This window comes from Rhipicephalus microplus, unplaced genomic scaffold (assembly GCF_043290135.1).
Source record: "Rhipicephalus microplus isolate Deutch F79 unplaced genomic scaffold, USDA_Rmic scaffold_34, whole genome shotgun sequence".
NCBI lineage: Eukaryota > Metazoa > Arthropoda > Arachnida > Ixodida > Ixodidae > Rhipicephalus > Rhipicephalus microplus.
Genome location: NW_027464607.1, coordinates 2,079,784 through 2,151,872, shown reverse-complemented (window position 1 = coordinate 2,151,872; position 72,089 = coordinate 2,079,784). Strand labels below are relative to the sequence as shown.

The 72,089-nt window shown below is 48.4% G+C and overlaps 1 protein-coding gene across 1 annotated transcript; it reads left to right on the top strand.

The window, feature by feature from the left end:
• The first annotated feature begins 38,078 nt into the window (after positions 1-38,078).
• Positions 38,079-41,151, top strand: LOC142786861 (uncharacterized). Its single transcript, XM_075884558.1, has one exon. The coding sequence runs from the start codon at positions 38,256-38,258 to the stop codon at positions 41,139-41,141; it is 2,886 nt and encodes a 961-aa protein (XP_075740673.1). The 5' UTR covers positions 38,079-38,255; the 3' UTR covers positions 41,142-41,151.
• The last annotated feature ends 30,938 nt before the right edge of the window (positions 41,152-72,089 follow it).

Below are 72,089 nucleotides of genomic sequence, written 5' to 3'. Positions count from 1 at the left end.
TGACTGCGTGCGCGCGGAGCTGTTGACAGGTTTTTTGGGTGGGGTTGGCTGCTTTGTTGTGGTCATTTGACAAAACTTCAACGTGGATGGGGTATCTCCGATAAGTGTGTCTGGTGGGCGGCTTCGGCTGCATAGAATTGGCCGACTCTTCCACGCTTGAACTTCGCCTGAAAATTTCTCGGAGCTAAATTCCGTAGCCGACGCTGGGTGTGTCGCCATAGTCGTTTCAAAGGCCGGTAAAGACGCTCACGTTTTCTGAGGTTTGACGGAAACCTTGGCCGATAGCGACTCTGGGTTACGACCACGGTGGAAGAATAATAAGAGGTGTGTGAACAAAGGCCGTGAGGGCGCCGACGATTCAGTCGCGCTTCCGCTCCTTCCGGCAGGTGGCAGCACTTGTGTCGGGGCCATCGTAGCTGGGCTCAATGCATTGCCCGTGACCGTCGGGGCCGTGAAAGGCAAGCGCAGCAATCATAAACTCAATCGATGGCTTGTGTAGACTGGGTGAGAAGTAATGTGCGTCTTTGCTCTATTCGATGTAGCACGGGAGATCGCAAGGAAACCTGTCTCCTACGCAACGCGAGCGTTTAAAGCGGGGATGGTCACAATCAGCTGGCGCTATGTTATGTACACACGGCATGCGGCCGCTATTTTCGTTTCGCCTGCAACAGAAATGTAGCAGTAGCGCAGGGGATTAAATCTAACACTGCTATACCGCACCTAAGAGGCAAGCACTACTGTTGCATAAAAATAGGAAGCTAATGATGACCCCCCACTGAAAACTCAATCACTTTTGCGACTGCATTTCTCCGCTAACCGCCACGGTAGCTTCGTGGCTATGGCATTGTGCTGCTGAGCCCACGGACGCGATTCCCCGCTGCTTTTATGATGGAAGTGAAAAGCAAGAACACCCGTCTGTTCGAGATTCCGGGCACGTTAACCATCCCCAGGTGGTCAAAATTAATACGAAGCTATCTTCCACTACGGCGCGCCTCATAACTCGGGTACTTTCGACTTTCGGCGCCGTAGCCCCATAAAAAAACAATCATTTTCACTTCTTTATTAAAGACATCAGAATTTACACAATTATTTTCACTTTTTTTATTAAAGACATCAGAATTTACACATTACAGCACAATGAACTAGAAAACACAAGAACTTCTACTCACGTCCTTCCCCTCTTTGTGGAAAACAGGCGTGTAACAAACACTGCTTCGGCAATTGCACACAGTACAATCCACCAAGTTACGTCAGCTTGGCAAGCTTGCGCAGTTGCTGAGCTTTGTTCTTCATTTGAAGTAGCCTCTGTTTGCAAAACTGCCTCATTCTCATGGCAACGTAACCATGTAGCAAGGTAGCCATGATTTCTTCTTTGTGGTTTGCACAAGGAAATGAAAATTTTTGCTCTTCAAGAACACTCTCGGCAGTGAGTTCATTAACATTCTTGTCAGCCTCATGCCTATGAAAGTGGGCTTTTGCGGCTTGAAGAAAGTGGAAAATATGACGCTTCGGGTGCAGAAGGCCACCTCTGGTTTTTCACAAAACAAGAGCTCCTTCCGGTTGTTTGTGCACTTCACTTTCTTCAACCAGGCCTCCTCGACATACGAGGCAGACCGTGTTCCGAAGAAGTTTCCTACACATGAACCCTGCAAGGTAATAAACAATGCACTCAGAAGTCCCTGGAATTTCATAAACATGATCAAAAACATCCTCACATTCCACTTTTGCTGAAACTAATGCATCTAGTTTTTCTTTCAGCTCCTTGAGCTTTGTCGTCTGTGCACCAGCTTCTTGGAAAGCAAGCTTTAGGTCTGTCAGTGTTAGTGCACAGCGTTTTTGGCTACCCTGAAGTCCGCAATTTCCAAATTTCGGTGGCTTCATTAGGCTATAGATGGACAGCATATTATAAAGTTGAAGGAAAGTGGGCATAGAAGGGTGCTAATTCTGACCTTCTACATGGCGAATGATGCCAAAAAACCGCTCTAGCACATCCTGATTAAACTTCCCCGTCAAAACATACTTAAAGCCGCAGATTTTAGGAGTTATCTTGACAGCTCCAGTGTTGAGAAAACTGTCACACGAAGGCCTTCAGCTGTCTGTTCGGTTAAGAAGCTTGCTCGGGCTATCTTGCCTGATGCGGCCTTCTTTTCCCACATATTTAGCCAATGCAGGAAGGAAGCAAGAACCCTTAAATCCTTGCTTCCGTTTGTAATTCCCTCCTTGGGATGGTTCCTGTTCAGAGCGTCAAAGAGGTCATTGAACTTTTTTGTGAACTGCGCTGTCCCTTTAACATTTTGAAGGCCATCTGTTCCCCTAGTTGAGTAGAATTCTAGGCCATCTGCTACGCTTCGGCTAAAAATTTTTGTGGCCAGCTTCACACGCATCTTTTCAGTGTTTGTAGGGTTGATGTGCGCAAAAGTTATCTTAGGGCAGACACGCAGATGGGCAGGTTGCTTCCCATCCTCAACAAATAGCTTATCGTAATGGGCCGAATGAGCACGCTAACCATTAAAACAAAGCACCTTTTGGGCGTGAAGACAATTACGCACACACTTCATCAGATGCGGCGCATCTGAAAAGACATAAGCACTACTTGTGTCGTCTGCTGGGTGTACAAAGGAGTGCCTAGTGTGCTGCAGCGATCCACTTATTCCAAACTCCCTCCACATGGAGCGATTTGTGCTTGCACCATCACACACGAGTGCATCCACGAAGGCCCCAGCCTCCTCTAGCAAAAAAATCGCTTTCAGAACCAGCTGGGCGAGTGTTGTGCCCTTAGTGGGCCCTTTGCTTGCAAAAGCTGCAATTGGTTGAGGGTAATCGTCTCCAAACGCACGAAAAGTAAAAACAAGTCCGTGGTCGGCAAGTTCATTAGTGGTGCTGCCTTCAATGTTCCCAAAATCACTGTAGCCACTATAGGTCATTGTCTTGGAATGCACTCTCACTTCCTTGCGTACTTGCATTTCATCAAATACAAGGATACCGTGCCTCTGAAAATCGTTCTTCGTAGCCAACTTCTTCTTGAGGGCAGCGAAAAATCGGCTGTCAAATCCGCATTTTGCCCTAACCAAGCTCAAGTACCTCCGAATTGTTGTTACACATGGTAAAGGTAGCACATCATTGCCACGAAGGAAAGAGTATGCTGCAGGGCTGCGGATGTGCAATAGGAGGCACATCAAAAGCCAGTCTTCTGTGTAACGCCGGCTTTTCCTATTCTGAAATCGGGCTGCTGAAACGCACTCTTTGACTGAGGTTAGTTGTGCGCTTGGAAGATTCATTTGACTAAGTTTGACATCAAGCTCTTCCTCGGAAAGCGTTTCAATGCGTTGACGAGCTTGCTTAAGTTCTGCAGAAAGGTTCTTGAACCTCTTGAGAAGGCGACTTTTCGATCTCTTCAAAGCATAATTAGCACGTCGCAGGGCTGCTATCTTGTTTTTGTTTTGCTGCCATGGCAAAGTGCGCAAACCCTGAGACTTCCCTTTGCGTTTTTTCACCAGTTTTCTTTTTTGGTGTATTCGCAAGGTGTCTGAAAGGCTGGTGCATTTTTGGCAAACGGATGCGTCCGTGTTGAGTATGACTTGGCAGCTGTTGTGCCGCCATTTGTCGTACATGTCAACAAATGAACTTTTTGGCTTCACAAGCGTACTTGGCCCTCCAGCACAGAGCCTGATTTCTTCTACATGCTTCAGGAGGTCTCTGATATTTGCAACTGTGGATACGGGGCCTGAATGCTGAATCTTTTCTACCAGCACTGCCTTTCCTAGGAGCACCGTCTTCATGTTCATACTCGCGTCGATCTCCACAATTCTTGGTGCCACCAATGATGATGTAAAGCTTGCGACTCCTGAAGAATATGACGCAGTTGCGCCTGGCTGGTCGACATGTGGTGATTTTGACGCACCTTCACCGGCGATTTTCACGCACTTTAACTGGGAAAAGACGACGCTTTTTGATTGGCCAAATTCAATCCCGTGAAAATCCCATGTTTTCGATGGAAGGCAGGACTCCAGTGGGCCATCAAACAACGTTCCGAAGGGCGAGGAAACAGCCTTTGTTGACAAATTTGGGGCACTTTGCTCACGCTCACCTGCAAAATTTGCACTTTCATCGGGCTGCGCCGCGAAAAGTGGGCCGGAGCCGCATCCTCCGTGCTCTGGGCTATGGAGATCATTCGGCTGTTCACAAAGCTCCTTCATTACAGGCGCCGCATTCTTCTTTTTGTCCTGTGCGAGTCTCCCCTTTCCACCAAGGGATTCGCCTTGCGCTTTCTTCTCCAACAAGGTATGAAGAACAGCCCCCATCCTCTTGTGGACGTGGTTTAGGCAGTCTTATTTTTTCAATATCAGTGTTGCCATAGATACTCTCTCCTGTAAGCGTGTGGAATATGCGGCTGTCACTGTCCGACAGGATGGTTTTATAGCGCAGCCTGTTCTTTTCGAGAGAGTGCCTGAACAAAATGAGGGCTGCCTCAACCTTCATTTGACTGGCATTGCAGTCTATATTTATTAGGCACTTGAGGTTGACTTCCCAGTAACCGTAGCCAACATCACTCGGATCAGGTGCCGCCTGGCAGCTACGGCAGTGCTTGGACAGCACTACGTGGTCTGGGACTAGGCTGGTGTAAAGTTCATTATTACACCCAACACCAATGTTGGACTCGTGTTCACTGATCTTCCAAGTGCCATTGAAAATTACATCAACATTTCCAACTGGGCTGAGGAAGTCTCTGTATAAGCCCTTCACCACCTCTACACTTGCCTTTTCTGTGGCTATAGCTGCTGCTTGGCAGGCATCCACTGTAGTGTCCATGTGTCCTCTGAAAGTTTTGTGGTGAAGGCTACGGTAAGAGATGTTCATGGTTGCACAAAAGTATGCAAGTGCAGTCACTCCCTTTCCAATACTCTGGATTCCCTTTACTGCATGCAGATTAATTTCGAAGGGCGTGATTGCGGTTGGGCTGTCGACTCGCAGCGATGAAAAGTGACACTTTGTGAAGTCGCAACCAGAGCAGTGTTGGCGGTAACGCGTTACAGGTAACGCCGTTACCGGTAACACATTACTTTTTTCAGTGACTTAGTAACATACTCATTACAATTTCGGAACTGTAAAGAGTAATGTACTTCTGTTAACTTTTTTCGGTAACGTGAGGTGCCACATTACTCGTTACTTTTTTATTATGAAGGTGCCACATTCCCAGAACTCGCCTTTCTTTGTGAATGCCTACCAGGCATTCACAAAGAAAGCGAGAAAGCAATTTAGTTTGAGAAATTTGGGGGGGGGGGGAATGGGATATCTTTAGCAGGCACCGATTCTCTGCACGCACATTTCCCGCTGCACTGTGGCTTGTCTTGGAAAGGCTGGCTGTGCTGCGACATTGCTGGTTGCTGTCGCCGAAAGCATCTACAATCTACAGAGCTCAGGGGCACGTACGACGTGCTACAGATAATGGCGTACAGGAAAGCATGGGCAGACACAAAAAAGTTGCGGTCATTTCTTACAAACATCAGCTTTTGCCACACAGGTTGAAAAAGATCGGCCGACACGTTGGTGTCCATGTGCCTTTTTCGGCCCCTCACAAGTTAGCCTCGCTCTCATAGAGGAGCAGTCTGGTCACGAGACGCGAAGTTGGATGCCAGGTAAGGCATCGTAATCAGTTTCTGGAATGTGTGCAGGGGGGTAGTCTACAGAGTCCCTTTGCCGTGTGAAGCCTGCCACATCAACCAGACAGGTAGGTGCCTCAATGACTGTCTCTGAGAGCACGACAATTATGTTCGGAACAAGACCAACGGCTTTCTGGCTATTCATTGTGGTGGCTGCGGCTGCTGCCCTGGGCTCAACAGCACCACAATTCTGAACCGGCACAGAGACAAAAGCCAGCTTTTGTACCTCCGCCCAACAGCAAAAAGTGATTCTTCTCTCCATGAAAAAGGTTTTATAGACCTTTCTCTGCTCCGGAGGTGTAGAAAGCTGACGAAATGCTTGTGCGCCCCAATCTGTCTCGTACCGTGAAAGTTGTCGATGGTATGCCCAACCTTCTTGCCGACCACATGATGAACATTTAATTTTTTGGCATGCCGAACTTAGCCCGTGAAGACTGCGTTCTCATTAACGTTTCTAATTCAAAAGCTCCGGAGCAAGCGAGGCTGATCCTTAACACCTTTAATTTTTACGGTAAGTAAACCAATTTTCACGGTAAGTAAACCGGTTAAAATGAACATGAAATGCTTATTCACAAATATAATCACAGGCTACTAAGTCATTAAAACAATTGTTTACTACTACAAATTGTACACAGTTATCTTGCCAGAAGAAGCACGCTGAAAGAATTGCCATAAATTTGTTGAGACTCCAGTGATGGGTCTTTAGCGGAGAGCGTTTTTCCTTAAGGGATCAGATAACTGGGCTTGTTTCTTAGAATTCATGGTAAAGCAATGATGATTTATTCTCGTATTGTGCATGATGTGACGTTGATACAATTAGCTTCACCATGTGCTAGAGTTCGAAAACATTGCGTCCAACTATATAAAGGTTCAGTGCATTTGTACAAACAATTCTAGTTAAATCAACATTTTGGGTAAAATCGTCGTTTGGCTTAGACGCTTTGTGTGAAAAAAATTGTGAGCTTTAACGTGTTCTTACTGAGGGTTTCTGATGCAAAAACAAAATGATTGATATTCATTATTCATGAGTAACGGCAGAAATAAGATGTGTTACTTTTTTTTCGGTAACTGTAACGGTAACGCGTTACATTTTTTTGTTGCTGTAACGAGTAACTTATTTAGTTACTTTTTTTTTTGGTAATGGATACAACACTGAACCAGAGCACGTAAGCTCAAGCTTCACTGCCAGGTCGTACTGTTTCTCGGTAGATTTCGCGAATTGCAGACTGACGGTCCCGCACTGGGTACATGTAGTCGCACAGGAAAATTTTCGCAGCACACTCATGTTGACAACGATAAACTCCATGCCGGTATCGTTGTCATCACTAGCCATCCTGACATTGAGCAGGCTGAACTTCCGCGATGTCGCCAAAACGTCCACCAACATAGATTTCACTCTCTTTGCTTGTTCTTTGCGTTCTGCATGCTCCTCATCTTTGTAAAACATGATGTCTACGCTCCACGCGCAAGCTTGGCCCGTGCACGCTATCCATCTCCTCCATGCTTGGGCTGGCTGTAGCCGATTCAAGCGGCGGCGGATGAGCTTGCAATCGCACTGAAGTCAACGTTGTTGCACCTGGTTCATCCACACACACCACAGGAGAAACAGCCGGCACCGCCGCCAAAGTCCGCGTTTTTTTTCGACATGGTACACTTGTTCCTAGTGCGTCTCTTTTTGCTGCACGCTTTGCGCGTGCTAGCTTTCAAGCGGGCATCGTGCGCCATCGAAGCTCGTGAAACAAAAGAAATTCTTTAAACTCAGCCTGAGGGACTACATAAATGAACTCACGACGATGAGGAAGAACTTAAAAAAAGAAAGGGAAGCGCGCGTTTGTGATGGCGGAGCAAGCAGTCGCCGCAAACAACGAGGCTCCCGCGCGCCAGGGAAGCTGAGAGGAAGCGCACGTCGTGGCCAATGACGCGCGCCTCCTGAGCGGGCACCTGTCAACGCGGTGGTCACGTGAGTGCCCTACCAATCAGCGTCCTTTTCGTGACTTCTGAAAAGGCGCTGATTGCCGCGCTTTCACGAGACATAGACGGGCTTGAAGTGCACCAAATTCAGCTGGGAAGAGGCTTTTTTACACAACCAAGGTGGCGTCGATCGGTTATTGTCGCGTGGAGTTACAGCGGCTCGAAGTCGGGCCGAATTTCTGCATTTAGGTGGCGTTTTTCGTTTGACCTTGCTTCTAAATGATTTTTTTAGTACTTAATGGCAGAATTCAGCAATGATATATTACCAGAGCATACTTCGAACTTTAAAGTACTTCGAAAGGTTTCGAAATCACCACTTCCAAAAATTGATATTTTTCGCAATTTTTCGCTATTTTAAGACCTATGTCCCCTCTCTTGTGGTGCTCTAAACGCTCCCCACGCACCTCACGAGATCACTACGTATGTGAGGGACGAGCTGATAGATCAGGAAAATGCCCAACTGCGTCACGACGAGTCCAAGGGGTGCCTTTTGTCAGCAGACTCGATTTCCATACTCCGGCAGGTTTGCATAAATTTGCAATAAGAACATAGTCATGCTACGACAGCTGTCGTACCATTATACAATGCTCGTCGATTCAAGAATCCAAACAATACTCAAGTTTTCAGATGTATCAAACCTTGCACGCAGCTGGGTGTCAGAAGTGTCCATGTCTAACGACGTCACCGAAGCTTCTGAAGAGTTTTCTAGCAATGATGACACATTACCAAGCAAGCTCGACAAGCAAGACAACAGCTCAACATGCACCAGCTACCTACTAGACAACATGCACCAGCTACTTACGGGACACATCAACTAGAGGAGAAAATGAAAGCCATGTTCCGAAAGCACCTCCACTTACACAATATCCTGAGAAACATACGCAAGTTCAGCATAGGCAAGTCGACCAGCTTCCACTATTACAACAGACTCTCGCTCATGCGCTACAACCAACTAAAACCTCTTTGGAAACACAATCACAGCTGAAAGGACGATCTCACAAAGCAAGCCCATTAAAAGAAAGACGAACACAAGACGTAAGGCATCTTCGCATAAAGGATCATCGCCATGAAGGCATTCTGCACAGGAGAATGTGCAGAATGCGTTCTCCTACAATTACGTAGCAACACCTCAGCAAAAACCGAAAAAAAGACAAGAAATCACCATTTCCTCCTCACAAAGATTAAGGCACAGTCCTATCCGCCTACAACAACAAGAACGCGCGCACAAAAAACAACGAAGCCTACGAAGACCGAGCTACTGAACTTGCAAGGCCTTCCAACATCATTCCTTATAAGTGTGACGTCCCCGCAAACACGGACTGAACCCCGGCCCTTTCAAGATGATTACGTTCATTTCTTAAACCCACACACTGAAAAAAAAAGGAAAAGAAAGCTTTCGGGGTAACGAATTCACATTCCGGAGTGGAGTTCCTGGAAGGATTCTGTCGACGGTTCTCGCGGGCCTCTCCGCGCAAACACCAGGACCGGGTGGCGCCTTGTTGTCTACGGACAGTGTGACAGTGTACGGTGGCAATGCTCTGCGCGCACCCTTCAGATTTGTAGCATGGGGGAGCGGCAGAGCACCTTTTGTTGGTTCGGTGAATGCGACCCTGCTGCAGCGCCTGTGCCAGACCCAACTTGACTTTCCGTCAGCCTCCGTGGCTCCAGGGCTCATTACTGCGTTCTGCGCAGATGGCCACCCGCGACGTTCAATGAGGAAGAAGCGGCGGCTGCGGAGAATTTCGCGGGAGACACCGAGTTACATGGAGGCGTTGAGACTCGATCTGGACATCGGGTTATCGGGTACCAGAAACCGGGGCATTGGTTCGGCCGAAAACATTTCAACATAACACTGCAAACTCCGGACGTTGGCCATTACAGACGACGCGCTTTGTCGGGGCATTGGGGCCATTGTTCGCCCGTAATTCACGTGTCTTCGGACAGCTCGCCCATCTCTCTCTCTGAGGCTTGAATTTGTACATTGTTACTTGCTCGGCTTTGCTTGAGAGAGGGTTTTCCACTGGCGTGGGCCGCGGGGGCGGCCGTCGAAGACGACACACACCGACTGACACAGAAATGTGTTGTGTCAACAGTGGCAATTGGTTAGGTGCCACGGAGGGGCGGAGTCGTGTCCTACAAAAAGGGACTACGGAACGGCGATTGAGGAGACGAGGTGATGAAATCGAGATGGTAGAGAGACGGAATGGAAAAGGAAGATAACGGTGTGAAGAGATAGCGATGAGAGTCGATGAGATGATGACTGAGGCAGGATGGTATGACGAGGAATGAAAGTTAGAGATGGGAAACGAGGAAGCGAGTGATTGCGGGACGTTATGAAAGAAGATTAAGATGGAAATTGCTGAGAGAGACGACGAAGACGATGAAGACTGACAACACGGACCATTCGTGAGACGAACTTTATACACCCTATTTAGACAAGCTTTGCAGGAAGGGAAGCGACGCGTTGAGGCATTGCGTGGTTTTATTCATTGATAACTTCATCATTTGTGTCGCCGTGTGTTTTCTTTATATATGCATACCCTTGTATTGTTGCCGTTACTTTCTTTATGTGCCTGCCCTGTGTGGAACGTCGCGAGTGTCTAAATCATGTGTTATAATTTTCTGTAGTGGTTGATGTACGCGGGTGTACGATGTTTGCAGTTAGTAATAAATTAAATGAATCAGTAAACAGGAACAGGTCGTAGCGGCCCCGGCACGAATCCCTGTGTATGGAAAGTGGTTGAGACGCATAGCCAAGAAGGAACCGAGAAAAATGGTTGAGTGTTCTTCCCTCTCTTTGGCGATCGGTGGCATAGCGGGGACGTCTCACAAGCATGCAAGCTGTTTCATCAGCAATTTCTACGCTCAGGACAATCTGTCCTAAACACAACAGCCAGCCTCGCCCACCAGAGTTCTCACTGATATCACCGGACTGCTACCCTCTCCTGTCAATTTTTTTTTCTGTGTGCGCCAGTTTACGGAACTGCCTTGTCCCATGGAATTACCACACGTTTTAACATTTTCCGCTTATAAGACTCCTCCGCTTCTTCATGTTTTGTTACTTGTAACCTGCGTGTTCTTTCGGGGGGGAGTGGGAATCATGTGACGTATGAAGCCAGGGTAGGATAAGCAGAGGATTAAGTCAGAATGGAATAAACATGGCGTATGAGCCAGGTCACATCTCCCAGTCATCACACACACACACACAAGTAGCGAAACCTTGGAACTAAACAGTGGGCTGTCCTGAGCACCTTCCAGTGGATCGCCCTCTTCGAAGAAGAAAAGCAGCTCGTGCATAATTGGTCCCCGCCTTGACTGTTACTATCGTGCATCGTCGCCGTGTGCCTGCTATAAACCCTTAACGATTCGGTGGAGAGCGCTGCGCCCTTCAATCAACTTCGGTCTGCATGTGATGTCCATGGAGCTTCGATCCCACATCGTGTCTTCTACCATGCCATAAGACGCTGCTCAGGAAACGTTTGTTGATGCGTCTACGCCATGTACCGGTGTCCCCTGCATCCGCGACCTTCCTGTCTTCACCGGCGTGGATAGCACCCACCTCGTAAGCGAACACAGGCAGGCAAATTAAGCAACCTGGTTTTCTTCCTCGCGGGTGTGGCCAGCATGTGGTACAACAACCACACATCTCATTTTTCGACTTGGTCTGCTGTCAAGACCCCGCCGTCGACATGTTCCGCCGTCGTGCCGTTCGTAAGCTCCAAGCCAAACAGGTTGCGTGAATGAGCACAGCAGACTGACGAGTCATTCGCTAGTTTCATCAAGGACATCCTTGACTTGTGCAAGAAAGGGGATGGGAGCATGTTGCTGTCTGACAAAATCACGCATGTTCTGAAAGGCGTCACCAACAATGCCTTCACCATGCTCCTGGCCAAGAACCCTCGCACTGTGGCAGATGTCATTACACTGTGCCAAAATTACGAGGAGCTGTGCCGGCAACACTTGACTTGGGACCGCTGTCGTGCACCACTGATCTCACGGACTTGTCGGGCGTTTCTGACCACACCACCTCGCTCGCCAAAATCAAGTTGTTCGTGCTTGAAGAAATTGCCCGCCAGGTTTTTTTACTGGCTTACACTCCATGGCACAATGTTGAACAGCCGTAACTACACTTCTGCTTACCCTCTGCCTAGCGATTCAGCACGGAGGTCATTCCTTAATACCTGTGCCACTAAGGTACGCACAAGTTGTAGCCAGGCCACCTCATCGATTCCTGTGACTGGCCCGCTTGGTTACGCTGACGTCATCCACTTTGCCCGACTGCCGCCCACCATACAGTCATATCAGCAGCCGCCTTGGCCATTGCGTTCTTGACGTGGATTGGACCTACAACCACCCCATCGGCTTTGACTGCGATTGTGCTGGTCATGTCGCACGCTATTGCAATCGCCTGCAGCAGCCTCGGGTCGCATCCGACCCTCTCAGTCGATCGAGCCACCCTTGTAATGGCCAAGCCGTGCCTATCTCACGGACGCCCCGGCCTGCACTATCTACACGCGTTCACCGTCTCGACGACGTCGCTCACTGTCGCCGATGCGACCACGTCCGCTCGCAGGCAACTAGGAAAGCTAGTAGTTGCAGCCCGCGAGGCAACGGCTGCGACGCTGTCGAACTGCGAAAGCCCTCAGAGAAGCTCATCGAATGTGAAAGGTGTGTTTGTGGATGTTATTAGCGCATCTGCCCTTGTAGATACTGGAGCCACCGTATCTGTCATGGATGCAAAACTTAGCCGATAACTGCGCAAAGTGACGGTGTCACTGTGGTGTTTGCGAAAGACGTAAGAAGCACGGGCAGCACCACCGTACAAAAAGACGTTTATTGTACGCAACACATCGAATATATACATAAAAGACAGACGCGCCCCCTGGGGGTGAAAGAACGCAAAGTAAAAACCGAAACGGAATATAACATACTCCCTCCCTTATATGTAGTGATTAGTTGTTAGTAAGTGTTAGTAAGAAACCCCTATGCATGCACTGTACATTTTACATGCTGTATACACATACATCTTTACACTACATACACACTGTGCTATACACACAGGCAACTAGTGGGCCTGATAGTCCTTGAGCCAGACCGGTGGCCGGCGCTCTCGGGACGGCCGATGGGGATGCTGCACGGCCGGAGATGGTAATGGGCTTGTAGAGCTCTGTAGTACGCCAGGAGACCGCGATTGCGGCCCAGGAAAAGGCGGCTGCAGCATGGCAGGCTCCGGTACAGGCAGCTGCGGATCAGGAGCAGGAGACTGCGGTACGGGAGACTGCAGTACGCCCGGAGGCGGCGGCAGGGCAGGCTGCGGCACTTGAACCGGAAGCTGTGGCGCAGGTAGCTCCGAACGTTGGTATGGTGGACTCGTGCCCCTCTCAGGAACCTGGGAAAGCTTGGAGGCGTTCCATGTGCGGCCGTCTGCAAGTCGGAAAGAGGCAGGTCCCCTCCTTCCCAACACCTCAGCTGGCGAGGAAAAGGAGCGATCCCCCTTGAAGCGAACGGACGGCTTCTTGATACGAACGAAATCACCCACAGCTATCTTTGATTGCTTAGCAGCTCTCCTGCAGTCCGTGTACTCCTTACTGCTTTGCTGTTGAAGCCGGACCCTTTGGCGCAGTCGCGCCAGTTCCTTTGCTGGGTCTTTTGCAAACGCTGGTACCGAAAACCCCACAACATCCAAACTGGTTCGGGGAATTCGCCCATGCAGCAGAACTGCTGGGGCAACTCCAGTGGTAGCCTGTGAAGTACAGCGGTAAATAGAGAGGTAGTCCGTAACTGCTTGTCAGATAGGTCTTTTTTCGAGGAGTGAAACCTGGATGAAGTTCTTCAGAGTTCGATTGAACCTCTCGACTTGCCCATTCGCCTGGGGGTAATATTGTCACCAGCACGTAGTGGGTCGACAGCAAGAGCGGCTCTCAATCTGGAGGAAAAAGAAGATCGCGTGCTTCTTTCTCTGCTCGAGAGCCAGCCACGACTGACGCATCGTCCTAGAGATTGCTACCCGGTGGTTTAATAAATCCCCCAGTACTTGTGATTCATCGTGACAAACTGGTGGAAGTGCTGGGTAGTCTCACGAATGCTGCAGACCCCCCCAGGAAGCCGTGATACGAGTCCAGTGCCAATCAATACTCCCGTGCATCGGACCAGCCGCCGAATCAGGGGATTGCCTCCGGAAATCGACGATACTGCTCCAACCACGTCGACAAACATGACCAGCGCTTCGGTGCAAACCTCGTCAACAGGCACGGGAAGCACGACGTCAAACCGCTATACGTTGGAAAGCCCACGGGCACCGGCGACGTTCCATTGCACGGAGCACGAGGACGTTGAGGTCTGGTTGGCGGACTTCGAGCGTGTAGCCACCTTGAATCAGTGGGACGACGCGGCGAAACTGGGTCGTGTCTATTTCTATCTCGAAGACGGGGCACGTACGTGGTATCAAAACCGAGAGGAGCAGCTGACGACGTGGCTTGAATTCTCTCGCAGACTTTTGCAGACCTGTGCCAGTGCTGATCGCCAAGAACGAGCTGAACGAGCTATTCTGGCCCGCGTCCAGTATTTCTGAACAGAGCGTGACGCTTTCTCCACGAGCAAGTGTTCTAGTCGACGTAACATGCTGTGGTTTGGGCGATGGCGATGTGGTGGCCGAGACAAATTTAGAACACCTCCTGCAGCAAGGCATTTGTGTAGCTAGAAGTGTAATACATCTTCGTGATGGCCGATCTGAATTGCTCGTAACCAACTTTAGCGACGAGCATCGACATCTGTTCCGTGGCACTTCGATAGCGTTTGCCCACGAAGTAGCAAACGTCACCAACTGTCTAACGTCATAACTAGTGGATACCACCGACATGTCAATGAGTAATATTGACATCAATCCTGATCTGTCCACCGATAACCAGACTGCGCTACGAGCGGTCTTGTTCGAGTTCAGGTCTTGCTTCGCAAGTTGCTCAAAGATCCGCCAGACGTCTATCACTCAACACAGGACCACACGTACGAGGACGCACGCCCGATACACCAGAACCCCTACCGCGTGTCGGCTAAAGAACGTGAAGCGATACGTACGCAAGTCAGCGAGATGCTTGGCGATGGCGTTATTGAACCATCTAACAGCCTGTGGTCATCTCCAGTCGTACTTGTCAAAAAGAAGGACGGGTCGCTACGCGTCTGCGTCGACTACCAAAAGCTTAACAACGTGACCAAAAAGGATGTGTATCTGCTGCCACGTATCGACGATTCGCTGGATAGACTTCGTCGTGCCCATTATTTCACTTCTCTCGATCTCAAAAGCGGTAATTGGCAAATCGAGGTAGATCAGCGAGACCGTGAGAAAACCGCCTTCGCGACTCCAGACGGCCTATACCAATTTCGAGTGCTCCCTTTTGGCTTGTGCTCAGTGCCGGCAACATTCCAGCGAATGATGGACACTGTCCTCACAGGGCTCAAGTGGCAGACTTGTCTTGTCTACCTTGATGATGTGGTGGTCTTCTCTACCACGTTCGAGCAGCACCTTCACCGCCTGCGCAGCGTGCTGGAGGCTATCCAATAAGCGGACCTCACACTAAAGCCACAGAAGTGCCACTTCGGCTATAAAGAACTAAAATTTCTTGGACATGTAGTTAGCGCCGAAGGAATCCGGCCCGATCCGAGCAAGCTTGCCGCTGTTGCCGAATTACCAACTCCTGTCGATAAGAAAGTTGTCCGGCGCTTCCTTGGTTTGTGCGCCTACTATCGCCGGTTCATTCATGGCTTTTCATAGATAGCAGAACCTCTGACTCGTCTCACAAGGGATGACACGCCGTTTGGCTGGGCAAACGAGCAACAAGCAGCTTTTGATGAGCTGCGACAGCGCATGCAATCAGCGCCCGTTCTCGCTCATTTCGATGATGATGCTGACACAGAGGTCCATACCGACACTAGTAACATTTGGCTCGGTGCAGTGCTCGTTTATCGTCAAGAGGACGCCGAAAGAGTCATAGCCTACGCCAGCCGCTCTCTATCTCGTGCCGAGGCGAATTATTCCACTACGGAGAAAGAGTGCCTCGCAGTCGTGTGGGCAATCACAAAGTTTCGCCCGTATCTTTATGGTCGTCCCTTCAAGATAGTGACGGACCATCAGGCGCTCTGTTGGTTGGCAAGCCTGCGTGACCCTTCAGGACGGCTAGCACGGTGGAGCTTGCGGCTGCAAGAATTTGATGTCACCATCGTCCGTAAGTCCGGCCGTAAGCATGAAGACGCTGACACACTGTCACGCGCACCCCTTCATGTCGTCAGTCAGGAAGCAGAGGAAGACGAAGGCTTCCTGGGCGCCGTTAGCGCATCAGACTTGAGCAAACGGCAGCGAGATGACGCAGAGATTCGTCCAATCATTGATCATTTAGAGGGCCAGGGCGCTATCATACCACGTCATTTATCCCGCTCGTTGACGTCGTTCTGCCTGCGAGACGGTGTGCTGTACAAGAAGAACGCTCGTTCGAACAGCCGTGCTTACCTCCTGGTGGTTCCTCGAGACATGAGAGACGACATTCTCTTGGCTTGCCATGACGAACCCACATCCGGTCATCTGGGCTACTCAAGGACACTTGCCAGAGTGAGCGAGAGGTACTATTGGCCAGGACTTTCAGCAAGCATCAAGAAGTACGTCAAGAGCTGTCGGGAATGCCAGCCCCGAAAGCAACCATCTGTTAAACCAGCCGGTTTGCTTCAGCCCATCGAAGCACCCTGCACGCCGTTCGACCAACTCGGCATGGACATTCTCGGGCCATTTCCCCTGTCTGCGGACAGCAACAAATGGGTGATCGTCGCGACCGACTATTTGACACGCTACGCTGAGACGCAGGCGATCCCACGAGCCACGGCTTCTGAGGTAGCACAATTTTTCATGCGCCACATCGTGTTACGACACGGTGCTCCTTCCAGTGTGATAACGGACAGAGGGACGGCATTCACGGCGCAGCTTACGGACGAAGTTTTCAAACTGAGCAACACCAGACACCGAAGGACAACTGCGTACCACCCGCAAACCAACGGACTTACCGAGCGACTGAATAAGACCCTCACAAACATGATCTCAATGTACATCGACGTACAGCACAAAACATGGGACCGGATCTTACCTTACGTGACCTTCGCGTATAATACCGCCGTGCAAGAGACCACGCGATTCATGCCATTTCGGCTTCTCTACGGCCGCGAAGTGCAGACCATGCTAGACTATATGCTACCGTGTCAAAACGAAGACGAGTTGGCAACTGACGCCGAAGAATTCGCAGAGCGTGCTGAGGAAGCCCGGCAACTCGCGCGACTACACATCGGCCAGCAACAGCAGGCAGGCGCACGACGCTATAACATCCGCCACAGAGAAGTGTTTTACAACCCCGGAGATCAAGTTTGGGTCTGGACGCCCGTCCGCCGCCGTGGCCTTAGTGAAAAGTTACTGAGCCGGTACTTTGGCCCATATAAAGTGTTACGCCGCGTCAGTGACGTGAATTACGAATTGGTTCCGGACTCAACACCCCATGCACGGAGCAGAACACGACTGAGGCCGGACGTCGTTCATGTGTTGCGCATGAAACCATTTATTGCGCGTTGCTCGTAACTTTTCCTTTATTGTACAGGATTCTTTGTGTTTTTTGTTTATTTGTGTGAACTTGCTTTCTCGTTCATTGACGTTTCTTATATTGGCACGCTCTTCAATTTTTACTTTCACTTTATCCGAATTTCCAATTTCTTTTTCACGTGCCTATGTAGTAGCATCGCGGTGATGCTATGTACTTTTCTTTCCTCTTTTTGGGACTTGTTTTTTTTTTCTTTTCGGAAGGCAGGATAATTCCACCAGCACGTAGTGGGTCGACAGCAAGAGCGGCTCTCAATCTGGAGGAAAAAGAAGATCGCGTGCTTCTTTCTCTGCTCGAGAGCCAGCCACGACCGACGCATCGTCCTAGAGATTGCTACCCGGTGGTTTAATAAATCCCCCAGTACTTGTGACTCATCGTGACAATATACAGATGAATGAGACAGCTTGATGGCTCGGTTTTGAAGAAAGGTTACAAATTCACGTGAAGTGAACTGCGGCCCATTGTCGCAAACAATCTCTTCCGGGTATCCTTCACGGGCAAAAACACTGGTTAAGAAGTCTTTCACGGTGCTTGTGGCCACTTCGCTGCAGAAATATATCTCTGGCCATTTGGAATGCTAATCAACCAGTGTTATAGCAAATTGGCTATTGTGAAGTGCATGTTCCAATGGGCCAACAATGTCTAGGCCCAGTTTCTGCCATGGCCTTTCAGGCCAGTCAATAGGCTGCAATGACGCTGGCGATGTTTCGGCAGACTTATCTGCCTCCAGGCAGATGTGACAGTTTTTCACGGCAGATTCGGCTTGCTTATCCATCCATGGCCACCAGAATAGCTCACGAAGTCGCGCCTTTGTGCGCGTGATGCCTGGATGTGCCTCGTGGGCAACGGCGATGAACTGAGCCGTGAGTGAGGACGGAACAACGAGGCGTTCTGCGCGCAGTAGAAGGTCATCAACAGCAGAATGTTCTTCGCGCACATAGTAGAAAGGTTTTGCCTCTTCTGGTATGGACTTTTGTAGTGGCCAAGAACCGAGCACGAACGACTTGACCGTTTGCAGACAACCATCGTTGAGGACGGCTTGCTTGAATTCTTCCTTCATCACGCAAGCCGACTCGACCAACGACACAATTTCTTCATCCTTGGCCAGCTGTGCCTGCGCGGCAGGAGCTGGCAGCCGAGAAAGAGCATCTGCCACCGTGTTGGTGGACCCCTTGCGGTACTCGACAGTGAAATTGTAGCATAGGAGTCGCGCATTCCAGCATGCAATTTGAAGTGGCCTTCTGCCACGTCCTTGCGAAGACAGCAACGCTACCAACGCCTGATGGTCCGTTCGAATCTTGAAATGGCGACCCCAAAGGTAAGTGCATGCCAACGCTTCGCGTTCGCCGACCGAGTACTTTCTTTCCGCTGGTGACAAGGTACGAGACGCGAAAGCCACTGTGCGGAGCTCATGGCCATTTTGCTGCTGCAGAACGGCTCCCAGCCCACAGTCAGAAGCGTCGGTTGACACGATGACTGGAAGTAATGGATCGAACATGTGGAGAACTGTACTTGAAGAAATCATTTCCTTGACCCTCCAGAAACTGCTGTCTGCTTCGGCTGACCAGATGAATGGCTCATTCTTGCGAAGCATAACGCGCATAGGCTCGACCACCTGGGCCAAGCAGGGAAGAAACTTGGAATAGTATTCTACAAGACCCAGGAATGAACGGAGGGCAGCAACATCTGTTGGCACTGGAGTGTTAACTACCGAGTCTACTTTCTCTGGAAGCGGCGAGATACCTTGTGCAGTGACCTTATGCCCTAGGAAAGAAAGTTCTGCAACGTCGAAGAGGCATTTATCGTTCAATTTCAGGCCTGCGTACTTGACTTTCTGCAAGACCTTTGTTAGGTTCAAAAGATGTTCTTCTGCACTTCTCCCAAAGACTATCACGTCATCAATGTAGAACAACACACCAGGGCAACCATCCAGAATTGTGGCCATCATCTTCTGAAATGCCGCTGGGGCAGAAACTAACCCAAAGCAAACTCTCTTGAACCGAAAAAGTCCTTCATGCGTGATGATGGCTGTCAGGTCCCTGCTGTCAGGGTGCAAAAGAACCTGATGGTAGGCAGAAGCCAAGTCAAGTTTTGAGAAGTGTGTCGCGCCTACCAAGGCATGAAGGAGTTCCTCTGTATGAGGCAACGGGAAGCTGTCTGGTACAATAGCCTTGTTAGGCTCCCGGAGGTCGACACAAATTCTGATGGTGCCCTCTTTCTTGTCAACGACAACAATGGGCGAAACCCATTCAGAAGCATCGATGCGTTCGATTATGTCAAGGCGCAGCAACCTGTGAAGTTCATTTGACACTGGTTCCCGAAGTGAATATGGAAGACGGCGCAGCTTCGAAGATACCGGCTGCACGCCTTGCCGAGTCTTGACACGATGCGTGAACCGCTTAGCAAGACCCAACTCGGGACTGAAAAGTGAACCGAAGTCGTGTTCCAAGGCTGGCGGAAGGTTTGCTTGCCTGGGTTGCTCTATTGACTGCATCGTGGTCTAGTGGCTAAGGTACTCGGCTGCTGACCCGCAGGGCGCGGGTTCGAATCCCGGCTGCGGCGGCTGCATTTCCGATGGAGGCGGAAATGTTGTAGGCCCGTGTGCTCAGATTTGGGTGCACGTTAAAGAACCCCAGGTGGTCTAAATTTCCGGAGCCCTCCACTACGGCGTCTCTCATAATCATATAGTGGTTTTGGGACGTTAAACCCCACATATCAATCAATCTATTGACTGCATCGGAATGTGACAAGGTGTCGGGTCATTAACACGCGGCGGCAGGGCAACGGACGTGTGCAGGCACTCAAGAGTGGAGCCCTGTATTCGAAGATTTAGGGTCTTAATGCCGTCAAGGCCAATCAGACAAGTTTCTTGGCGAACTATGTAGAAAAGAAGTGGTGCAGAGCACCCTTTAAACTGAACGTCTGTCTGGAATCAGCCTAGCACGGAAATTGGGCGCTTCGAATAGTCAAACAAAGTGACATGCGGAGCTGGGAAGAGCAAACCGCTTTGAAAATGTTGGTGAAATTCTTGCTCTGATAGAATTGAAACAGACGATTCTGAGTCAACAAGGAATGACAACTTGACATCCGCTACGCGTATTTGTATGTAAATTGCGCTGCGAGCGGGATGCTGCACAGTCAAAACTTGCTCAGAACTTCCCCCTGACAAAGCATCGTCATCGATGCAAACTTCACGAATCCTGCCTTGCATTTGACGCTTGCGGTTGCATACTTTCTGAAAGTGGCCCTTGATACCGCAAAACAAACACTTCTTTCCCTGCGCAGGGCACTGTGAAAACAGTGTGGTGAAACGGACCGGCTATCTCTGTCTCGCCGAGGGGGGCGCCCCGGGGCCCCTGCGGCGCACGCGAACCGCTAGCGCTTGGAAAGTTTTGCTGAAAATCCGCTTTTGGCTGGAAATCGAATTTTCGCGGAGAATGCGAATACTGGGAACGACGCCGTACAGAAACAGGCTCGACCGAAGCAGAAAATTCCTTCAGCTCTTCAGCTGCTTGCTCAAACTGAAGAGCGATCCGCACTGAGCTCTCGAACGAAAGGGAGGAACCCTCGAGCAGCAACCGTTCACGTACGCGGTTGGAAACAACGCCGGCAACAAATCGGTCCCGCAGAGCATCATCTTGTGAAGCGAACGAACAATGCGAAACGGGCTCCCGTAAAGCAGCAACAAAGTCATGAATGGACTCGCCTGCGTGTTGGCTGCGGTGGTGGAAACGATGACACTCGACGACGACGTTACACGACGTAGAAACTGCTGCCGTAAGGCGATGAGTGCAGCCTCGTACTCGTCAGTAGCGGCCGCGGGAGGCTTCTCTTGTACTTCCGGTGCTGCGGCGCTTGCTGGTGCTGCGGCATTTGACCCTGCAGGTAAAGTCTGGTAAACACGCTGTCCTTCCGCCCCCAAACAATGCAGAAGAATGGCCTTGCGTCGCGCTGGTGGGAACTCAGCTGCTCCGGACGCTAGAAGGTAGACTGTTAAAGTCTGCGCCCACTCCTCCCATGGAAGTGACGGCTGGCCGGGCGTCGGGAGGAACGGCGGCGGCAGAGCAAGGCCGGAGAAACTCATGGCGGGGCGGACCCGGACGAGACTCGATGCTGAAGGTAGCTTGACGTGTTTATCACATCCTCGTCGCCAATGTGGTGTTTGCGAAAGACGTAAGAAGCACCGGCAGCACCACCGTACAAAAAGACGTTTATTGTACGCAACACATCAAATATATGGTGATGATGTTGATGATGATCTCTGTGGTCTTCCCCTTTATACCGGGGGGGCACCTTTTAGTGTCCTGACCGGAATGAGAAAAAAAAAAAGGAAAGAAAAATCACACCAGGTCCATGAACATCACAATTGTTCACTGTCTCCTTGACCACCACTGTAGAAGCCTTGCTTTGGTTATTGCTGTCGCTGCCAGGGGGTGTACGTTAGCATCACGGCTGTCGCCTCCCGGTGCGCCGCAGTCTTTCACAAAGCCGAGTGCCTCCGGTAGTAAGGCGCCATCTGTCTGACGGGGACACAGGCATTCGCAGTGAAGCACCAGGTGTTCAATGTTCTCCTCGTCTTTCCCGCATGTCCTGCACTGTACAGTGCCGTCGGCCAACGACGGGTCGAAGTGACGGCGATACACCTGGGTACGGAGCGCTCCAGCACGGGCCTCAAACAGAAGCGCACTGCCGACATTATTGTCGTATAATCGTTTGGCGGAGATGGTGGTCTTGTGAGCTCTGTATAGGGCCAGACTGGGTTTCTTCTCTATAGCCGCCTGCCACATCGACGTCTCAGCTTCCTGCACTCTATTCCGTACTCCTACTGCCCATTTCCTCTCACTGTCCTCCTGGACAGGGTCAGTAAAAAGGGAGTACTTGCGGCACAGATTGTGGAGACGCCTGCGCCATGGTGTGTTCATGCCCTTGATAGCGGTGTATCTAAATACACGACGGGCCCACCGCTGGTCGTTCATGAGGCGAAGACGTCCTTCGTAGGCCGCCTTGCTCCTTGCCTCACGTGCCTCGTAACTTGACCATCCGAGGTCGCCTTGTATAGCTTCGACAGCCACACGTCCATGACACGCCAGCGCCAGTCGCCCGACCTCACGTTGACCTCTTTCCAACCACTGGCGTGTTGCTGCAGACAGGCAGACGACGGCGTTGGCGAATGTCAGCACTGGCACATGTACTGCCTTCCACAGTTCGCGCACCAGTACAAACCGGTTGCACCCCCACAGACTCCGCCGTCGCAGCACGTTGGCGGCCCTCACTGAAGCCTGTCGAACGTGCTCCTCTTGCTTGTCATAGATATCTGCGGAGGTGCAAAGGTTGACACCGAGATACCGGTACTGGTTTGATACCGGAATGCTTCCTCCGTCGGGAAGCTGCACATCAATGGTCTCCATGCCTGAAAACTGCAATATGGCCGATTTTTTGGCATTGAAGTGAAGGCCCAGACTCTTCAGGTGGTCAGCCGCCAGTGTTACCAACCTCTGAAGGTCACTGCTGCGCTCAGCCAGTAATACTAGATCATCCGCGAACACCAAGCCGGGCAGCGTCCATGTCTGCGCCACCCCACCAATCATGAGGCGGAACGCGAAGCCAACTCCCGATTCCACAAGTGCCTGCTCGAGTCCCGCCACATATATCATGTATAGCAGCGGAGACAAAGGGCAGCCCTGCCTGAGTCCTCTTGTCACTCTCACAGGCTGTGTTCTGGTGCCTCTGAAGCATGCTACCACCGAGCTATCTGCATAGAGCCGCCGGAGAAAGTCTGTCCACACGCTCGACATTTGTCGTTGGTCTAACTGGTGGAAAAACTCCTCGTGTGGCACACTATCATAAGCCTTGGCGACATCCAGAAAGCATCCAAGCAGACCTCTGGTTTCTCTCCGTGCCACCTCGATGGTCTGGGTGAGCACGAAAAGATTGTCTTCCAAGCGTCGGTTCCGTCGGAAGCCATTCTGGAGTTCCGACAGTATGCCCCTCTTCTCCGCCCAGCCACTCATCCACACCTTCAAGACTTGAGCGAAGAGTCTATATAGGACGCTCGTCACCGTGATTGGTCTATAGTCGCCCAGCAGTCCAGCGTCGCCTCCTCTCTTGCACACGAGGCTTACTCTGCCGCATTGCCAGTCAGGTGGGATTGGGCCGTTCTTGAGGATGGTATTGAAAATTCCCGCGAGGTGTTCTCGAGCAGACTTCCCCAAGCATTTCACAAGGCCCGCCGGTATGCCGTCCAGTCCAGTAGCAGTGCTTGCACTGATACGCGGGAGTGCACGTTCAAGAGCGATCCTCGTTATCTGCCAATGGTCCTCTTCACTTGGCTGGTGAGGCTCATCTGGGTCGCTGTTTACTGCTGAGGTCGATTCGTCATGTGTGGGATTGAAGAGCTCTTGCATGGTCGTGAGGTGCGCTGCGAGGTCGGTGACCGGTAGGTTGCTAGAGTGATGTCGAATTTCCGGTGCTGGAGTTTGGCGATCTAACGAAGACACATATTTCCAAAATTTGTTTGCACCGTTACGCCCTGCCTCTGTGATAGCTCGCAATTGTTTGCTATTGTACCGAGCTATTTTGCTTTGTACGAGGATCCGCATCTCTCTTTTGAAGCGGAGGTATTCCTCCCAGGTACTCATGCACTCCTCTCCGGGTGATGTCCTAACAGCCGCTCTGTGTAGGCGATTCGCCGTTCGTCTTGCAATAAGGGCCCGTTGCACTTCTTCGTCCCACCAGCCTTTGCGCCTTAGGCCGCCGCGGGAATTTACGCGAATTTCGTGCTTCTTCATGATGCGTCTCAGTTCGAGCACAAATTGATCATATGTTGGTGGTTCCGTCGGTTGAAAGTTCTGCTCGAATGCTTCCGCGACTGCCGCATACTTCGACTGCGGGAGGTGCCTCTCAGCTGGGTTGCGATGTTCCTTTGCAATGGTTCGCCACGAGGATCGAGAGAAGCTCAACTTGATTCGGTTGTGGTCACTTCCTATGCTGAATTCACCCTTTTCATCGATGTTCATGTGGGTGAGACGTCGTGCTAAAGCAGGTGTCGCAAGCACGTAATCAATACAGCTGCGACTGTTCCTGGCGCTCCAGGTGTACTGTCCTTCACATTCTGGACGAAGATTTAGCACATCTAAGGCGAGTGTACGTGCCAGTGCCAGTAGTAGTTCCCCATTGGTATCTTGGAAGCCATCCAGAGCTTGGAGGTGCCCATTGAAATCGCCCATAATGAGAACCTCTCGCTGGTTTGCCCATTTTGCCACGTCTTCCCTAATGCACTGCGCCATTCTTGAGTTTCCAGCATCGGCTCCAGCAGATACGGCAAAGTAGGCCACCCCTACCAGGACTGCCAGCCCTTGCAGGTAGCCCTCAACCCACATATGCTCAACACACGGGCTGTCCAGTTTCTTCCAAGCTGACCTAGTTTTTCACAGGAAACCTATTCCTCCCCCTTTCCTCGATTCACCTGAACGGTTCAAGCCAGCCCACTGCCAACTTTTATGTACTGGTGGCTCTTCCATGTCTCGAAGGTGTGTTTCAGCCACGGCATATATCTCTATATCTTCGCCACCCATCATCTGATATAGTTCTTCCCATTTGCTCGCCGTTCGAGCACCATGTAGGTTAAGGAAGCCTACATGTATGTCCGCGTTCTTCTTGCGGCTGCGGCGACGGCGGGTCGACTTTTTCTTTACGTCCTGTGCCAGGAGCGCTTCTGCCTCCTCTGTGGATTGGCCATTTGTAGGATTGCCTGTCCCAGGGCAGTCATCATGGAGATTGTTGGTTTCACCCTCCATGCCCTGTGCTTGTAGTTGCCAGACGGGCGAAGCCCTAAAAAATCACATAGTCTGCGTCCCAATCGTTGTCCTAGTTGCTCGGCGACGTATTCACTATAGGAAGTTCCATTCATCTTATCCTGGAGAGCCTTTGTGACACTGACGAACTCCACGCGCGTTCCAATGTCTGAGCAAATTTGACGTAGGTTTTGATTCCACAACTCGCACTTTATCCGCATGGTATCGTCTTTGGGTCCTACTTCTGGGACGCCGTACACCACGAAAAAGTGGCCTTTGGCTCTTGCCTTCCAGGAAGTTAATTGGGACCTGATCTTCTCAGTTGAATCATGTGGAGATGTGTCGTCTTGGATGTCGCTGAGACCGGCGTGTAGAACCACGATGGCCTTTGTTGAATCCCAGACGTCCGTCGCAGTCTCAATGGCTTCCATTGTTTCCACAAGCGTGGCATCTTTTTTCGTACGGCAGTGTACACCTCTGTGCCATGCACTGGCTTGGAGGACTGCCCGTTTGAGTCTACGTGCATTGCCATCGCCGTAGACGAATGCGCCCGGGAGTCCTGCTGGCCGTTCTGGGGGGCCGTTGGCTGTTTTCTTGCGCGAAGATGGTATGGAGGCCTGGCTATCCTCTGCCCTCTCCTTGCGCAGTCGCTTCTGAGCCCGCTTGCTGCGTTTGACCTGCCATCCTACGGCCTCCGCGGGAGAGCCACCCACTAGCTCTTGATCGCTGTTGGGCTTGTTCTGAGATTGGTCTATCACTCTGCCAGCATCGACGGCCGCGGCTTTGACCGCATTCCTGTCATCACCACCCAGTAGCTCTTGATCACTGTTGGGCTTGTTCTGGGTTTGGACTATCTCTCTGCCAGCATCGACTGCCGCGGCTTTGACCGCATTCCTCACATCGCTTACATCCTCAGCAGACTTCGTCACTTCTACCCTCCTCGTCGCACTGGTGTTCTCGTGGCTGCTGGTTTTGTCTGCGTCTATTATGTTCAAAGCTCTTTGTAGTGCTCCAACTTGTTCAATTAATGCTCCTCTCAGCCTTCTCTCCTCTGCAAGTTTGTCCAGCAGCACCTCTCGCTCGTTTTTGCTGTTCACAATATGTGCTTCCAACCGCGCCGCCAGGCTATCTAAGGCCAACTGCCACCTCTCCGACTCCTGTTTGTATTGTAACTGAGACTGTTCACTCATGACCCTCATTCTCTCGCATATGCAACAAAGGAAGGATGAATCAGCCTCCGCCTCTTGCGTTGTCTCAAATGGTGTGGCTGATCGCTCGAGCCATCGCTCGCAGCTCGGACACTGCACCCAATCGACCAGCTCTTCTCCATCTAACGCCTTTCCTTTTGTAGCCTTCGCCCTCTTGGTGTGCTTCATTTCGGTCGAGTCCACACAACACCGCACTATGGTCGAACTGGCGCCACCTCTCGACCGCAGTCGGTACCACTACGTGTCGGCTTTGGCACTGCCTTGGTGGCCACTAAAGCGAGACCGGCCTGTTAGGCCTCGTCCCCCACATAGGCTTGTGTAGCGCGTCGTTACACTGTCACCGCACAGGGATGTCTCGATGGTCTCCCGCCGATGCGCAAGATTGCTGAGATACGCCTTAACGGCTCATTACAGCACGCACCACATTACAGCACGCGCGCACCACAGCACCACCGTCGCATAGCCCCTCACTACGGAAAACCTGCGCCTACATAAAGGACAGACGCGCCCCCCGGGAGTGAAAACACAAAGTAAAAACCGAAACTGAATATCAGTCACTTTCTGTATAGGAGGGTTGCACGTGACGTCATCCGCTTGAGGCGCTAGCGGGGTTTGCCTCTACCGCCATGTCAGTGGTTTAAACGCGCCCTTTTTGAAGTGGCGAGCGGCAGTGAGAGGTTGTGTGCGTGCCGCTACGTACGATACCAATGTGGTGAAATTCCACTGAGTGCTTACGCACGTGACTTCCGAAGTCCGGCGAAACTTCGCTATGAACATAAGGTTCACATTTGTGGCGGATATCGACCCGTTCGACTTCAGCAGCGATGAAGCTGTGTGGCATGTGAAGTGTTATTCCCGCATCAAGCTCACGGACATTAAGGACCACCTTGTTGGCGGCACAAGCTTTGCAACAAGGGACGAGCTTAAAGCCTGTAAATTGATGGACGCCCACAACTATGTCACTAGCAGATGAGTCCAACAGCATCGAGTTAGAGACCTCGGAGACGGCCGCCACGTCGTCATCGGAAACATGACTGGTTCCTCTTGCTCAGTGTTCAGATAATTTTTTTTTTCACCGCGGTGGTGTCGTTTCCCGAATTCTTTGTGTGGAAGGGCTTCACCATTTGCAAGAGCATGTGAGGTGATACAATTCTCATAGTTCGTTCGTGGTTGAGCTTAAGCCGCTGGCGATCAAAAATGCTCTTTGCTGCAGGGTCCAACGACGCGCGTCGGGCAATTGCGCACCCAGAGATCACATACGGTCTCGTTTGTAACTGATCGACGTTAATGTGATATCACCGTTTATGTGCTCGGCTCGTCAAAGCATGGGTAAACAAGAACGCACTGTGTCGCCGACTGTTTACTAACACACCGAAATCAGTAACACACCGCACCTACCCGAATGATACCACTCATAAGTAGCGATAGCGGTCGTAGTGCGCGCGCTCGTCTCCTGCTGCGTAAACAAAGCTTCATAGCACGTCGCGAAAACCTAAGTTTCTCACCTCAAAAACAAACATCTATGATGTTGCATAGGTTCTGAGCACTTACCGGAAACGAAAAGAAATGTTTAACGCACACGCAGTATAGTGTGTGCGTTACCCACCCACCCACCCAAATTTTTTTGATTGGTTTACAATCATTTTGGGTATGAAAAAAAAAAAAAAAAGCCGACATCAGACGCATTCTCGTCACCAGCCTTCTTACTCGAGTGGTTGTAGCAACCAAATACGCCACAGTTCATCATTATGACCACAGGAATCTTGCACAGGCGCGCACCCGTGAGTGTACCATATAACATGACGATAGTTATAGCGCGAGAACAAAACGACGACACAGAGACAAGAAGGACACGAAAGACACGTGTCCTTCTTGTCTCTGTGTCGTCGTTTTGTTCTCGCGCTATAACTATCGTCATGCCATACCAACTAGCCCAAGCTGCCACACCATATAACACCCACGTACTAGTGTACGTTCTGCGACTGCTTGCCCGCGGCGGCAGAGAGAGAGACCACAAAGATGGATGCGCTGCCTCTTCGACACTGGCGCCATCTCGTGGGCCACGCCCCTGTGCAACCCTCCTATAGCCAGTGCCCAAAGCATTCACCCTACAGCGGTGTGCATAGCACACCTCATCATTAAGCATGCGATGTACGCTGTCGAATCGATAGTAATTGCTGCATTTCGCAATGTCATCCTAGGATGGGATTTTCTCTGCCACCACGACGCCGTCATTCATTGCGCACCAGCTGAAATAGAGCTCTCACCATTCTCTGATTTGACGCCGTTCGACAGTTCATCGGCTGCAAGCAAGGTACTCGTCAAAGACTACACCAAAGTGCTCCAAACTCGTCAACGACGGTGTTCGTCTACTGCGCCAGTCTTTTTGACACCGCTGCACTCTTCTTGCCATCTGACTGTGTTTTGACGAGGAAAGGCTTGCTAGTTACCATCATGGCCTACAAGTTACTCACCGCAGCACCTCTATTTTTGCTATGTACTCTTCTCCGTACAGTGTTGCGTTGGTGCGAGGAGAATGTATCGGCAGCATGGAACCCATCGAAAACGAAGAAGTTATTAATGAACCCTATGATATGCACTGCCCACATTCCAGTACGCTCGCTCAGTGCTCTTTCTACATCTGCTTCATCATCCGCTGATAAACTTGGTTCCTCCTTTCCCAACCACCTCACGCAGGTCCAGCGTTCTCAGCTAATGTGCCTGTTTAAAGAATTTCGCTCTTCTTTCGATGTCGCTCAACATTTGCTCAGCCGTAAATCCGTCGTTACGCATCGTAATGACACAGGCACCCAACCACCACTGCAGCAACGTCCATATCGTGTATCTCCTGTCGAACGCATTCTCGCTGAGTGCTTGCCAATAAACATCTTAAGAATATATATTATATGGGCCATTCCACATCGACTGTACCCCGTCAATTTTCGACCATCTCCGATCATGTGAGAAAAATCACACAGGTATATGTGAATGTGAGAAGTAGTTATTGAGGTGTTATATTTCGCAAATATAATTGTGTTGCCTAGAGAGCGCTTCAATCTTGGGCACCCAAGTGAAACTGTGTCACGCTAAATAATTTATATATTTCTGGCTGGAGCAATTACTATAAACAATTTTGTCTTGATCTCAAGGTGATACTTTTTCATGGCTACAATAGTTTACTTGTTTTTGTTATATCTTTCTAACTTTCGTTGCGTGTATACGACGCATAAGTGTGAGTACTAGTATGATCGCTGACGTCTAAAAAGGTTACGCTGGCTTACTGGCAATCATTTAAAGCACTGTTTGGTATTTCTGCAGTTTATGAATCTTTTCAATTTCAGGGTCATCAGCTTGGAAGATACACATTTGAGTTTGCCGAGTCTAAGAATTTGACAAGTGTGGCAAATGCTAATGTGCACTTCATTTCTTATACAGTTTGGTTCTTCAAAATACTACTTTTAATAATGTCACGGGGTCGTGACGTGGCCAAAGACAGAAAACTTCGTGTTGGGATTTAACTGTTTATTTGGGCGAACCTGTGCCCGGTAAAGGGAAAGTCTAATTACAGCAGCAGTCTTGCACAGATAGCAGTCTCGGACTGATAGCGGCGAACGCAGCGTCGGCCTTCGATCAACAACTGACAAGCGGCGAAGCGCGTCGGCATTTATACTCTTGCCGTCGAATGTTCTAGCGTTATCGCTGGTGGTGGCGTAGGTTCCAGAACAATCTGTACCGTTCGCACAGTGGGCGTGATCTTATCGAAATGATCTACTACAGTCCGGAACCTTCTAGAAAACTGCAGGCGCGGTTTGCGCTGAGAATCGTGCGGTGTTTTCGGACGATAACAAAAACTTGGGAAATGGAACGTGGCATTGCCCCCCTCTGAAAAAAAAGGCATCGTCCCGATGCTTTAACTAAAGATGAAGGCACAATAATAATGCAAGAAAGTACAATGAATAAATTACGATACAACAATAATACAAAAAAAAAAACACTAGTTTGTTAACGCGCATGAAACGGCTTGAGGCGCGCGACACGGACGACTTCAGGTCGCGATCGGCGTCGTTGAGAGTTCGTGATGCCGTCGGGGACAACCTCGTAATCAAGCTGGCCGAGCCGTCGAACCACCCTGTACGGTCCGAAGTACCGTCGCAGAAGCTTTTCACTTAGTCCACGTCGGCGTATCGGCGTCCACACCCAAACACGTTCACCGGGCTGGTATTCCACGAAGCGTCGTCAAAGGTTGTAACGGTGGCTGTCGGTCGTCTGTTGATTCTTGATACGGAGACGCGCAAGTTGTCGGGCTTCTTCGGCGCGTTGAAGGTACTCGCTCACATCGAGGTTTTCTTCGTCTGTGACGTTGGGTAACATGGCATCGAGCGTCGTTGCCGGGCTCCTTCCGTAGACCAATTTGTATGGAGATATCTGCGTCGTCTCCTGCACCGCCGTGTTGTATGCGAAGGTCACATACGGAAGAATGGTGTCCCACGTCTTGTGTTCGACATCGACGTACATTGACAGCATGTCGGCGATCGTCTTGTTAAGCCGCTCGGTGAGGCCGTTGGTCTGTGGGTGGTACGCTGTCGTCCGGCGGTGGTTTGTTTGGCTGTATGCCAAGATCGCTTGAGTTAAGTCGGCAGTGAATGCCGTTCCTCTGTCGGTGATAAGGACCTCCGGGGCGCCGTGACGTAGGACGATATTTTCGACGAAAAACTGAGCTACCTCGGATGCACTGCCTTTTGGCAGGGCTTTCGTCTCGGCGTAGCGGGTGAGGTAGTCGGTAGCTACCACGATCCACTTGTTTCCGAAAGCCGACGTCGGGAACGGCCCCAGTAGGTCCATACCAATCTGCTGGAAAGGTTGGCAAGGTGGATCAATTGGCTGCAGAAGTCCCGCTGGCCTTGTCGGCGGTGTCTTGCGTCGCTGACAGTCCCGGCATGTCCTCACATAACGAGTGACGTCGGTGGTAAGACATGGCCAGTAGTACCTTTCTTGTATCCTCGCGAGCGTGCGGGAAACACCGAGGTGCCCTGCCGTCGGATCGTCGTGCAGGGCCTGCAGGAGTTCTGGTCGCAGAGCTGAAGGCACCACAAGGAGGTACTTAGCTCGAAGCGGTGAAAAGTTTTTCTTTTGTACAAGACCGTTTCGTAGAAAGAACGACGCAAGTGCGCGCTTGAATACCTTCGGGACTTCGGCGGTCCTGCCTTCGAGGTATTCTATTAGGGCTTTAAGTTCCGGGTCGGCCCGCTGTCGTTCAGCGAAGTCGTCGGTAGTTATCGTTCCCAAGAAGTAGTCGTCATCCGAGTCGTCGGGTAGCGGTTGGTCGACAGGCGCACGAGAGAGACAGTCAGCGTCGGAGTGTTTTTTGCCGGACTTGTAAATGACAGTAATGTCATATTCTTGAAGTCTCAGGCTCCATCGTGCGAGGCGACCTGAAGGGTCCTTCAAGGTGGCTAGCCAACACAAGGCGTGGTGGTCGCTCACAACTTTGAAGGGCCTGCCGTAGAGGTAGGGGCGAAATTTCGACGTAGCCCAGATGATGGCGAGGCACTCCTTTTCTGTTGTGGAATAATTTGCTTCTGCTTTGGATAGCGATCGGCTGGCGTAACTAATAACCCTTTCAAGTCCGTCAGCCTTCTGCACAAGAACGGCGCCAAGACCTACGCTGCTTGCGTCAGTATGTATTTCTGTCTCGGCAAATTCGTCGAAATGGGCAAGTAACGGAGGCGTCTGGAGGCGATGTTTAAGCTCCTGGAAAGCGTGTTCCTGTGGCGTTTCCCACTTGAACTCCGAGTCGGCCTTGGTAAGGTTAGTGAGAGGATTGGCGATGCGGGCGAAGTTTTTCACGAACCGCCTATAATAGGCGCACAGGCCCAGAAATCGGCGCACGGCCTTCTTGTCAGTGGGCGGCGGGAAATTGGCGATGGCGGCTGTTTTCCGTGGATCGGGACGAACTCCAGACTTGCTGATAACGTGCCCCAGAAACAATAGCTCCTCATACGCAAATCTGCACTTTTCTGGCTTCAGTGTGAGTCCGGACGTCTTGATGGCTTGAAGTACAGCTTCAAGGCGCCGAAGATGCTCGTCGAAACTCGAGGAAAACACGACGACGTCGTCCAAGTACACAAGGCAAGTCTGCCACTTCAATCCTGCCAGTACTGTATCCATAACGCGTTGAAAAGTTGCAGGCGCTGAGCAAAGGCCGAAGGGCATCACCTTAAACTCGAAGAGGCCGTCCGGTGTTATAAACGCCGTCTTCTCTCGGTCTCGTTCGTCGACTTCGATTTGCCAATAGCCAGTCTTGAGGTCCATTGACGAGAAGTACTTGGCGTTGTAGAGCCGATCAAGGGCGTCGTCTATTCGTGGGAGAGGATACACGTCCTTTCTTGTGATTTTGTTCAGGCGGCGATAATCGACGCAGAAACGTAGGGTCCCATCCTTTTTCTTCACTAACACCACGGGGGATGCCCACGGACTCTTGGACGGCTGGATAATGTCATCTCGCAGCATTTCATCAACTTGTCTCTTCATTGCGTCACGTTCTCGCGTCGAAACCCTGTACGGACTCTGACGAAGTGGTCTGGCATTTTCTTCGGTTATGATTCGATGTTTCGTGATTGGGGTCTGCCGAATTTTCGATGACGACGAAAAGCAATCTTCGTATTGCAGGAGCAGAGCCTTGAGCTGTTCTTGCTTATCGTTCGGAAGTCTGGGATTGACGTCGAAAGCTATGGGAGGGGCTTGGTTCCTCTGAGCAGGTTCCGCAGAATCGGCGAGGGCGAAAGCACTGGTGGCTTCGACAATTTCTTCGATGTATGCGACCGTTGTTCCTTTGTTCACATGTTTGTACTCATTGCTGAAATTCGTGAGCAGAACCGTTGCTTTGCCTCCTCGCAGCTCTGCAATTCCTCTTGCGACGCAAATATTTCGGGTGACCAACAGATGCTGACTGCCTTCAACGACGCCTTCCAAGTCAGGTGATTTAGGAGCGCCGACTGAAATAATGACGCTTGAGCGAGGCGGAATGGTGACTTGTTCTTCCAGCACATTCAAGGCATGGTGTCCTGACGGCGTGCGCGGCGGTAGTGCTTCTTCTGTGGATAACGTTATCGACCTTGTTTTTAGGTTGATGACAGCACCATGGAGGCATAAGAAGTCCATGCCAAGGATGACATCTCTCGAGCAACGCTGTAGGACTACGAAGTCTGTAGGATAAATACGGCCGTTAATGGTGACTCTCGCTGTGCAGATTCCTGCAGGCGTTACGAGATGACCTCCGGCTGTGCGGATTTCAGGGCCTTTCCAAGCTGTCCTAACTTTCTTTAACTTCGCGGCGAACGACCCACTGATGACAGAATAGTCGGCTCCAGTATCGACAAGAGCAGTCACACTGTGGCCGTCGATAAGAACGTCGAGGTCGCTAGTTCGCCGTCTCGCATTACAGTTAGGGCGTGGCGTCGGGTCACGGCTGCGTCGGCTTGTTCCGCTGCTTTCATGTTGCGTCGTCCGGCCACCTTCGGTAAGTGAGCTTTTGCCTTCAGGGCTTTTCCTGGTTGGGGTTGTGTTCAAAAAGCTCCGTCGCGTCGGCGTCGTCGTCGGAGGATCTTCGGTAGTTCGTCGCACAGCAACCGCACCTCCATCGGTTGCTGCCCTTAGTTTCCCGGATACGGGCTAGGAGACCGGCCCCGCGTTGGGCCAGAGTACTGCCGGGGGTGTGGTGACATGCGGCGGCTGGGCGACGGCGAACGGGAAGGACTTCGTGGTGTCCATTGAGTTCCTGCCAGGTAGTCGGCGATGTCACGTGGCCGATCTCCTGGCTGCGGACGCAGTGCATTGACGGCGAAGCCACGGAGTCCCATCTGTCGGTACTGGCAACGGCGGTATGTGTGCCCGGCCTCGCCGCAGTGGTAGCAGAGCGGGCGGTTGTCAGGTGCACGCCAAACGTCCGTTTTTCTCGGTGCATTGCGCTGGCCCGCTGGGGAACGGTAGGACGTCGGTTGGGGTGGTGGCGGCGGTGGCGTCTGGCGACGGAAGTGTGACGGGGCGGCGTTTTGGCGTGGACGGGGAGGAGCGCTGTGGCGCACTGCAGCGGCGTAGCTCATAGTTTCTGGCTCGGGCGGCGGTGTTTCGGGAATTCGAAGCGATTGCCGGACTTCTTCTCGCACAATGTCGGCGATTGAATTCACTTGAGGCTGCGCCGAAGGCAACAGTTTGCGCAGCTCTTCCCGCACAATTGCTCGGATCGTTTCACGCAGGTCGTCGGAGTCACTGGCTTGAGCAGCAGCGCATTCTGGAGTCAGGCGACGATTATACTGTCTGGTGCGCATGTCCAGCGTTTTTTCGATGGTGGTCGCCTCGGATACAAATTCTTGGACGGTGTTCGGTGGGTTCCTCATTAGTCCCGCGAAGAGCTCCTGTTTGACCCCTCGCATGAGGAAACGAACTTTCTTTTCCTCAGGCATGTCTGGGTCAGCGTGACGGAATAGGCGGGTCATCTCCTCTGTGAAAATTCCAACCTTTTCGTTTGGTAGCTGAACCCAGGTCTCGAGTAGAGCAGCGGCCCTCTCTTCGTGAGCGACGCTCGCGAACGTTTGCAGAAATGCGCCGCAGAAGACATCCCACGTTCGGAGCGTGGTCTCCCGATTCTCTAGCCAGGTCCTCGCGGTGTCTTCCAGGTAGAAGTACACACGACGGAGCTTTTCTTCGTTGTCCCAGTGGTTGAGGGCGGCCACACGGTCGTATGTTTCTAGCCAGGTTTCCGGGTCTTCAAACGATGAGCCATGGAACGTTGGTGGTTCCCTGGGTTGATGAATGACGATCGCGGGCTGGGACGCTCCAGTTGTCATTGTCGCTGCAGTCGAGGTCATGGTCTTGGTCTTCCGCGCCTTGTCTTGTAGCAGGCCGTACTCCGGTGGGAGACCTTGCTGTCGGCGGCTCGTTCGCTGCTCTTGGTTGGCGCCGGTGTCTTCTCCGCGAAGGGGGCTGGGTTCACGGCTTGACGGGGGCGTCCAGTACATGAACGAAGCAGCACCTCCACCAGATGTCACGGGGTCGTGACGTGGCCAAAGACAGAAAACTTCGTGTTGGGAATTAACTGTTTATTTGGGCGAACCTGTGCCCGGTAAAGGGAAAGTCTAATTACAGCAGCAGTCTTGCACAGATAGCAGTCTCGGACTGATAGCGGCGAACGCAGCGTCGGCCTTCGATCAACAACTGACAAGCGGCGAAGCGCGTCGGCATTTATACTCTTGCCGTCGAATGTTCTAGCGTTATCGCTGGTGGTGGCGTAGGTTCCAGAACAATCTGTACCGTTCGCACAGTGGGCGTGATCTTATCGAAATGATCTACTACAGTCCGGAACTTTCTAGAAAACTGCAGGCGCGGTTTGCGCTGAGAATCGTGCAGTGTTTTCGGACGATAACAAAAACTTGGGAAATGGAACGTGGCAATAAATAGCAGTGCTCATTTCCACTAAGTATAATTTAGGTCATGTTGAAAGGTTTGTACATATTTTTAATTTTTCTAAATTTAGGCTTTTTTTATAGTGTTCCTAATTTAGTCTTTCGAGATAAATATACTTCTTTTGTTTCAGTAACATGCTCTAAATTCACATTTAAGTGCTCTAAAAGAACATTTAGCTGCTCTGAAAATTGCTCCGAATTCCATTTCGGCTGTTGCACCGCTGATTTTCAAATTTAGATCTCCCTCTTCTTTAATGATCTGAAGGAGCAGAAAATGTTATAATTAAAAGCCTGTCCTATAGTGGTGACATGCTTTTAACAGTTTAACACTTTAGTAGTATTATAAGGTATTGATGAAAACTTTAAATGACAACTGGAAATTGTGAATTCAGTGTCATTTTGAGCACAATATTGTTACACGACATCGGCAACGAAAGAGCATCATAGATGACGAAGACGATGAAAGCGACCGGGCTCGTGTTGTTGTTGCTGCTGCTCTTCCATCTTGGCTGCAGCTACCTCTGACTCTCCCTGTATATTTTGTAAATATATTTATTGCATTCATTCTCTCACCCCCTTGACATTTGGTGGAGGTGCGGGGTACAACACGATATAACGGAGCTCCGCAGTGGCCGACGCTTGGATTTTTCCACCATGGCAAACCAGGGACCGGCTCCCGCAGAGGGGACTACAAGAACAACTGTTGTCCTTCCGCAGGTAAAAGATCCTGGCACGTTCTGTGGCACGGATGATGTCGACATCGAAGAATGGTTGCCGTTGTACGAACGTACTAGTAAGAATTACTGCTGGGATGAAACTCTTATGTTAGCCAATATCATGCTATATTTGAAAGGAACAGCAAAAGTGTGGTTCGAGAACCACGAAGATGAAATTGGAAGCTGGGATGCGTGCGAAAAAAAGATGCGAGCCCTTTCCGGCAAGTCTGCGGGCAGAGAGGCAGCGGCCAAGAAGGAGTTGGCATCTTGTGCGCAAACGTCATCAGAGTCCTACGTGACTTACATACAGGACGTGCTTGCCCTTTGCCGAAAAGCAGACAACGGTATGGAAGAAACCGAAAAAGTAGCTCACATATTCAAAGGCATTGCAGTGATGCATTCAACTTTCTCATATGCAAGGACTGCAACACGGTCGATGCCATCATCAAGGAGTGCCAGCGTTTTGAGGCCGCAAAAAGTCAACGTATCGCCCATAATTTCACTCGACTACCAAACACAGCAGCAACCTGGTCGTGCAAAGACAGGTCTGCACTACAGACGCCGTTAACTGCACAGCACGTGACCAAGATCATCAGACGTGAACTTGAAGCTCTGTCTCCTGCGTCCACGTGCTCCCATGCCTGTGACTCTAGCCCTTAGATGGTGCCACTGGTACATGCCATTGTGCGACAAGAGCTTTCCAATGCTGGACTGGCCTCCAAGTGCACTACAGCTCCCTCTCAGCTGATCAACCGTCGTCGACCCCCTGTTTCGTATGCCCAAAGCCAAAACCTTCCGGCGCGTCCTCGCAATCCAGCCGAGTGGAGGACTGCTGACGATCGCCTGATTTGTTTCAACTGCCACCGCATCGGACACGTGGCCCGCCATTGTAACACTCGGTGGTATTGGCATCAGGCATCTTATGGGTACACCCATCGGCCAGAGAGGGATTATGGACGCTTTCAAACTTACCGGGAGTCACCTCAGGCCACCAGTGAAGACGTTCTTTCTATGCCGCCATATCGTCGTCGCTCTCCATCTCCGCATGCTCACCAGTCCCGTTCACCGCTCTCCCGTCGCCCGTCGTCTCGCTCGCTTCAATTTCGCCGACCAACGTCGCCGACTGACCACCTGCCGCAGGAAAACTAGATGATGCAGCTCCCGGAGGAGGTGATGCTGCATCGATCACTTGCCCGCCAAATTCTCTGACCATGCTGCCGACTCGACGCGACCTTATTGACGTTGAAGTAGATGACACACCCGTTGTTGCACTTGTGGACACAGGGGCTCACACATCAGTGATGAATTCAGAACTTCGTTGCCGCCTTAGGAAAGTTTTAGTGCCACCTACAGTGCCACTCATCCAGGTCGCCGACGGCAGCACGTTTCCCGTTCTTGGAATGTGGTCCGCGCGTATAAGTGTGGCTGATCGCTCCACGACAGTGCTATTTGCTGTGCTCGAGAAATGTTCCCATGAACTTATCCTCGGCATGGACTTTTTATCCGCCCACTCTGCCCTTATTGATTGTGGAACCGGCATGCTTCAACTTGATTTACCGTGTTACCGTGACGACCCAACACCAGCTCAACCCCGTCTGTGTTCTGCAGATCACGTTCGCCTAGCACCTCAAGCCGTTACTTACGTGAACCTGAGATCTGTCCCTGCTGTTCCCGATGGTGACTACATGTTGACACCTATTGCTGACATTCTGCTGGCCAAAAATGTTGCCGTGCCTCACACACTTTTGACAGTCACGGGAAATACAGCATCTCTTCCGATTATAAACTTCAGCTAGTGCGCTCAAGTTATCCCAGATGGTATGACTTTGGCAAAAGTTTCTTCTATAGATGCTGCCATTTCGGCGTTCGTTGCCGATTCTTCTTCGTCCTCTGCTCCGTTCTCATCCTTGAAGAGCGCAGCGGATGCCACCATTGACAAGATGATCGCTCCGGACCTTCTTTCAGCACAGACAGCTGACATCCGGCACCTGCTGAAATCCTACCGCGACATCTTTGATTTTGATGACCACCCTTTGGGTCAGACATTCTTTGTAACTCATAGGATTAACACTGCAGATGCCAGCCCCATCCGACGACGTCCTTATTGCATGTCTAATGCTGAGCGACAAGTTATCCAGCAGGAAGTTGAAGAAATGCTCACAAAAGACGTCATCGAACCTTCCTGCAGTCCATGGGCATCGCCGGTCGTGCTAGTCAAGAAGAAGGATGGCAGCTGGCGCTTCTGCGTAGACTACCGTCGCTTAAACAAAGTAACACGTAAGGACGTGTATCCACTGGTGCGGATTGACGATGCTCTCAACTGCCTACATGGGTCTGCCTACTTTTCATCTATCGACTTGCGATCAGGATACTGGCAGATTTCTGTCGATCATCGAGACCGTGAGAAAACTGCATTCATCACACCGGATGAACTTTTCCAGTTCAAGGTTATGCCATTCGGATTGTGTAATGCGCCAGCTACATTTGAAAGGATGATGGACTCTCTCCTGCATGGATACAAATGGAGCACGTGCCTGTGCTATCTCGATGATGTCATCGTATTTTCACCTACATTCGAAAGCCACCTTAGCCGCCTAACGGCTGTTCTTGAGGTTTTCCGGAAAACAGGACTTCAGCTCAACTCTTCCAAATGTCGCTTTGGCCGTTGGGAAATCAATGTGCTGGGTCACCTTGTCACTGCTCAAGGCATGCAACCTGATCCTGAAAAAATTCGAGTTGTCAAAGATTTTCCCATACCACGTTCCGCAAAAGATGTACGGAGTTTTATCAGCCTTTGTTCTTGCCTTCGACGTTTCGCGAAGAATTTTTCTTACATTGCCCGACCACTTACGGAGCTACTGAAGAAGGACATGCCTTTTTATTGGGAAACTGACCAAGCAACTGCCTTCAGCACCCTTACAAGATTACTTACTTCCCCATCCCTCTTGGCCCATTTCGACCCGTCAGCCCATACTGAAGTTCGTACCGATGCCAGCGGACATGGAATTGGTGCTGTTCTCGCCCAGCGACAACGAGGACAGGATAGCGTCATTGCTTATGCCAGTCACCTCCTTTCTCCTTCGGAGAGCAAGTTTTCCATTACAGAGCGTGAGTGCCTCGCACTAGTCTGGGCAGTCGGAAAATTTCGACCATACTTGGGACACGGCGCTCTTCTCGGCCGTCACTCACTCTGTTCAATGTATCAGGTGCTGATCGGGCTCATGGCAGCGGCGGCGACGTATGCTACACCCGTGGCATTTCGACCGATCGACACATGGCCAGCGGCTCTTGGCATTCCACAAGCGACTACGCATGATCTACTAGATTCACCAAGCACCTCGGAGCGGTGCCATCTGCGCATCGAAACGAGCTGGATGACAAAGCATCGTGGTACGCTTCCGGATCCGCCTACTGCTGGCTATAAAAGGGAGCCCCTGAACCAATGCCCACTGGGACACGGCGCTCTTCTCGGCCGTCACTCACTCTGTTCAATGTATCAGGTGCTGATCGGGCTCATGGCAGCGGCGGCGACGTATGCTACACCCGTGGCATTTCGACCGATCGACACATGGCCAGCGGCTCTTGGCATTCCACAAGCGACTACGCATGATCTACTAGATTCACCAAGCACCTCGGAGCGGTGCCATCTGCGCATCGAAACGAGCTGGATGACAAAGCATCGTGGTACGCTTCCGGATCCGCCTACTGCTGGCTATAAAAGGGAGCCCCTGAACCAATGCCCACTGGGACACGGCGCTCTTCTCGGCCGTCACTCACTCTGTTCAATGTATCAGGTTAGTTATTTATGCCGTTGTAATTGCTTTAGAAGCAGTGATGACATGCTTCTTAGAGTGTCGTGTCCCATTAACGGTAAATGGCTTATCTGGACGTGCTATGCTGTTTCTCGCGAGTGTATGGCTGCCGCATTGAATTGGTCTGTCTTGGAGGGTTACGATGTGGCCTCTCAGACATTACTACTCTTGGCTGGTGACATAGAACAAAACCCTGGCCCTATGTCTGTGCCTGAGCGAGAACAGATAAGTAAAATCGAAGAAATGCTAAAGGTGCTACAGTCAGGGCAGGTAACCGTGTTGGAAAAGCTGTCGGGCATTGCTAAAACTCAGGATGAGCTTCGGAAAAAGCTGGACGACGTGATTACTAAAACTAATGTAATTGAAAAGCGCCTTACTACACTAGAGGAAACAGAAAAGAAGTTCGCTGACAAACTAGACGACTTAGAAAACAGAAGCCGGAGAACAAACTTGGTATTCTTTGGAATACCAGATAGTCATCCAAAGGAAACTTGGGAAGAATCCGAAAATCTAGTTAAGTCTGTCTGTACGGATGTATTAAAGCTGGAAAATATAGCAATAGAAAGGGCTCATCGTCTCGGGGCCTACAAAACAGAAAGAATTCGTCCAATAATTGCTAGCTTTTCAGGATCGAAATCAAGAGAATCTGTTCTGCGAAATGCATACAGATTCAAGGGGACGACATACAGCGTATCAGAAGACTTCAGCAAGGCAGTTCAAGAAAAACGCCGGCAGCTTTGGAAGTACAGTAAAGAAAAACAGCTCGACAAGAAAAATCGTGTACATTTAAGTTACGATAAGCTGGTAATCAATGGACAAGCATTTGCCTGGGATACTGACATGCACCAACCAGTTCCTCTTCGGGCGCATGCTCAGATATTGGGGCGGAAATGACATGATCATTCTAGCTTAAGAACAAATGGGAAATATACCATCACAAAAAGCTTTACACCAGTATTGTTGGTGGTCAATTGTCGAAGCCTAAAAAACAAAACTGATGAGTTTACAATCTTACTTGAAACGGTGAAAGCGCAAATCGTTATGGGTACCGAATCATGGCTTGACGACACAGTATTGGATGTAGAAATATTTCCGCCAGGTTTTACAGTGTACCGTAAAGATAGAAACAGGCACGGTGGTGGCGTGTTTCTTTTAATTTCAAGTAGCCTTGCCAGCAAAGAAGTTGTTTTTGATAATGAAACTGAATCAGTATGGTGCCGCGTCCAATTTCCCCAGGGAAACAACATCGTTTTTGGATCATTTTACCGCCCACCTGACCACAACAATGAATCTTTGATTCAACTTTCCGACATACTATCACAAATATCTCACTGCGTAATACTGGGAGGGGATTTCAATCTGCCCGATATGAAATGGGATTCCGACTGTGTAGCCCCACAAAAAAATCGAAATTGTTCTGCCTTTTCAGAACTAATGAGTGTCTATGGGCTACAACAATATGTGAACGAACCAACTCGGATTAACGCTTTACTAGATCTTTTACTAAGCAATGACGAAAATGTTATTGTTCACACAAACGTATGTCCAGGAATTAGTGATCATAGTTGCGTTGTTGCAGAGTTAAACGTTTCTAGAATACCTGCGTGTAAGCAAACCCCTCGAAATGTTTTCATGTACGACAGAGGGGACTTTAATGCCATTTCCGAAGAGCTGGTCTTGTATTATCCCACTTTTTTATGCATATCGGAGTCATGCGGCATGGATGAATTGTGGCAAATTTTCCGTGACAAGGTTACAGAGCTGGTGAATATGTACGTACCTCAGAGGTGTCTAAGATGCAGAAAGAGGCACAAACCCTGGTTCAACTCTGAGATACGCAAACTTGTTAGAAAAGCAGCGAATGCCCATAAAAGGTTTCTTAAAAAGAGAACAGCACTAAATAAAACAAAGCTCAAAAGTGTAAACAAAGAGCTTAAGTTAAAACTAAAACAGGCAAAGCGTGTCTTCTTTGACAAGCTAAACACAGACTTGAAGTGTAATCCAAAATTCTTTTGGAAGTATGTCAAGAGCAACAGAAAAGACGACACAGCTATCCCTGACCTTTTAACCCAGGAAAAAACTATAACGGATGACTTGGAGAAAGCTGAAGCATTTAACGCCTATTTTCAGTCAGTGTTTTCAAAAAGAACTGAACACTCTCCAATGCTACCTTCAAAAAATATTGGTAATGAAATGGCGGAAATTGAAATCGATTACGCTGGTTTGGATAGTCTGCTGCGTACTCTGGACACCTCTAAGGCTACAGGGCCTGACGGTATATCATCTCATGTACTTAAAAAGTGTCACGTTATTATTGCACAATATTTATGCATAATGTACAAGTTGTCTCTAGACACCGGCGTTATTCCAAGGGATTGGAAAACAGCCAATGTGGTTCCTGTACATAAGGCAGGAAGCAAAAAACATGTACAAAATTATCGTCCCATATCCTTAATTTCAACCTGTTGCAAATTATTAGAACATGTTATTTATAGCGCATTGTTCAAATATCTCGAATCTACTCATTTTTTTGCCCGCTCCCAGCATGGATTTCGGCAGGGTCGTTCATGCGTCACGCAACTAACTGAATTTCAGCATGACGTACTGACTGCGCTTGACCGTAACAACATTGTTGATGCATTATTTCTCGATTTTCGCAAGGCATTTGATACGGTCCCACATAATCTGTTAGACATTAAACTGGCTTCACTGAATATTAATGCTAAGCTGCAAACCTGGCTACGGAATTACTTAAGTGGTCGTAAACAGTGTGTTGTTTTAAATTCTAAAACGTCTTCATATGTAAACGTGACTTCAGGCGTGCCACAAGGTAGCGTTCTAGGTCCGCTGTTATTTTTGGTTTATATAAATGATATAGCATATAACATAAAATCTTGCATAAAATTATTCGCAGACGATTGCATCATCTACCGTCACATTACTTCAATCACAGACACTGAACTATTGCAAGATGACTTAAACACGGTAACACATTGGTGCTCCACGTGGAATATGTGCTTAAATATCTCGAAGTGCAACCACATCAGCTTTGCAAAGAACATTTCAAAAATCCAGTGCACATACAGTATTAATGGCGAGGCAGTCAAAAAGGTGCCCGAGTGTAAATATTTAGGAATTTACTTGACAGAATCGTTCCATTGGAACAGACACATAGACCAAATGATCTCAAAGGCTAGTAGAACGTTGTTTTTTATTCGTAGAAACTTTCACTGTGCAACAAAAGAAGTGAAAGAAACTCTTTACTTCCTTCTTGTCAGGTCTATACTTGAATATGCTTGTGTTATCTGGGACCCGGCTCAAAAGTATCTTGCAAAAACAATAGAAAAAGTCCAAAACCAGGCAGCCCGTTTCGTCAGCAACAACTACGACCCATTCGCTAGTATGTCAGAAATAAAGGCCATATTAGGCTGGGAAACTCTAAAATCTAGAAGACGGAAACTTCGATTAAAACTTCTGCATAGCATATATTATAACCTAACAGGAATTAATAAGTCTGAATACCTACTAGCACCAACATATCGTTCCACAAGATGCCAACACTCACATAAAATACAAGAATACGCGTACAAAACCACTACTTTTGCCAACTCCTTCTTTTTAAAAACAATTAGAGACTGGAATGAACTTCCCGAAGGTATAGTGAACTTGAGTGACAACAGCGCTTTTTTCTCATCGTTGTGAAATTGTGACATATGTACTTCTCTTTTGGTACCTGTTGTCATGTGCAATATTGTACTAAAATATTTTTTTATTTTTTTTATTTTTATATGTTGTTATAATTGAATTTTTTCACTATGTTTGGCGTCTTATCGCAGAAATGTTTCCTATGACTTCTTATGTATACCCCCCTGCAGTAATGCCACTACGGCGTTGCAGGAACTATGTAAATAAAAATAAAATACTTGTTTGGCCGCACCTTTTCGGTAATTACAGATCATCATGCCTTGTGCTGGCTGTCGTCCCTTAAAGATCCAACTAGACGACTTGGTCTTTGGGCCTTGAAACTACAAAATACAGCTTCGACGTGGCATACAAATCTGGCCTAACGCACCAGGATGCCAACTGTCGATCCCGTCACCCCGTGGACCCACCTGACCTTTCAGCACATGATTCTGACCCTTGTGTCTTCGCCATGTCGGCTTTCACCGACAAAAGGAACAGCTCAGCGATATCCACTTGCGGTCTATCATGCAGAGTCTACGTTTGCCCCACGTAGACCCGTCGCTACACTTGTTCGTTCTACGCGATGGCATTCTTTACCGACGCAACATCAGCACCGAGGGACCATAGCTACTACTCGTAGTTCCTGTGACACTCCGTTTTGCTGTACTTGAACAGCTTCACGACGCCCCAACCGCGGGACATTTCGGGGTCACGCGCACGTACGATCGCGTGCGGCGTAGATTTTTCTGGCCAGGCCTTTACCGTTCTGTGCGCTGATACGTTGCTGCATGTGAGTCCTTCCAGGGCTCCAAACATTCCACCTTGCCACCAGCTGGTCCGCTTCAACCAATAGACATAGCCACCGTTCCCTTCTACCGCGTCGGTCTTGATCTCGTTGGACCATTTCCTACTTCTCTCACTAGAAACAAGTGGATAGCCGTAGCCACTGATTACGCCACAAGATACGCCATCACATGAGCGCTACCGACAAGCTGTGCCACTGACGTCGCGAACTTCTTGCTTCATGACGTAATTCTTCACCATGGCGCTCCTCCACAGCTGCTGACTGATCGTGATCGCTCACTTCTTTGGAAAGTAGTAAGTGACATCCTTCGCTCATGTTCGACACGTCACAAGCTCACTACGGCCTATCACCCACAAACAAATGGTCTTACCGAGCACATAAATCGAACATTGACAACAATGCTCTCCGTGTACGTTTCCAAAGATCACCTGGATTGGGATAGTACTTTGCCTTATGTGACATCCGCGTACAATTCGTCACGCCACGACACCGCTGGCTTCTCCCCCTTCTATCTATTGTTCGGCCGCCATCCAGCGTTACCCTTCGAGAGTCTTCTCCCATCAACTACGCAAACGGTTACCGAGTATGCCCGGGATGCCACTGCTCAGGCTCAAGTGGCCCGCTAAATCGCACGAGAACATCTTTTTGGTTCGCAGCTCTCTCAGAAGGTCTGCTACGATAGCCATCACAGAGTAGTTTCCTACTCTCCAGGTTCATTGGTCCTCCTCTGGACACCATGCCGCCACGTTGGCCTCTCTTCTAAGCTCCTGTCTCGCTACTCGGGGCCTTACAAGGTTTTAAGCCGGCTTACCAATGTCACATACGAGATTGCTCCGTTGGGCAGTCAGTCATCGTTGTCCGCACCCGCTACTGACGTCGTCCATGTGACCCGCCTCAAGCCGTACATAACCGCATATGATCCTACTCTCCTTTAGGCACCGAGACGGCGCTGCCAGCGGCGGGGGGTTATATGTTACACGACATCGGCAACGAAAGAGGATCATAGACGACGAAGACGATGAAAGCGACCGTGCTCGTGTTGTTGTTGCTGCTGTTCTTCCATATTGGCTGCAGCTGCCTCTGACTCTCCTTGTATATTTTGTAAATATATTTATTGCATTCATTCTCTCACCACCGAGATAATATTAAATTATCTTCAGTGTGTACTCCTAAGGTGCATCATTTCTTCGTGCACACCAGTGGTAAGAGATCACACGTTGGCCTGTACTTGAAATATCAAAAAAAAGCAGCTTAGGTAAGCTGTACTCTAATTGTGTCATTAAATATTAACATAATGTGCCTTATTTATCGAAACCCAAACACAAAAAACTGACATTGCTTTGCAGGCTATTGATGGCATTATAATTCTGCCCCTGGTGAATGACAAGTGGTTGAACATACCCTGCCCTTTCATAGCCCAACGGAGAAGGCACCGTTCCACAAATTTCGCACTACTGCCCCCCTTTGACGTTCTATGCAGCAGTAATACTAAAAAAAAAGTGACAAGCAGTTGTATGATTATTCGCTGCTGAGAAGCCCCTGCTGGCACCTCCCGCCGACATGCTATGCAGTGAAGGGGAGGCAAAGGCAAGCTTCGTACTGTTCACATTTATCTTTTTCTTGTCTTCCGTTTTTGGCACTGTTTTATGTGAATAATGTCATACTAACTCGCCCAAGCAACCATTTTAGCTACTTTGTACTATCTTGAGCTAGTCGAAATGGAAATATTTTATTTCTCTCTTAAAATAACACTAGTACTCTTCTAGAACTTTCAGCATGTTTTACTAACAAACCATACTATAGAACAATATAGAAGACATATTTTAACTTTTAAGCGCTACTTTATGAAACTTAAGCCGCAGTAGGAGTCGAAATTCTATTTTTTCGACTGGCTCATAGTATTCTGGCAAAGCTTGTAAGGAAGAAGAATGAAAAGACAAGGGGGCGGTCCTTGGAGGTGGCGGAAGAGGAGGAATTTAAATAAACAGTAACGGCGACCGTGTTGGCTTTGTGATTCTCGATGCCGTGCTGTGTCATTACAAACTTGGTGCAGCCATCGACAGGATCCTGTGCTACGCCCCTGAGCAGCCAGAACTTCCAGAGGACAACGTGCGTCTACATCACTGCGAGCCATGAGGATGATGTCAAGACAGTAAGCATTATATGGTGTGTCTATGGTGGAAGTACGACCTGTTCGCGCGAGTTTTGAGTGTTCGGGGACACTAGCGAAAAATGAATGATCACCAACTTGAAGTGGCAACCGCGCATACTCCAGGGCGACATAGGACGGGCCACAGGAAGCTAGACTTGCAAAAGCGGATATGGCTTTCACTGACACAAATAGTTTTTTTAAGAAGTAACGATATATTTGAAGCTGTAATCAAGCTGCAGGAAGAAAACAGCAATCGGCAACATCTGTTGGAGCTTATAACGCGAACATGCACTGACCGATACCCAAAGACACCAAGAGAAATTATTAATCCAGAGGTCTACAATGGATCATCATCAATGAGTGCCCAGGCCTGGCTTGACATTTATGAATATGCGTGCGATCGAAATTCTTGGCGACACAATCCTGATAAAGTAACAAACATGCCGTTGTACTTGGGAGGTGTCGCAAAGATGTGGCACGAGATACAAGTAACAGCAAAGGCCGAACATACATGGGTGGATTGGAGGCAAACTTTTCTGTTAACTTTTTCTGAAAACAAATTTCAGAGCTGGGACTGTGCATTAGCCTTGATGTACTCTTCTAGTTCAGACGTGAAATATTTTTTTGAGAAATGGAGGCTATTGCATGCAGCAGATCCTCCTCTCTCCGACTTATCACTTGTGTGTCTGATAATATTGGGACTTTCTAAATGCTTGTAGCACCATCTTCATCTTGGAAGACTTCAAACTCCTGAGGAGCTATACGGGTCATGAAGCTGTTGGTTCGACAGCCACATTCTACGGCGACAGCAATGAGCATGCCCAAAACGCTTGCAGCTCCTGGATGGCGAGATACGCTTAGCGAATCATATTCATCTGTGAAATACAACACGAGACAAAAAAAGAAGTATCGAATAATCAAAGGAACGTCTGATGATAACTTGTCTCAAATACAAGAAAAAATTTTTCTTACTGACCACGCCAAGCTGGTGTACGTGTATACGCAAGTTAATGGAAAAGACGTGAAAGCTGTCGTTGACAGCAGAGCATCTATTACTGTAGTTAACAACAGCGTCATTCCCGAGTAGAATGTAAGGAAGGATTGTTCTGTCATCGTTCACGGGTATGATGGAAATAAACAAGTGCATGATGACTGGGCGGACATCCTTATTACGTGTCAAGGCAAGAGCACCATGGTGAAATCATAGGTCCTTCACGGGGTGAAATATGAGCTTCTCCTGTCCCGTCCAGTTATGCAAGAACTACGTTTGAATCTTTATAGGGTTGGGCAAGTTACCACGCAAGATGACCATCAGCTGGCCACCTTCACAGCCGCCAGCGATCATCCCCGTAAGCTCATGTATTGCTCTGTATAGGCGGATACCCAAAAGTGACCTCAAAGTTCGAAGTTCCATTCGAGCTGCGAGAGACAACAATGGTTAAGCGGAAGGCCTATAACTTGTCGAGACAAAATAAGCTTTGGCTGAAGGGAGAGCTACAGAAAATGCTTAATGCCCGCGTTATATGGCCTTTTACGTCTCCTTTTGCTTCGCCTATAAGCATTGCACCTAAAGAGGACAGATCATTTCGTCTCTGCACCGATTACAGACATAAACAAACTGACCTTTTCCCTTTTTTTATGTTGCATTATCACGAAATCATTATTGAAAACGGAGGCTGCAAAGTTTTCTCTCGTCTCGACCTTTGCAAAGGATTCTAACAAGTGCCTCTGCAAGAAGAAATGAAGAGGTTCTCCGCGTTCACTACGCTGTTTGACGTGTATGAGTACAACAGAATGCCATTTGGCTGGAGAATTCGCCAGCTTGGTTTCAGAAGATGATGAACAGTTTTGAAGCCATACTTGGGAATCTTCTGTAATATTTATATTGACGACATTCTCGTGTACCCACGGTCAGTAGAAGAGCACTCTAAACACCTTGAAAAAAAGCTACAAGCCCTTAGTGATGCAGACCTGAAGAGTGAATTCTTCAAGTCAAAAGTAGTTTTCCTTGGAACAGTGTTTGACAGAACTACCAAGAGTACTAAACAGGAGTCTGTCCAAAGGATCACGACACTTGCGAAGCCGCATGACATTCCCTCACTCCGAGTTTTTCTAGGACTCGTGGACCATTTCAGGGGTTTTATCAAAGGTTTCTCAAAGATCACAAAGTTCTTGACGGAGCTCACAAAGAAAGAAGTGCCTTCTTTCTTTGTGAAACGACAATGAAACGGCATTCTTGAGTAAAAAACCGCAGCAGTGCGCAGACAGTCGGGGTTTTACGCTACGCCGTTGCGCTCCCTTTCACCCACAGGCCAATGGAATGGCTGAAAGGGTCATCCGTGACATCAAGACATTCATCTGAATGTACCCAATGTTTAAAGGCGGGTGGAATTGCTGTCTATAAGCGGCTGTTGCACACCACAACAGGACACACACTGCGAGCCTTGGCTGTAGCCCACACTTTTCTGCTCACGGCGAAGTTCCAATGTTGCCAGCCAACAAAGAACTTGGAATCGACGACAAACTGCAATGGTTTGAACAACGGAAAACTAATGAAGAACGACGAAGGTACCAAAGGGGGATGAAGATCCAATTCGACAAGCGATACCCAGGACACATGCCGGATATTGCTTTAAACGGTCTGGTGCTTGTGCAGAAGGGTTTGCCGAGTATGAACATAAGGATTCCTGGGCCTTTTAGAGTCGTCAAGATATCTCTACAGTAAGGTGTGCTCAAGACCATAGGTCACCTTTACTCTTTTGTTATGGCACGAGAACGGTTGTTTTTCATATGTCTTGGGAAGATCGTTTTTACCAGTTTGAAAAGTACACCAGCACGCATTGTAGCATACCAAACTTAGCAGAATAAAATGCTCTTTCCGAAAACTATATGTTGTAGAGCAATAAAAATATTTTAGAATGAATAAAAATGTGAAAAGTGAAATTTTTCATCACGATCTGGTAAACAGTTCAATAAAAAACAATATATATCAAAAATATTCAAAACAAAGGAAATTCAGAATATACATTTTGTAGATAAATGACCCTGGAACAGTACAAAAATAATTAATGTTGCACAAAATGTTTCTCTTCACATACACAAAGAAAATCAGAACCAAGGTGCTGCTTCATTGCTCATGCCATGCGGTGAAGCATTGCATGGTTTTTCGTGAGACACAAGTGTACTCGTACACTCTTCTGAAAAAATTTTCATTGACTTGAGGTAAAAGTGCCCAGGTATTCCAAAATAGATGGATACCGGTGATAATCCCTCCACAAATGAGATGTCCAATGAACTTTGCTATTTCATCTAGCGTTACCTCTTTCCATGAGACACCTCACTCCACATAAATTAGCCTTCCAATATATGCATCCAAGCATATTCCTTTGCATCTTTGCACATATCATAATAAAAAAGACAATATCGCACGCAGTTCCATAATGTTTTGCGCTGCTTCGTTGACAGGGCTAAGATGTGCTCCGGGAGCCTTCTTGTTATTAGGAGAAGCTCTGCAGCTAGTGCCACCACACCATGCCCTAGCGAAGTGTGGACCATGCACGTAACCTGAGTAACTATTTATTTTATTTTTATTTACAAAATACTGCAGGCCATGTGGCCCATGCAGGAGGGGCAGGGTACAACATAAATACAACTACAAAGCACAATTGAATATCATAAACAAATCTGGTAATAATAGAAAACAACTCTAAATAAAATATAATTAGGAAATAGTGAAGAAGTAATTCCGTATTCATTCAGTCGAGTCCAGATGATCAATAGGTATTAGGTTCCATTCCTCTATGGTGCGGGGAAAAAAGAATATTTAAAGAGTTTAGATCTGGTAACATAAAGGGAGAGTGTGAGGGGATGAGAATGACGGGTTTTCCTAGTCTCGGAAAGGGTTATGCAAGGACTGGGATCTATAAAAAATTTACGATTTAACAAAGAATGGAGGAACTTCAGTTGGGATATTTTGCGCTTCATTTGAAGTGTGTGAAAACCGTTAGAACGTATAAGGTCCGTTACAGAATCCTCACGGCTGTATTTAGAAAAAATGAATCGCATGGCTTTTCTCTGTATTCTTTCAAGACAATTAATATTGGTTTTGGTGAAAGGATCCGAAATAATGGAGGGGTATTCTAACTTGGGTCTGATAAAAGTTGTATAGGCTAAAGTTTTCACGTCATGGGATGCATGTTTAAGCTTGTGTCGAAGTAGACATAATTTTCTGAAAGTAGAAGAGGCGGTGTTAGAAATATGGGTGCTCCAGTTGAGGTTGTTAGTAATGGTAACTCCAAGATATTTGTACTCCTTAACTTCAATCAATGGGTCTTGGTCAATGGAGTATGAAAACATCAGAGGTAGTGTTTTTTTTTTTTTTTTAGTTATACACAGGAGCACAGACTTAGAAGAATTTAGCTTCATGCCCCATTTATTGCTCCACATAAAAATACTGTTTAAGGCTGCACTAAGCAAGCATTGGTCTTCAACACTATTAATTTCGTTAAAAATAATGCAGTCGTCTGCGAAAAAACGAATATTTACTGGGGCTTGTATGACATCTATTATATCGTTGCAATAAATAAGGAATAATAGTGGGCCAAGTACACTTCCCTGAGGGACCCCTGAGGTTACCGGGAAAGAGTCAGGTTGTCCGTCAATAATAACACACTATTTCCGATACATTAAATAAGCAGATAACCATGATAAGATGAAGCCAGGAAAACCAAGGAACTCTAATTTGCAGATTAATTTGTCATGAGGAACTTCATCAAAAGCTTTTTGAAAATCTAGAAAGATGACATCCATTTGTCCACCTCTGTCAAGAACAGAAGCGAAAGAATGTATGACAGTACTTAATTGGGTGATTGTCGAAAGACCCTTCCTAAAGCCATGTTGAAAAGGAGTTGGAATGTCATGCTCATTTAAGAAGTTATTAATGTAATCAGAAACGATATGCTCAATCACTTTGCAAGAAGATGATAAAATATAAATCGGATGGTAATTTAAGACTGAAGATGGGTCACCCTTTTTTAAAATTGGTACACTGCGTGCAATTTTCCAGTCGGGTGGAAGTATCGTGGATTCTAGAGAGACCTGAAAGATTGCGACGAGAAATTTGCTTAATGGTTCAGCGTAACGCAGGAGGAAGGAGTTGGGAATGCCATCAGGACCGACGGAAGATTTCGTCTTCAATCGTAGAAGCATGTTAAGCACACCTTGTTGAGAAATATTGATATCCGAAAAGGAGGGCCGTGAAATTTGAAAAAAAGGGTGAGTAAGCGGGGAGAAGATACTGTGAAAGTGGGCATTTAAAAGGTTAGCAATGCTCTTGGGGTCAGTTATTGCAATACTGTCGTGGGTAATGCTCGTTATCGATTTTTTTTCGCTCCTTATTTATTTATTTATTTATTTATTTATTTATTTATTTATTTATTTATTTATTTATTTATTCATTCGAGTACCTACAGCGCCCAATTTGGGCATTACAGTAGGGGGGAGGAGACATAAAACTTGAAATTGATACAGGGTATGAATACCGATAACAAAACAAGTAAGCATGCTCAACTTATACAGTGTGTACACATTCTCGGGAACACGAGGCAATCAAGGAAAAGTAAAACACAAACAGAAATGCAGACAGAAATTGGCATCTTTCATTTCAACAAAAATTGTGACAGAGCATTTTGAAATGAGGGTGGCGGGGTGGATACAATATATTCTGGTAGGTTGTTCCATTCGTGTGTGGTTTTCGGGAAGAAGGAGTTTTTGTAAGTATTTATGCGACATCGGTATTCGCGAACTTTGCGGGAGTGATCTAGGCGAGAGGATACATAAGTGGGATCTTTAATGTACACGTCTTTATTTAAACCAGTGCTACCAATATAAATATTATGAAATAGATTTAATCTTAAGAATTTGCGCCTGTCCTGCAGGAGAGGCCAACCCAAATGTTTACGAATGCACGAAGAGCGGTTAGTGAAATCATAGTTACCAGACACAAAACGCGCTGCTCGTTTCTGAACCCTTCCTAGCGCATTAGTACAGATTTTAGTGTCTGGATCCCAAGCCACACAACCGTACTCTAAAATTGAGCCAACGTTAGAAAGATAGAGCGTTTCCTTTAGTTTAGGTGGGGCCTGTTTAAAGTTACGCTTCAGGAAGTTCAATACACGGCTCGCTTTAGCACCGACGTATTCAATGTGGTTGTTCCAGGATAGGTTGCTCATAAAGAAAACGCCTAGGTACTTATATTTAGACACAACTTCCAAACGATTGTCTCCAAGAAAGTAATTCGTATTTAGAATGTTCTTTTTGTTTGTGAAGCGAACGGTATTACATTTTGAAAAGTTAAGTGTCATGTTCCATGTGGTGCACCATGATAACACAGCATTTAGATCACTTTGTAGTTGAGCAGAATCTTGAGCAGATGTGACGTCACGATATATTCAGCAGTCATCTGCATACATGCGCATGCGGCTGGATACTTGTTGGGTTATATCATTTATAAATATCAAAAAAAGAAGGGGTCCCAGAACAGATCCCTGGGGGACCCCTGATAAGACATCGACTTCAGATGAATTCACTCCCTCGAGAACAACCCGCTGTTTTCTACCAACAAGATACGCTTCAAGCCACTTCAACAAAGAGGGAGGGATATTTAGAGCAGACAGTTTAAGTAATAATAAATTGTGTGATACAGAATCAAAGGCTTTTTGAAAATCTAAAAATACAAAGTCCACTTGGCATCCATTGTCGATCGAGGCAGCTATATCATGACTAAATTCAATTAGTTGAGTATCGCAGGACAACCCTTTTCTGAAACCGTGTTGCGTAGTGCAGAAAAAGTTATTATCTTGAAGATGGGAGATTAAATTGGTATAGATAATGTGTTCCATCAATTTACATATTACACAAGTTAGCGAGATCGGTCTGTAATTTTTTGTTCGTGTTTTGTCTCCAGCTTTGAAGATAGGGGCAACGTTGGCACTTTTCTAGTCATCAGGTAAACAGCCAAGTGCCATTGATTTTTCGAAGAGCAAGACTAGAAATGGTACAAGTGAGGCAGCACAGTTTTTTAAAACATAATTAGGAATAGCATCAGGACCAGGTGCCACATTTACCTTAATTTTTTGTAGCAGAGCTAAGACTCCACGTTCAGTAAAACATATTTCAATCATTTCTGAATTTTTTCTGACTAACTGAAGGCCGCTGGGTAGGCAAACTGATTGGGTGAAAACAGACTGAAAATAAAAATTGAATCTCTCAGCTTTACCCTTTAAGTCTACGCTAAAGTTGAGGTCATCTATAACATCTGGAATCGTTTCCTTCACAGCCTGCTTGCTTTTAACGTACTTCCATACTTCTTTCGGGTTATTTTTGATCCTATCAGTTAGGCGACCAAGATGCTCAAGTTCAGCACAGCGCATCTGTTTAGCAACACTCTTGTTTAGTTCTTTTAACGTTTCATGTAGCTCGCGTTGTGGTGTCTGGCGGTACTTTCGATACACGCGGTGCCTGCGATTAATCAAGGCCTTGAGGCTGCTGTTCATCCAGGGCTTACTAGTTCTACGCTTTGAGGAAAGCACCCGTGACGGAACATCAGTGCGTATCAGTGATAAAAGCTTAGTTTTGAACAAGTGCCATGTAGTATTCAAATCCAGGTTGGTAGCATGTTGTCTGAACTCCGGTAAAAACTGATCTAGCTCTCGGGAAAGAGAGACATAATCACCGCGATTATAATAAAACACTTTTCGTGGTAACGGATTCGGGCGGCGCACGATATCGCAACTTATTGTTCCAACAACGACTTCGTGGTCGCTTATACCTGGTATTGTTGTGACAGAAGAGATTAGAGTTTGGTCATTGCAGAAAATTAAATCAAGCCCATTATTGCAAGAGGAACCTAGTCTGGTAGGACGAGATACAAATTGAAATAGCGAATGAGCGTTAATCATTTCACAAAAAGCAGAGTACAGAAGCGACGACGTGTTAGATTTAGGCTGAAGATGGACCCATTCGATGTTTGGCAAATTAAAATCGCCCGCCAAAATAGCACGCGTTGCATCTAGAGCTAGTAAAATATTGCTAAGCTGAAACAATGACTCGGGGCCTTTCTGTGAAGATGGCCTGTAGAACGACCCGATAGCCATTGCGGAGCCGTTAGCGAGGATAACCTTACACCAGACCGTTTCGCGTGATGGGGTATTTAGGTTTATTGGCACACTACTGATAGCACTGTGGACAAGGACGAAAACGCCCCCACCATGCACATTGCGATCTTTTCGATATGCCGTATAGTTCGGCGGAAAAATTTCGCTGTCAGTTATGGTGTCATCCAACCACGACTCAGTGCCCACAACGACGTGTGGCTTTACTAGTTCAACAAGTGCACCAAACTCCTCCTTTTTGTTCTTGAGGCTACGGCAATTTACAACAATTATCTTAAGTTCCGTTACAGCATCTGTCTTTTCGCGCGATAGAGGTTGAATTCGTGGCTATCGGACATTGCACTTCACGCTATCACCAGCCGCGTCATACCTAAAAACTTGTGTGCCAATCTTGAGCTTATTGAAGTTCAGCTTGAAATCATCACCGCGTTCTCTAGCAAACTGGAGTAACTTTTCACGCTCCAATCTAACCTTTTCAGAGTAGTCTTCGCTGATAGAATAGTCGGTTCCCTTTAGTTTTCGCACAGCGGCAAGCACCCATTGTTTTTCTTTAAATGACATGTACTTCACTATTAGCGGCCTGTTGTTTTGCTGTGAAAAACGCCCAAGCCTGTGGGCTCTTTCTATCGATGTTACAGAACCATCAACGCTTAGTTTTTCGGAGCAAAAAGTCAAAATTCGTTCCTCAGATTCCGTCCACGTTTCACCAGCGGTATCATCAAGACCATAAAATAGCAAGGTATTTCGGCGTGATCTATTTTCTAGATCGTCTTGGCGTTCGCGCATGGTAGCAAACGATGCAGCAAGTGATTCAACGCAAGCCGTCACTCTCCCTACTTCTTCTTTCAAAGGCGGAACACATGATGCGCTGGCTTCAGCACGCTCAACCTTAGCCGCGAGATCAGATACGTTTTGTTTGATAGCTTGTTGCTCACAGCGTAGGGTGCGAATTTCATCAAGAATGTCTGACTGCTTCTGCAACATCTGAGGGATTTGCATGATCGCAGAAAACATTTTTTGTTCTTGCTCCTCGGAAAGGGGGCCAGGATTCTGCTCGATATCGCCGGACAGCAGCAAAAGCAACCCAACAATAACATCTCCGCTTTCCGAGTAGTTTGTAACAACATGAAATAAATCACAAATAAGCACACTGACACATGTGGGATCTGACGCCAGCTTTCTAAACGGTTTTCTATATACACAACGATAGGAATAACCAACCTGCAGAAACAGTAGGCGTAAATGCCTGGCGTCCATGGCGGCGCCAGATCCCGGAGTGGCAGGTTGAGGTGCCTGCTTAAGTAGTATCCCATCCTGGTGTGACCATGGTTGCCAGAGGATGAGACGATCGGCTGCCGGCAGCGCTGTCATGTCCAGTGGCGGGTTACGATCCCAAGGGCATATGAAAGCGGGGCACACGTGATTCATGGCGGCATTCTTGATAGGAAACAAGCACGCTGAGTCGAAGGTGCCGCAGACGGTAGTCATCACCTGCATCAGCTGCAGAAACAGTAGGCGTAAATGCCTGGCGTCCATGGCGACGCCAGATCCCGCGTTTCACAACTATAATAATGTTTCACAACTTCTGTGGATCTTCTCTTATAAAGTTAGGTAAAGTTTTGCTGAAATAAAACTTCTTTGCCTCTGTAATAGATTCCGACAGAGCTGTACGAACAGTGGTTAAATTAACGGCAGCAGCTCCTTTTTTTCGTAACTGAATGGTACGCCTGTTCATCCAAGGTGTGTGTTTAGTTGGTTTTACACATTTGTTTGGTATGAACTGATCTATGCAGAATAAGCACATGGCTTTAAACTTGCTTCAAAAGTCGAGGACGTCACTTGCGCGAAATTCACAAAAGCAAGATTCAAGATATTCTATTACACTGATATCGTCAGCCCGTGCAAAATCTTTCACAAACACAGGTGCATGCGTGTCAGGCGTATGTTTAACATTCAACGAAAAGTATACAGACACAATATCATGGTCAGAGAGGCCAGGCTCGACAGATACATGGTAATTAGAAAAGGAACGATCAAGAAAGATGAAATCAAGGAGCGAGTCGATACCGGTTCCATGTCTAGCAGGCTCGCGAACTACTTGTAGAAGATTGTGTACAAGCATCAAATCAAAAATAACGTTTGTGTCACGTACAGAACCGGCACCTGATTTGATACGATCCCAGTCAATGCCTGGTAGGTTAAAATCACCAACCACCAGAAGTTTACTTTTATTGAATTGTGAAATGTGGTCACTAAATTTTAATATGTAATCAGGGGCTGAGTCAGGTGGCCTGTAAGCGGTACATAAAACAAAGACATGACCATAAATGTTTAGTTTAACGCAGAGACTTTCAGTGTCCTTCGAATGGATCAACGAAATTACCTGAACAGACGACTTAGCAACAATGGCCACACCACCACCCCTAGAGGTTCTATCTCTTCGAATTATTTTGTAGCCAGATGGGATTAAGTCCTTGTCACTAACTTCATCGTGTAGCCAGGTTTCCGTTAAAACAATAACATGTGGGGAGTGCGACAAAAAACCGATTCTAATTGATTAGTTTTATTCACTATACTGCGTGCGTTAATGTTCAGTAATCTGACAAGCCTTTCCTTGACTTGTCAAGTAGAATGTACATTAGCACGAAAACCAGAAGTTATTTCACGTTGGTTTGTTGTTTCATTCCAGATTGATTCCATCATTATCAATCCGTAGCTTATCGTGCTGAAGTGAAACTTTCTTACCGAGCAACTTGTCATGCTTCGCACTTTCCCATAATAGCTTACGTTTTTTCAAAGTGACTTGGGAATAGTCATTCTGAACAAAAATGTTAGATCCCTTCAGCTTTGAAACATTTATAAAAATCGCTACCTTCTCGTTATAATCCTGTAGAAACATTATTACTGATCTTTTAGATCCAGTCCTTCCAAGTCTGTGAATACGGCCAATAGAGATGCACTTGACACCTAGCCTATTTTCGAGTGTTTCAGTAATACCTTTACGCTTCAGATCAGCTTCTGTCTCGTTTGGCTCTTCAAGGATACCATGAATAACTACGTTCGAGCGCCTGCTTCTGTCTTCGATATCGATGAGTTTGCTAGCGTGATTTTTCACAGACTTCTGAAACGATTTTACCGAGTTTTCAAGATGACCTAAGCCAGATTTCAGATCCGAGACCTGGACCTGAAGCTGCTTAAACAACTCTCTAGTGTCAGCTATTATATTTTCCGTTTTAGTTTTCAAGTCGGCTAACTCATTTTGCAGCACATTCTGTTTATCAAGAATGTTCTGCAATAATTCAGCATTAGTGGGTCCCGGATTTTCAACATCCCCTCTAAGTAACAGTTTTAGCACACAAAAACACTCATAACGAATTTCACAACACTGTCATGGGCACGGCAGAACTAGCAAGAAACGACAGTCGCTAGTAAACGTAGAAGAGCTAGAACAAACCTGCAGAAAGCAGAAGAACGGCTTGGTGAGTGACATGCTTTGGCCAGGCCCACCGTGCCCACTGAAGATAAACTGATGAACTGATTCTTTTATGCGGGTGATGCTAGATGACGTCACGTATCCAGGGGGCGTTGTAGCTTCCTTGAGATGGGTGGCGATTTCCGTTGGATTAACATGGTTGCATGTCGGCGCCTCAAAATGGTCCTTCAGCTGATGAAGGGATGCCGGTATTTCACCATGGGGTAGGCGAAGAACTGACGGCCCAGTGACCCAGAGAAGCACGCACTGCAAAAAGCAGAACGGCTTGGTGAGTGACCAAGCCAAGGGAGTGACCAAAATAAGATTATGCACAAAGGTCAGAAGCTATACGCACTTGCATGAAACTTTACCCACTTGCATGAAATGGCATGAAACTGGCTGTGAGAGCCACCTGCACACTTTATACATGCGACGGACCTTGGGAAATATCTTTTTGTAGAAATAATTTTCCCTGTCTTCTAGCAACAGGTCTCTATTCTAGCTGGCATAAATTTCCGACAATTATTAATGCTCAACTCGGTCAAATTGGAAAGCTAACACATCAATCCGATATTTGGCTTGCAAAGTTTACTTTCATTACAGAACTTCAATGTTACTGTAGCATATTCACGATAGTCATGCACATCTGTCAATTTCGTTAAGCTAGTGCATTTTTGTACCTACACGCGCACATTTTTTCTCGCAAAAGTCTGTAAAAAATCGCTATGTTACCCAAATCGGCAAATTGAAAAAAATTCTTAAAGTTGAGTGGCTGAACTAACTACTAGAAGGGCTGGGTGCACGAGAAAGAAATTTAACAAGCCAAATCGAAGACCGAAAAGCGTCGATCACCAGTGATCGATTTGAATAGGTGTGGTAACGAAAGAGTTAATGAGGGACAACTTCATTTCGGCGCTGTTAGCAACATTCTTCGCTATCACCCCAGGAGGGGTGACAAAAATAAAACGAGGGGAGTGTAAAGAAGAAGACGGAAAAGAAGAGACAGGGGGGCAGTCTTTGGAGGTGGAGGAAAAGGAGAAATTGAAATAAACAGTAATGGCGACCATGCTGACTCTGTGATTCTCGGTGTCATTACAAAGCTTTCGCTCCCAAAGTATCCTAAACTTCACTTCACTTCACTTTATTTCCTTAAAGACCCCACAGGGGGGTGTTACATAAGGGGTGGGTTGTACAACATAGATACAAAAGCCACAGGTTAACATTGCAGATGCATTGACACACTTTGAATAAAACGTGATGGACAGGTGATTGAAACAACATCGTGGGGAAGGTCATTCCATTCTTTGGCGGCGCGGCAGAGAAATGATGCAGAAAATGTTGAGGTGCCAGATCGGGGTCGGAAGACTTGAAGTGGATGGCCAGTGCGGGGAGAAATGCGTGCGGCGGGAGCGATGTAAGGTGGTTGGTGGAGTGAGCTGTGATACAACTTGTGGTACAGTGACAACGTAGCAATTCTGCGGCGAAGGGAAAGACTTAATAGACCGGATTCATTTTTAAGGGATGAAACACTGACATCGTAAGAATAAGAAGAATGAATGAAGCGAGCGGCACGATTTTGAACTGCTTCGATGGCGTTGATCAGATAAACTTGGTGAGGGCTCCAGATGGGTGATGCGTATTCAAGTTTGGACCGGATTAGCGACTGATAGGCCAGAAGACGAACGTGATACGGTGAGTGACGTAGGTGACGTTTTAGGAATCCTAATGATCGGTTGGCTGATGAAATCATGTTAGTGATATGCGTTCGCCAGGAAAGATCAGGGGTTAATGTTACACCAAGATACTTGTAGGATACGGCTGTTTCGACTGGCATGTTAGCAATTTCATAGGAAAATTGGAGTGGGTTTTTGCGGCGGTGGAAGGAAACTAATTTGCATTTGTTAGGATTAAGGGTCATAAGCCAATGGTCACACCAGTTTAATACTTCATTAAGGTCATTCTGTAGTGCTGCTTGATCAAAAGTGTTGGTTATTTTGCGCTAGATGACACAATCATCTGCAAACATACGAAGGTTGCAGGATAAATTGTTAGGTAAGTCGTTAATGTAGATTAGGAACAAAAGCGGGCCAAGGACAGATCCCTGTGGCACTCCAGACCTAACAGGAAGAGAGTTAGATTTGACGTTGTTAACTACAACAAACTGAGAGCGGTTAGTCAGAAATTGAGCAATCCAGTTAAGAAGTTCAGCTGGTAGATTTATTTGAGAAAGTTTTTTTAGTAGGCGCTGGTGTGGAACTTTGTCGAAAGCTTTAGTGAAGTCAAGAAAAATGGCATCAGTTTGGAGGTTACCATCGAGGTTAGCATGCAGGTCGTGAAGGAAAAGGGCTAGTTGGGTTTCGCATGAGCGGCCTTTTCGAAATCCGTGTTGCGAGGAATGAAAGAAATTGTTACAATCAAGAAAATGCATGATATGAATGTATATGACATGTTCCATGAGTTTGCAACATACACTGGTTAATGATATGGGGCGATAATTTAACGGGCAGTCTCTTTTACCTGTCTTGTGAACCGGAATGACCTTCCCACACTTCCAGTCGAGAGGCAGAATACCTGAGGAAAGTGACTGGGAAAACAGCAAAAACAAAAACTCGGCTGATATGTGCTTTGTGTTCTTTAACAGCTTGGATGTAATTTCGTCGGTACCCGCCGAGGATGACAGTTTCATTTTTTCTATTAAAGACAGGATACCATTGAAACCTATGTTAAAGGGTGGCATTTCAGGCAGATTAACAGAGACTAATTCTGTTTCAACGGGGTCAGATTCATTCGTAAACACAGACGAAAAGGCGGCATTGAATATATTGGCACATTCTGAACAACTTAATTCTTGACCAGTATCATTAGTAAGGGTGATGGGGGGCGTGTTAGGAGGGTTTATTATTTGCCAGAAACGCTTCGGTGAATCAGCAAGAATTTTCGGAAGTTCCGTATGAAAAAATGAGTACTTGGCGTTGCGCACTTCACTTGAATATGCTTTCTCGGCAACCTTGTATTTTTCCCATGCAGAATCAGTGTTTTTATTCTTCGCAGCCCGAAAGAGGCGTTTCTTCTTATTTTCAAGCCTTTTTAATGTTTTAGTAAATCAAGGTTTTTGGCGGGTGGGACGAAAGCTTATTTTAGGGATAAATTGGTCAGCTAGCTGGTTTAACTTGTTTTTGAAGATTAACCAGTTATCGTTAATGGGTCGCTCCCAGAAACCATCAAGGAACGTCGGAAGAAAAACTTCAAGTTCTCGGGTGATGGCCGCGTAGCTACCCTTGTCATATAACGTAATAGTTTTAGTGCAGGCTTGGCGCATTTGAGGAACGAAGGTAAAATTAGCGTGAATGACCTTATGGTCACTTATTTCATCAAGATATGTTATAGAAGAAAGGCTCTCAGGATCAGTTGTTAAGATTAGGTCAAGAATGTTAGCAGTATCTCGAGAAACACGTGTAGGTTGTGTTATCAACTGAGTGAGATTAAAGTTGAGGCAAACATCAAGGAAATCGTTGGCCTCCTTAGCATTGGGTGCTGATGAAGTTAGATTACACCAATCAATGTTAGGAAAATTGAAGTCCCCCAGGAGGAGGACGTGAGCATTTGGGTATTTGGTCGTAAGTTCGGCTAAAATACCATTAAGCTGGCGCGCGAAATCCGGGCTACTTTTGGGAGGCCTATAACAAACACCTAATAGTACGGAATGTGGTACGGAACGAAAAAGCAACCACAATATTTCTAGGTCGGAATCAATGTTTATAAGGGAGCATGAAAGTTGTTCGTTAGTAGCAATCAGGACGCCGCCGCCCCGGGTGCCGGGACGATCTTTTCGAAAAAGATTAAAGTGAGGCAAGTCGGTCAAAATTTCGCTGTCGGTGACGTCAGAGGTCAACCACGTTTCAGTTAGTATAAGTAGGCTGCTGTTAGATGAAGATACAAGGTCGGACACGTGGTCGCGTTTGGAAAAATAGCTACGTATGTTGGTGAAAAGGACCGAAAAAGAAAGATTGGCTTTGTGACCAAAGACGGGACAATTAGAAGATCTCGGGCGTGAAGGCAACTGCTACGAGCTTTCTTCTACATTTTCAGTTGCCTCGTTAAATACGTATCGTTTGGATCCTATAGAAAGGGTCTTATACCGTAAAAGGAAGGGACCCGATTTTACTTTAGCAAAAGCCAGTAGGTGCTTCCGTGCGTTCCGGACACGATGCGAGAAATCCTCCCCGATGCTAAAATTTGTATGTTTAAGATGGGGGCCCTTAGCAAGGACGGCTTCCTTGGTTTTGAAGGATGTAAACTGCACTATAATAGGCCGACACCGGCCTTGCGAGTGGCGGCCAAGACGGTGGGCACGCTCGACATCCTTGGATTCGACAGTTATTTTTAGGTGGTCCCTACAAAAACCAGTAATACGCTCCTCAGACTGCGCATACGTTTCGGATGGCTTGTCGTCCGCTAGGCCGTAAAACAACAAGTTGTTTCGTCTGGAACGATTCTCCGCGTCGTCCAGTCGAGCCTCCAGTACAGAGACCTGGGTAGCTGTCTGGGAGGTGGCGGTGGCCATGGCGTCAAGATCGGATCGGAGTGTATCGACACTACTGTAGTGGGATTCTAGACTGTCGATTCTCTTGCCAAGTTCAGAAATGGCTTTATCAGTGGTAGAGAGCTGGCTTTTTAGGATTTGTACATCGCTAATGAGCTGGGATTGACCGGAAGACAAGCTTTTTAGTTCAGTCATTATTTGCTCAAGGGTGGTCGGACCAGGGTTAGTTTCAATATCTCCACCCAACAGTAACAGCAGAGAAAACACAATGTTCATACAATCAGAAATAATGCAAACACAGCACTGGGGGCTCGGTAGCTGAACAAGGCATCGGTTGCTTGTTTTTTTAGCTAAAATACAGTGATGATTACTGACCTGCATCATGAACAGAAGTGGATTAGACTGCGTCGTGGCACAGCCACCGAGCCCACAGAGCGCGGCCGGCTGGTGGGGGGGATTTATACGCCGTGCGCTTGTTGAAGTCGATGACGGTGAAGCTGTGAGAGCTCTTTCGAGCGTCCAGTTTCCGGACTGCAGCGTCGATAGGGCAGTGGTGGCCAATGCTGGAAGTAGGTGCCAGTCATCTGCACTGACGGACCTTGACGGGAAAGGGTTGCTCGCATCGATGCATGATACCGGGCCCAGAAGAACGGGTACGAGCACGCAGCTGATAGCGCGTACGAAATCCTGCATCATGAACAGAAGTGGATTAGACTGCGTCGTGGCACAGCCACCGAGCCCAATTTAAAGGGTACCGGCATATCAATTCATTCATCCTAAGTGAAACTGTGTCAGTTCTAGGTCCGTCCTGAGACGGTACGCTTAAGCTTGCTTGCCTTCCAGCAAGCAAGCTTAAGGCTTAGTTGCTAAATGTGAAGGATCCTCTCCCTCGGCAACACTTTCCTGGTGTGGTCTACAAGATACCATGCGCCGATTGCGAATCGGTGTACATTGGCACGAGTGGAAATTACTGCAAACGTCTGATGCAACACAAGAATGACATCGCCAAGGGCCACACAGTGACAAATGCACTCGCAGAGCATGCCGAGAAGACGGGCCACGAGATAAGCTGGGACAACGCACGCATCGTGGCCACGGAGAAGAATTTTACAACCAGACTGAACCTCGAATCACTAATCATTCAGACGACAAGTAACACAATCAATAGATCATCTGGCACACTAAACCACGTGTACTCCCGGACTTTGCGTCATGCGCTCAACGTTACATAAGAACCTGTTGCTCAGCCGTCATTCCATTGTGAACAAGGGACCCGTACGGGTCCCGAAACGTCATTGTTTTGTTTGACATTGGTCAGTGACCTGTTTTTTTTCAACAATGATTATGAGAGACGCCGTAGTGGAGGGCTCCGGAAATTTAGACCACCTGGGGTTCTTTAACGTGCATCCAAATCTGAGCACACGGGCCTACAACATTTCCGCCTCCATCGGAAATGCAGCCGCCGCAGCCGGGATTCGAACCCGCGCCCTGCGGGTCAGCAGCCGAGTACCTTAGCCACTAGACCACCGCGGCGGGGCTATTTTCACATTTCTAGTAGTCAATGTACAGGTAAATCGATGGCACTCAGACTTTGTGTTACTTAAAATGACTTTTTAAGGGACCGGATTCTGTGAAACTTGCACCTCCACCCTTTTTGTGACAAGGATGTGCGGATTCCGAAGAGGAATCCGCACATCCGATCATGTCATAAACGGCAACGAAGTGCGGATTCCGAGTGTTGTCGTTTATGACCGAAACATAGTCACGCAGAACAGAGTGCGGTTCAAAGTGGTGCTCGCATACTGCCGAAGAAATGCTGAAAGCTTTATCTTCCTGCGAAGGTTCCGCTTCCACTTCTTTTGGTGATTGTCGTCTTTTGGTGTAACGAACAGCAACGCTTTTGGCCCATTCGGGTAGCCCGTGGGGCAACCCGAAGCAAAGACCCAATGCAAGTCTTTCCGCCTCTTCGCCATACGACAGGTTGCATGCGGTGCTCAGGAACCATGGGAGAAGGCATTGAAGTGCAACGGGTGCTCCCAACACTGACGGCACTCAAGCCCAGCCAACGGTACTATAGCAGGTTGGACGCAGCCATCTGCACCATACCGCCGCCACACACGCCATGGAAATAGAGAGCCTTCATGTGCATGTAATAATTTGTAATAGCTCGCAGCTAATGCGACACGGTTGAAAAAGGGACACACGAAGAGAACCGCTGATTAACAACTGAATTTTATTTCAAAGCAACGTGCAATAATATTGCCACGTTCCATTCCTCAAGTTTTGTTATCGCCCCAATACACTACACAATTCTCAGCGCAAACAGCGCTTGCAGTTTTCGAGAAGCTTCAGGACTGTATTAGATCATTTCGATAAGATCATGCCAACTCCGCGAACTGTACAGATTATTCTGGAACCTACGCCGCCGCCAGCGATAACGCTAGAACATTCTATGGCAAAAGTATAAACGCCGACACACTTCGCCTCTTGTCAGTTGTTGATCAACGGCCGACGCTCCGTTCGCCGCTGTCAGTCCAAGACTGCTACTGTAGTCCGACTTTCCGTTTACTCGGCACAGGTTCGCCCAAATAAACAATTTATTATTCGACTCGCAGTGTGCTCCATTCGTCCACGTCACGACCCCCGTGACATCTGGTGGAGGTGCTGTTTCTTCCATGTACCGAACGCCTCCGTCAAGCCGTGAACCCAGCCCACGCTGTGAAGACACCGACGCTAGCAACGAGCAGTGAGTTAGCCGCAGGCAACAAGGTCTGCCACCGTAGTACAGGCTTTTACTGGACAAGGCTCAGAAAACAAAGACGTTGACGTCGACCACGGAGACCATGTCAACGCCGGTTCCACCTGTACCACTCCTGCTCCGGCAACTCAAAGAGCCGCCAACTTTCCACGGTTCGCCACTGGAAGACCCGAAAAGCTGGATCGAAAGGTTCGACCGCGTCGCCGCCTTCAATGACTGGACAGACGATGACACGCTCCGGTATGCGTGTTTCGCCTTAGAAGATGCTGCTCGGACCTGGTTCGAGAATCAAGAGCGAAGCCTTACAACGTGGGACGTCTTTCGCGCCAGGTTCCTCACCACTTTTGCAAGTGTGGTGCGCAAGGAGAAGGCAGCAGCTCTCCTCGAAACTCGGATGCAGATGCCAAATGAAAGCGTGGCGCTATTCACGAAAGATATGATTAAACTCGTCCGCCACGCTGACTCTGACATTTCCGAGGAGAAGAAGGTCCGTCTGCTCATGCGAGGAGTAAAGCAGGAACTCTTCGCCGGCCTGATGAGAAACCCGCCGAAGACGGTCGCCGAATTCGTTTCAGAAGCATCTACGATAGAGAAGACACTCGAGATGCGCACGCGGCAATATAACCGTTGCTTCTCGTCTACAAGATTTGCCGGCATTAAAGCACTAGAAACCACTGACTTGCGTGAGACGATCCAAGCGATCGTGCAAGAGCAGCTGCGAAAATTACTTCCTTTAGCGCAGTCTCACGTGGAATCCATCGCAGACGTCGTACGCCAGGAGATCCAGCAATCGCTGTGCATTCCTCAGCCTCAAGTGCCGCAGCTGCAAGTCATGAGCTATGCTGCTGCAGCCCGCCGCAACGCCCCTCCTTCACGCGCACGCCAAAACGCCGCCCCATCGCACTTTCGTCGCCAGACGCCACCAACCCCACCCACGTCCTACCGTTCGCCAGCGGGCCAGCGCAGTGCGCCGAGGGAAACCGACGTTTGGCGTTCACCAGACAACCGCCCGCTCTGCGACCACTGCAGCGAGGCCGGGCACACATACCACCGTTGCCAGTACCGACAGATGGGACTGCGTGGCTTCGCCGTCAATGCACCACGTCCACAGCCAGGAAAACGACCCTGTGACATCGCCGACTACCTGACAGGAACTCAGTGGACACGACGAAGTCCTTCCCGTTCACCGTCGCCCAGCCGCCGCACGTCACCGTACCACCGGCAGTACTCTGACACAACGCGGAACCGGTCTCCTAGCCCGAACCCGGGAAACTAAGGGCAGCAACTGATGGAGGTGCGGTTGCTGTGCGACGAACTACCGAAGATCCTCCGACGATGACGACGCCGCGATGGAGCTTTCCGAACACTACGCCAACCAGGCAAAATCTTGACGACGAAACCTCACTCACCGAGGGTGACCTGACGACGCAACATAGAAGCAGCTCAACAAGTCGACGATGCCGTGACCCGACGCCACGGCCTAACTGCAACGCGAGACGGCGAATTAGCGACCTCGACGTTCTTATTGACGGCCACAGTGTGACCGCTCTCATCGATACTGGAGCCGACTATTCCGCCATTAGTCAGTCGTTCGCCGCGAAGTTGAAGAAAGTTAAGACAGCTTATGCGAAGGCCCCGAAATACGCACAGCCGGAGGTCATGTCGTAACGCCAGCAGAAATCTGCACAGCCAGAGTCACCATTAATGGCCATATTTATCCTGGAGACTTCGTAGTCCTACAGCGTTGCTCGAGAGATGTCATCCTTGGCATGCACTTCTTATGCCTCTTTGGTGCTGTCATCAGCCTAAGAACAAAGTCGATAACGTTATCCACAGAAGAAGCACTACTGCCGCGCACGCCGTCGAGAAACCAGGCGTTGAATGTGCTGGGAAAACAGGTTACCAGTTCGCCTCGCTCCAGCGTCATTATTTCAGTCGGCGCCCCTAAATCACCCGACTTGGAAGGCGCCGTTCAAGGCAGTCAGCATCTGTTGGTCCCCCGCAATATTTGCGTCGCAAGAGGAATTGCACAGCTGCGGGGAGGCAAAGCATTTGTTATGCTCACAAATTTCAGCAATGAATACAAACGTGAACAAAGGAATGACGGTCCAAAAGGACTTGTTTTTTGGGCTAGTTGGTGCATACATCGACGGTCGCATAATCGAAGAAGTCGTGGAAGCCACCAGTGCTTTCGCCCTTGCCGATTCTGCTGAACCTGCTCAGAGAAACCAAGCCCCTCCCTCAGCTTTCGACGTCAATCCCAGCCTTCCGAACCATAAGCAAGAACAGCTCAAGACCCTGCTGCTGCAATACAAAGATTGCTTTTCATCGTCGTCAAAAACTTGGCAGACGCCAATCGCGAAACATCGCATCATAACCGAAGAAAATGCCAAACCACTCCATCAGGGTCCGTACAGGTTTTTGAGGCGAAAACGCGAGGCCGTAAAGACAAGTTGAAGAAATGCTACGGGACGACATCATCCAGCCGTCCAAGAGTCCATGGGCGTCCCCTGTGGTGTTAGTAAAAAAAAAAAAGAATGGGACCCTACGTTTCTGCGTCGATCATCGCCGCCTGAACGAAATCACAAAAAAAGACGTGTATCCTCTCCCACGAATAGACGACGCACTGGATTGGCTCCATAACGCCAAGTACTTTTCGTCAATGAACCTCAAGACTGGCTATTGGCAAATCGAAGTCGACGAAAGAGACCGAGAGAAGACGGCGTTTATAACACCGGACGGCCTCTTCGAGTTTAAGGTGATCCCCTTTGGTCTTTGCTCAGCGCCTGCAACTTTTCAACGCGTTATGAATACAGTACTTGGAGGATTGAAGTGGCAGACTTGCCTTGTGTACATGGACGACGTCGTCGTGTTTTTCTCGAGTTTCGGCGAGCATCTTCGGCGCCTTGAAGCTGTACTTGAAGCCATCAAGGCTTCCGGACTCGCACTGAAGCCAGAAAAGTGCAGATTTGCGTATGAGGAGCTCTTGTTTCTGGGGCACGTTATCAGCAAGTCTGGAGTTCGTCCCGATCCACGGAAAACAGCCGCCATCGCCGACTTCCCGCCGCCCACTGACAAGAAAGCCGTGCGCCGATTTCTGGGCCTGTGCGCCTATTATAGGCGGTTAGTGAAAAACTTCGCCCGCATCGCCGATCCTCTCCGCCGTCACCGACTTCCCGCCGCCCACTGACAAGAAGGCGGTGCGCCAATTTCTAGGCCTGTGCGCCTATTATAGGTGGTTCGTGAAATACTTCACCCGCATCGCCGATCCACTCACTAAGCTTACCAAGGCCGACGTGAAGTTCAAGTTGGAAACGCCGCAGGAACACGTTTTCCAGGAGCTTAAACATCGCCTCCAGACGCCTCCGTTGCTTGCCCATTTCGACGAATTCACCGAGACAGAAATACACACTGACGCAAGCAGCGTAGGTCTTGGCGCCGTTCTTGCGTAGAGGACTGACAGACTTGAATGGGCTATTAGTTACGCCAGCTGATCGTTATCCAAAGCAGAAGCCAATTATTCCACAACAGAAAAGGAGTGCCTCGCCATCATCTGGGCTACGTTGAAATTTCGCCCCTACTTCTACGACAGGCCCTTCAAAGTTGTGAGTGACCACCACGCCTTGTGTTGGCTAGCCACCTTGAAGGACCCTTCAGGTCGCCTCGCACGATGGAGCCTGAGACTTCAAGAATATGACATTACCGTCGTTTACAAGTCCGGCAAGAAACACTCCGACGTCGACTGTCTTTCTCATGCACCTGTCGACCAACCACCGCCCAACGACCCGGATGACGACTACCTCTTGGGAACGATAGCTACCGACGACTTCGCTGAACGACAGCGGGCCGACCCGGAACTCAAGGCCCTAATAGAATACCTCGAAGGCAGGACCGCCGAAGTCCCGAAGGTATTCAAGCGTGCACTTGCGTCGTTCTTCCTGCGAAATGGTCTTCTACAAAAGAAACACTTCTGCGGGACTTCTGCAGCCAATTGAACTACCTCGCCGACCATTCCAGCAGATTAGATTGGACCTACTGGGGCCGGGCCGTTCCCGACGTCGGCTTTCGAAAACAAGTGGATCGTGGTAGCTACCGACTACCCCACCCGCTACGCCGAGACAAAAGCCCTGCCAAAAGGCAGTGCATCAGAGGTAGCTAATTTCTTCGTCGAAAATATCGTCCTACGTCACGGTGCCCCGGAGGTCTTTATCACCAACAGAGGAACGGCATTTACTGCTGACCTAACTCAAGCGATCTTGGCATACAGCCAGCAAACCACCGCCGGGCGACAGCGAACCACCCACATACCAACGGCCTCACCGAGCGGCTAAACAAGACGATCGCCGACATGCTGGCAATGTACGTCGATGTCGAACACAAGACGTGGGACGCCATTCTTCCGTACGTGACCTTCGCATACAACACAGCGGTGCAGGAGACGACGCAGATATCTCCATACAAATTGGTCTATGGAAGGAGCCCGGCAACGACGCTCGATGCCATGTTACCCAACGTCACCGACGAAGAAAACCTCGGTGTGAGCGAGTACCTTCAACGCGCCGAAGAAGCCCGACAACTTGCGCGTCTTCGTATCAAGAATCAACAGACGACCGACAGCCGCCGTTACAATCTTCGACGACGCTTCGTGGAATACCAGCCCGGTGAACGTGTTTGGGTATGGACGCCGATACGCCGACATGGACTAAGTGAAAAGCGTCATGCGAAGGTACTTCGGACCGTACAGGGCGGTTCAAAGTCTTGGCCCACTTGATTACGAGGTTGTCCCCGACGGCATCACGAACTTTCAACGACGCCGATTGCCACCTGAAGTCGTCCATGTCGCGCGCCTCAAGCCGTTTCATGCGTGTTAACAAACTGAAACAGTGTTTTTTGTATTATTATTGTATCGTAATTTATTCATTGTACTTTCTTGCATTACTGTTGTACCTTCATCTTAGTTAAAGCATCGGGACGATGCCTTTTTCAGAGGGGGGCAATGCCACGTTTCATTCCTCAAGTTTTGTTATCGCCCCAATACACTACACAATTCTCAGCGCAAACCGCGCCTGCAGTTTTCGTGAAGCTTCAGGACTGTAGTAGATAATTTCAATAAGATCACGCCCACTCCACAAACTGCACAGATTATTCTGGAACCTACGCCACCGCCAGCGATAACGCTAGAACATTCGATGGCAAAAGTATAAATGCCGACGTACTTCGTCGCTTGTCAGTTGTTGATCGACGGCCGACGCTCCGTTCGCCGCTATCAGTCCAAGACTGCTACTGTAGTCCGACTTTCCGTTTACTGGGCACAGGTTCACCCAAATAAACAATTTATTATTCGACTCGCAGTTTGCTCCATTCGTCCACGTCACGACCCCCATGACAATATGCGAAATTGCCCATGCACGAGTGGATGCTGTCAAAAGCGTCTTTTGACCATGATGACACATAATCATTTACTCAAAGTTAAGAAAAGCATGCAAGAGAGTTAGGCTGCCGCAAGAATGATAACTCCTTTGTGGATAGCGCAATAGAAAGTTTGCTGTTCGCCTTTTTTTTTTCTTCAATAGCCGCAGCTTCAATAATGAACCTTTTTTTCCTCGGATAATGTTTCAATGATTACAGTAGTGTCTACAAAAATATGAGTGGAGCAGCCACACTCGGAACAATGTTGCGCCAAAAAACATCTCTACATTTTTTCGTTTTTTGACGATGCTCTAGCAGACGCAGGTTGAGACATCTTCCAGTTTGTCCTCTGTAAGCCGCTCCACAGGAAAGGGGCCCCTGTTACGTTGCTATGTATGTTATTGCAACGTGCAAGTTCTTAGTGAATGGGTGTCCGAGAGGTCGCCCGAAACACCCACAAAAAGATGATGCCGTTTGTACACCACACTTTATATACACAGAAAAAAACGAGCACGCATAACATGGACTGATGATGTAAACAATCCTTCACTGTCTCCTTGCACTACCGAAGTCCTAACCTAACAGTCCCTCATCTTAGCACAAGAAGTGAGGCCGGTCTCACCAAAGTTTTTGCTGCGTCTTGAGCTGGATCACGTTGTCCGCATGGTAGACCAGGCGGCAACTTGAAAGGTAGGCACCACCACCGTAACCGCATCCCGGTCGAACACCTCCGCTGGAACTCTTACCCATAGCCAAGACAGCTCCGCGATGTTTGCACAGTAGCCCAGGTGGCTACTTGAAAGGTAGGCACCACCATCGTAGCCGCGTCCCGGCCGGACACATTTGCT

What these genes read in the sequence shown, in the direction of transcription:
- LOC142786861 (XM_075884558.1), top strand. Translation starts at nt 38,256, where the DNA reads ATGACTTTGGCAAAAGTTTCTTCTATAGATGCTGCCATTTCGGCGTTC.